Raw genomic sequence first — 72,089 nt, forward strand, 5'->3', positions numbered from 1 at the left:
TAGGAACATGTATAAGTCATGAAGAAAGCAATAGCAACATACTAAACGATCGGGTGCTAAGCTAATGGAATGGGTCATGTCAATCAGATCATTCAACTAATGATGTGACCTCGTTAATCAAATAACAACTCTTTGTTCATGGTTAGGAAACATAACCATCTTTGATTAACGAGCTAGTCAAGTAGAGGCATACTAGTGACACTCTGTTTGTCTATGTATTCACACATGTATTATGTTTCCGATTAATACAATTCTAGCATGAATAATAAACATTTATCATGAAATAAGGAAATAAATAATAACTTTATTATTGCCTCTAGGGCATATTTCGTTCACATGTATGAAAGAATTATGAACGGTGGCTTTGCCACAAATACAATGTCAACTACATGATCATGCAAAGCAATATGACAATGATGGAGCGTGTCATAGTAAATGGAACGATGGAAAGTTGCATGGCAATATATCTCGGAACGGCTATGGAAATGCCATGATAGGTAGGTATGGTGGCTGTTTTGAGGAAGGTATATGGTGGGTGTATGATACCGGCGAAAGGCGCGCGGTATTAGAGAGGCTAGCAATGGTGGAAGGAAGAAAAGTGCGTATGATCCATGGACTCAACCTTAGTCATAAAGAACTCATATAATTATTGCAAAAATCTACAAGTTATCAAAGCAAAGTATTACGCGCATGCTCCTAGGGGGATAGATTGGTAGGAAAAGACCATCGCTCGTCCCCGACCGCCACTCATAAGGAAGACAATCAATAAATAAATCATGCTCCAACTTCATCACATAACGGTTCACCATACGTGCATTCTACGGGAATCACAAACTTTAACACAAGTATTTCTCAAATTCACAACTACTCAACTAGCATGACTCTAATATCACCATCTCCATATCTCAAAAGAATCATCAAGTATCAAACTTCTCTTAGTATTCAACACACTCATAAGAGAACTTTTATTAATCTTGAATGCCTAACATAATTAAAACCAATTACCATGCTGTTTTGTAGGACTCTCAAAATAATCTAAGTGAAGCATGAGAGAACAATAGTTTCTATAAAACAAATCCAACGACGCGCTCTAAAAGATATAAGTGAAGCACTAGAGCAAAAACTATATAACTCAAAAGATATAAGTGAAGCACATAGATTATTCTAACAATTTCCGAATCATGTGTGTCTCTCTCAAAAGGTGTGTACAGCAAGGATGATTGTGGAAAACTAACAAATAAAGACTCAAATAATACAAGACGCTCCAAGCAAAACACATATCATGTGGTAAATAAAAATATAGCTCCAAGTAAAGTTACCGATGGAAGTAGACGAAAGAGGGGATGCCTTCCGGGGCATCCCCAAGCTTTGGCTTTTAGGTGTCCTTAGATTATCTTGGGGTGCCATGGGAATCCCCAAGATTAGGCTCTTGTCACTCCTTGTTCCATAAACCATCAAATCTTTTACCCAAAACTAAAACTTCACAACACAAAACTTAAAGTAGAAAATCTCGTGAGCTCCGTTAGCGAAAGAGAACAAAACACCACTTCAAGGTACTGTAATGAACTCATTCTTTATTTATATTGGTGTTAAAACTACTGTATTCCAACTTCTGTATGGTTTATAAACTATTTTACTAGCCATGGGTTCATCAAAATAAGCAAACAACACATGAAAAACAAAATCTGTCAAAAACAGAACAGTCTGTAGTAATCTGTAGCTAACGCAAGATCTGGAACCCCAAAAATTCTAAAATAAATTGCTGGACGTGAGGAATTTATCTATTAATCATCTGCAAAAAATAATTAACTAAATATCACTTTCCAAATAAAAATGGCAGCAATTCTCGTGAGTGCTAAAGTTTTTGTTTTTTACAGCAAGATTAAAAAGACTTTCCCCAAGTCTTCCCAACGATTCTACTTGGCACAAACACTAATTAAACACAAAAAACACAACCAAAACAGAGGCTATATAAATTATTTATTACTAAACAGGAGCAAAAAGCAAGGAATAAAAATAAAATTGGGTTGCCTCCCAACAAGCGCTATCGTTTAAAAGCAAGGATAGATCTAGGTATTGCCATCTTTAGTTGGTAATTCTTTAATGAGACATCTATCACCTTTAGGAGTTTCTTTCCTTTTATCAATAATCAAACTTCTAGGCACAAGATCAAAAAATCATTAGTAGAAAATGGTTCCTTAATGATAGCAAAAAGATTAGGATGAATACTTATAGATTTGAGATCCGCAGTTTCTTTGCTAGAGGATTCACCCTTATTTTTAGGAAAATACATAAGCTTGGCAATTTTAGTTGGAGGACTTGGAGTATTTTTTATGGAAGAAAAAGTGGTTCCCAAGTTGGTAATGATACCCTCAAGTTTATCGATTCTAGTGGAATCATGATTTATTCTTTCATTAACTATAGGTTCCTTCTCTTTAATATTTTTCAAAGTTACTCCTACTTTAGATCCATATTGGGTAATTTGGTTGTGGATATTTTTATCGAAATTTTCAATTAACTCAACGGTAGCAACTTTATTTTCAATAATTTCAAGTTTTTGCATTACATGCTCCAAAGTTAACATAGTTCCACTAACCAAAAGAGGGGGTGAGCCAAATAAATCTATCATAGCATTATAGGAATCAAAAGTGTGGCTACCCAAGAAGTTCCCTCCAGTAATGGTATCAAGGACATATCTGTGCCAAGGAATAGCACCTACATAAAAATTGCGAAGAAGAATAGAAGTAGATTGCTTCCTAGTAGATCTATTTTGAGCATTGCAAATTCTATACCAAGCATCTTTGAGGTTTTCTCCTTCCCTTTGCTTAAAATTAAGAACTTCATTTTCAGGAGACAACGGAGAAGATAGGGGACTAGCCATAATGACAAGCAAGCAATCCAACACACAAGCAAACAAGAGACGGGCAAAAAGACGCAAATAGAGAAAGAGAGGGAGGACGAAGAGAGAGAGAGTGAATAAAACGACAAGGGTGAAGTGGGGGAGAGGAAAATGAGAGGCAAATGGCAAATAATGTAATGCGGGAGATAAGGGTTTGTGATGGGTACTTGGTATGTTGACTTTTGCGTAGACCTCCCTGGCAACGGGGCCAGAAATCCTTCTTGCTACATCTTGAGCACTTGCGTTGGTTTTCCCTTGAAGAGGAAAGGGTGATGCAGCAAAGTAGCGTAAGTATTTCCAGTGGAGGTACTGGTCTTGGATCTTATAATACTTTCCCATAGTTCCTTTGCACGTGTGATGTGTATGAAAGGTCTCCTTTGCTTTTCAACCATACCTCTCCTTATACACATGGTTGCAGTGTCATTGAGATTGTTGTCATAAACTTCTCTTGGTGTAGGATTGTTTGGATCAAACACATGGTAACCATACTCCAAGATCTCCAGCATCTCATCGTTTCCATATCGAAGATGATCCTGCATAGCAACTCTTCACAAGGCAAAATCAGCAGTGGAATCAAGTAAAGGAGGTTTGCCTTGAGGGTTATATTTTGGTTTCTCAACTTGGGGTCTTGCATAAAGCCAAGGAACACATGAGTGATCATTGTTAGGAGGTTGTTGACCAAGTGACGGAGTAGGCACAGTTGGCCTCAAAGCCGCACCACCAGAAAGTGGTGCATGCACCATGGACAATGTGGCTAGTCTCATTTGGACTAAGGCCTCAAGAGAAGCATCATGCTCCTATTTTTGCTTATCAAGGGCCCGCTCCAGTTCCTCAGAAGTAAAGGACTTGACTTCTGAAGAAGCCTCACCTTTATCCTTCGGATCTGTAACAAGGGGAGTCCCATCGGGGTTCATCTCACTCTAGGGCGGTTAAGCCACAAGAATAGAGCACGAGGCTCGGATACCAATTGAAAGGATCAAGATGGACCTAGAGGGGGGGGGGTGAATAGGTACAATTACAAATTTTAATTATTACTTAGCAATTTTAGGCAATAATGCGGAATATGAAGATGAGCCTAACAATTGCAAGTGTAGTACTAAGTGCTAAGCAAGTAACACAAGTATCTAAGTAAGAAAGCACAATATAATATGAGTAAGTACTAAGAGACAAGTAACCACAAGTAGAGAGTTAGGGTTAGGAATAACCGCAACTCCGGGAGACGAGGATGTATGCCGATGTTCACTTCCTTGGAGGGAAGCTACGTCACCGCTAGAGAGGTGGATGTTACCACGAAGGCACACCAATGCCACGAAGGCTCACCCTATTCTACCTTTGAGACAACACCACGAAGGTGTTTCTCAACCACTAGTGGTAGACCTTGGGGTGTTCTCCAAACCCTCATAAACTTTTCTGGGGGTAATCACAAAGGTCGATTCCTCTCCGAAAGACTCCTACCGCCTAGGAGTCTCCAACCTCCAAGAGTAACAAGAACGATGGGGAAAAGCTCAAGACTTGCTCAAATCATGAATTCCTTTGGTGCAAAGAAGGAGAAGGAGTGGATCTATCACTTGATTGGACAACTTCTCTCGAAATCTCTCAAATTCCTTAGGGATCTAAAATTGGGTGTGGAGGAGTGAGAGAGAGAGAGTGAAATGTGTTCTAGGGTTTGTTCAAAGTGAGTGGTCAACCCTCTCCCGTGGGGAAGAAGGGCTATATATAGTGTGAGCTCAAATATGGCCGTTGCAGTGTAAGTGAGTGAGCAGGCCGGACATCCGGGCAAGGGGCCGAACATCCGGCTTGGTAAGCTACGAGGAACAGAACAAAGGCAGAACAAAAGAACAGAGGGGCCGGACATCCAGCATATCAGGAAGGCCCGGACATCCGGCAGGTTGCCGGACATCCGGCGCGCAGCCCAGTATAAAGACGTTCTCTGGATAGCTATGCCCGGATATCCGGAATGGGGCCTGGACATCCGGGGAAAACCCGGACATCTAGCGTGCAGCTCAGTATACAATTGCTCTCTGGATGGCTAGGCCCGGATATCCGGCAAGGAGGCCGGACATCCGGCGTGCAGCCCGGACATCCGGCATGAAGCCCGGACATCCGGCAGCCAAGAGACAGAACATGAAGGTTTTTGGCATGTGCAGTATGGTCAGGAGGTTTGTGGCAAGAGCAAGCCTTTAACTAACCAATTGATCCCCTCTTAATAGTGCGGGATCCTATACTCAATAAAACAAGTATGTAATCAACCTTTATGCTTCATCCTTGAGTAAAATCACTTGTAAGCTCTTGATCCACACACATTGATGAACCGGGGACTAATACCCGAGATTTACTTGACAACCATTGTTAGTCCCCTACATGTATATTGTCATCAACATCAAAACATGATGTAAGGGCATTATTGCTCTTTCAGATACCACCCTATCATACCACATCACAACCATTTTAATAGCATGTTGGCACGTAAGGTAAACTATTATAAACTCCAAGCTAATTAAGCATGGCATGGGCAACTATAATCTCTAATTGTCATTGCAAACATGTTTCATTCATAATAGGTTGAATCAGGAATGATGAACTAATCATATTTACAAAAACAAGATAGGTCGAGTTCATACCAGCTTCTCTCATCTCAACTAGTCCATCATATATCGTCATTATTGCCTTTCACTTGCACGACTGAACGGTGTGGATAATAATAATAATGCACGTGCATTGGACTAAGCTGGAATCTGCAAGCATTTAATACAAGGAAGAAGACAAGGTAACATGGGCTCTTAGTTAAATCAACAATAATGCATATGAGAGCCACTCAACATTTTCATCATGGTCTTCTCCTCTCGACCCCCAAAGAACAAGAAAAGAAATAAAACTATTGACACAGGAAAACTCCCAACAAGCAAAAGAGGAACGATAAATCTTTTTGGGTTTTCTTTTAATTACTACTACTGCAGGCATGGAAAATAAACTAGCTACAACTATTTTTTGTTTTTCTTAAGGTTTTTCAAACACACAAGAAGAGTGCTAGAAAAGAAAATAAACTAGCATGGATAGTACAATGAAAAAGTATGAGCGCCAACAACTAGCATGAGTATGTGAACATGAATGTAATGTCGGTGAGAGATATGTACTCCCCAAGCTTAGGCTTTTGGCCTAAGTTGGTCTATGGCCACTGCTGGCCTGGTGGATATCCAAAGTTGTAGCTGGGGTCGTACTGAGATGCAGCAGCTACTGCTTGTAAAGCTGCAGCTTGGAGGCGAGCTGCCTCCGTCCTCGTCTCGTACTTGTTCACCTCCTCCCTGGTTATAACATATCTCCTTTTTGCCTGAAAGTTAAAGAAAGTAGGAGCAGGGAGGGCAACATGGACAATGCGCTGTCTGTCGAAGATTAGTCGATACTGGAGGAATTGTTCGTTCCTCTCAAGAAACTGATGGCGAACCATAGCATTATAATCTAGGTAAGCAGGAGGTGGCTTTATATCATTTCCATGTATAGGCACATTAAGATAATTAGCTACACGAGTTGCATAAATTCCACCAAACAAATCTCCACTTATACCGTTAAGATGCAACCTTCGTGCAACAATGGCCCCCAAGTTATATTGTTTATCACCTAATACCACACTTTTGAGGACGCTAAGATCTGTAACGCACATGTGACAAGCCTCATCCTTACCGTTAATGCATCTACCAATGAAAATAGCAAAATAATGTATGGACGGGAAATGAATGCTCCCTATGGTAGCTTGTGTGATTTCCCTAGATTCCCCCACAGGGATACTAGCAAGAAAGTCTTTATATTCAGATTTGCGAGGTTCACTAACATTGCCCCAGTGCGGGAGTTTACAAGCAGTATTAAAATCTTCTAAGTCCATGGTATATGATTTATCATAAAGATCAAATAAAACATTGTGAGAATTGCGTGATGATGTAAATTTAAACCTCCTCACAAAGGAATCAGTTAGATAGTGGTACTGCCGGCACTTATCTGACATGAAGTCCTCAAGATCAGCATTATGCATATACACATTGAGGGAGTCCTAGATTAGGGGGTGTTCGGGTAGCCGGACTATACCTTCAGCCGGACTCCAGGACTATGAAGATACAAGATTGAAGACTTCGTCCCGTGTCCGGATGGGACTTTCCTTGGCATGGAAGGCAAGTTTGGCGATGCGGATATTCAAGATCTCCTACCATTGTAACCGACTCTATGTAACCCTAACCCTATCCGGTGTCTATATAAACTGGAGGGTTGTAGTCCGTAGGGAATCAACTCCATATACAACAATCATACCGTAGGCTAGCTTCTAGGGTTTAGCCTCCTTGATCTCGTGGTAGATCTACTCTTGTACTACCCATATCATCAATATTAATCAAGCAGGACGTAGGGTTTTACCTCCATCAAGAGGGCCCGAACCTGGGTAAAACATCGTGTTCCCTGCCTCCTGTTACCATCCGGCCTAGACGCACAGTTCGGGACCCCCTACCCGAGATCCGCCGGTTTTGACACCGACATTGGTGCTTTCATTGAGAGTTCCTCTATGCCGTCACAATCAGGAAGGATGCCTCCTCCTGTCTTTAAAGACGGCGCCGTTGCTAAGGGAGCCTTGGCTGTCGGCCAAACCCTCCGGCTAGGTGGTTTCCTCATGACCGCCTGTTCGGCTGTTGCGCCGACGGTGACCTCTCGGGTCATCAAAAGCAACCTACACCTCAGCTCGGAGGTCGTCGAGCAGCTAGATCCAATGGAGCTCTCTTCCGTAAATGAGCTCTTGGATCGCATCGCCGCCCTGGGGGTCGCTACGTATTACGACCAGGTTGGGCTTAAACCCGATCTAAGAGAAATTAACTCTCCCCAAGTCACCCACCATGTTGCCGTGGTAGAGACGCTGTGCGGCGACCCTTCATCTATTTTAAGGACTAGCTACATCCGAATTCCCGACCCCTCCAAGCCGGATACCCGCGGAGGGGGAGATATAACTCAAGACCTGAGCTTAGGATCAGGCAACGGGCCAGATTCACTGGACAACATCCAAGAATCCGAACTTCAGAGTTTGGAAACTCTTCGGCCTCCGAATCTTGGATTGGGTGAGGTTTCAGATTCAACGACACCCGCCCACCCAATCATAAGCGATCTCTCCCAAATCAGGCAGAGGCCCGAGGAAACAGTACATCATTACTGGGCCAGATTCCTCCTGGTTATGAACATGATAAAGGATTGCCGCGAGGAAGACACAATCTCAATTTTTTGCAGTAATTGCACGGACAAGGGAATCCTTAACGCCGTAAGTCATCGTGATATCACACGCTTCGCTGACTTGGCATCCATAGTACAAAAATACTGTGCGATGGAAAGCGCCTGGAAAACCGAAATAAATTTTTGGGATTATCCGGCCTTGAATAGTAATCCCATCCGAACTAAGAGGGTGCATCATCACAGGACACCCGGGATAAACACCAAAAAGCCAAAACCCTCTACAGGGCATGGAACCATACTGGAAAGATGGCTTGATGGACCCTGTAGAATTCACAGTACAGAGGACGCCACACCAACTCACAGCCTTAGAGCATGTTGGATACTCCGACAGGTGGCCAAAATAGGCGAGGACCTCTTAATTCTGGAGGCCGCAAAAAGCCAGCCCGAGGACACCAGTACTGTTCTCACAGTCCTCGAGACTTTCGCATCAAACAGTATGTGAAAAAGAACACTCCGCAGCCTCGCCGAAGTCTATCAAGTTGCAACAATAAATCCATGGAGCGACACTGCTATTACCTTCAACGCAAGTGATGAACCTAGATTCCGAACAGCCCGAGCACCAGCTGCATTGGTCCTCAGTCCCATAGTGGACGGCTTTCGCCTCACCAAGGTGCTCATGGATGGAGGCAGCGGACTGAACCTCATTTATGAGGAAACCCTTCAAAAAATGGAAATAGACTGGAACCTCATCGAGCGAAGCAACACAACCTTTAGAGGAATAATCCCCAGTCGGGAAGCGCGCTGCACAGGAAAAATCACACTAGATGTGGTGTTCGGCACGCCAGATAATTACAGGTCCGAAGAAGTCACGTTTCAGGTGGCCCCGTTCAAAAGCGGATATCACGCTTTACTAGGACGGGAAGCATTCACAATCTTCCAAGCAATACCCCATTACGGGTACATGAAGCTTAAGATGCCCGGGCCGAACGGAATTATCACTCTAGCTAGTGATCTGGACGTAGCACTCCGCGCCGAAAACAAGACGACCGCATTAGCCCTTGAGGCACTATCCGAAGCCTTAGCGGCCGAGGAACTGATTGCGCTGCACTCCACGGTTAACAGGGATGATGTGATACTCGATAAGAGATCCAAATCCACATCCTTCAAGCCAGCTGACGAAATAGTCAAATTCCAGGTCCATCCGACGGACCCCAATAAAACAGCTTCCATCGGGGCACGACTGAACCCTGATGTAGACGCCGCACCACGAGAGTTCCTAAGAGAGAACTGGGACATTTTCTCCTGGCACCCTTCAGACATGCCAGGGATCCCACGCAGGCTGGCCGAACACAGCTTAAATATCCTAAAAGGATTCAAATCTGTCAAACAAGCCCTTCGGCGTTTTTCCGAACCCAAGAGACAGGCTATGGGAGAGGAGCTAGCCAAGCTATTGGAGGCCGGATTCATTAGAGACATAAAACATCCGGACTGGCTAGCAAACTTGGTGGTGGTACCAAAGAAGGACAAATCCTGGCGCCTGTGTGTCGATTTTAAAGACCTTAACAAGGCTTGCCCAAAGGATCCCTTCCCCCTCCCCCGTATCAATCAAATTATCGATGCCACCGCAGGACACGACTCATTGTGTTTCCTCGACGCATACTCCGGATACCATCAAATCAAGATGGCAGAATCAGACCAAGCCGCAACAGCATTCATCACACCATACGGCCCATTCTGCTTCAACACAATGCCCTTCGGGCTGAAAAACGCCGGCGCAACATATCAGCGCATGATCCAGACATGTCTGGCAAATCAGATCGGCAAAACAGTGGAGGCGTATGTGGATGATGTGGTCGTCAAATCAAGACATATCGAATCTCTAGTAGACGACTTGAGGCTTACATTCGATAACCTCCGAAAATATGACATCAAGCTCAACCCGGAAAAATGCGTCTTCGGCATTCCGGCCGGAAAGCTCTTGGGCTTCATTGTATCCGGCAGAGGAATTGAAGCAAATCCAGCCAAGATCCGAGCTTTATCACAATTGGATATCCCAAAGAACCTCAAACAAATACAAAAATTAACCGGATGTGTGGCGGCTTTAAGCCACTTCATCTCGCGCTTGGGAGAAAAGGCACTACCAATCTATCGCCTTCTTTGGAACACCGAACACTTCGAGTGGACGGAGGCCGCCACGGCCGGACTTGATGAAATAAAAGCCATATTGGCAACAAACCCAGTCCTGGCCGCGCCGAACACCGGTGAACCAATGTTATTGTACATTGCAGCAACACATCAAGTTGTCAGCGCAGTGCTCGTTGTCGAGCGGGAAACAGATGGACACAAATTCCCCCTTCAATGGCCGGTCTACTACGTATCCACTATCCTCACTCCATGCAAATCACGGTACCCACATTATCAAAAGATTGCATACGCGGTATTCATGGCATCTCGGAAGCTACGACACTACTTTCAAGAGTGTTCCATAACAGTAGCCTCGGAAGTACCACTCAACGATATTATCAACAACCGCGACGCAACGGGCCGGATTGCAAAATGGGCCATCGAGCTTCTCCCGTTCGATATAACCTATAAGCCATGGCGAGCTATTAAATCGCAAGTTTTGGCCGACTTCGTCGCAGAATGGACGGAGGCCGAGCTCCCTAAAGAGTACGACACATATTCAAACTGGATTATGCATTTCGACGGCTCCAAAATGTTGGCCGTACTGGGGGCTGGCGTCATCTGACGTCCCCCACAGGAGACACAGTCCAATATGTGCTCCAGATCATGTACATGGATTCCAACAATGCAGCCGAATATGAGGCCCTCCTACATGGTCTCCGGATAGCAGTATCCATGGGTATCCAGCGCCTAGGGGTACGCGGGGATTCAAACCTCGCGATATCCCAAATAAATGGAGACTTCGACGCCAAGTACCCAAAAATGGCAGCTTACCGCAACGCTGTCCTAAAAATGTCAGCTCGGTTCGAAGGGCTGGAGTTTCACCATATAGCCCGAGAAAACAATCAAGCAGCGGACGTCCTGGCACGCATCGGAGCAAAACGCGATGCAGTCCCCCCAACATCTTTTTGGAAAGATTGTTCAAGCCGTCCGTAGCATGGGAGGGGGAACCCACAAATAACAGCCCGGACCCAGCCGCACCACTCGACGCCGAACAATCTGACACAATTGGAGGCTCTGCCAACGAAATTACACCTTCAACCCACGTAATAATGGCGGTCATCGCCCCGTGGACAGAACTATTCCTAGCCTACCTTACTAGGCAGGAACTCCCGGAGGACCAAAACGAGGCCTGCTGCATAGTGCGGCGATCTAAAGCCTATAGAGTCCATGAGGGAGAGCTTTATAAGAAAAGCACTACCGGAGTCCTTCAAAGGTGCATCTCCGAAGAGGAAGGGCGGAACCTTCTGGCTGAAATTCATGCCGGACTCGGTGGTCACCATGCCGCTTCTCGGTCCCTTGTTAGCAAGGCTTTCCGTACAGGCTTTTATTGGCCGACGGCCCGGGCAGACGCTCAGGACCTAGTCCAACGATGCGCTGGTTGCCAACTTTTTGCCAACCAAAGCCATATGCCACCCACCGCACTCCAAACTATACCCATCACCTGGCCTTTTGCGGTCTGGGGTTTGACATGGTCGGACCCCTTAAAGGTGGGACCAATAGGAAAAAATACTTACTGGTCATGGTGGATAAATTCACCAAATGGATAGAAGCCAAGCCTGTTAAAACGGCCGAATCCGGACCTGTGATAGACTTCATATCCGGGGTTGTACACCGTTATGGCATCCCCCACAGCATCATAACCGATAACGGTACAAACTTTACCGCCGACGAGGTAAAACTCTGGTGCAAAAACATGGGCATCAAGCTCGATTATGCTTCTGTCTATCACCCACAAACCAACGGCCAGGTCGAACGTGCAAATGGTCTTATCATGAGAGGCATTAAACCCAGACTGGTGCGGTCCCTCAAGGAATCTAACACGCACTGGGTAGAGGAGCTCGACTCCGTGCTATGGGGGCTGCGGACCACGCCAAATCGCACCACCAGATACACACCATTTTTTATGGTGTACGGCGCAGAGGCAGTCCTGCCCTGCGACATAATTCATGACTCACCTAGAGTGCGCATGTACGAAGAAAGAGAAGCCGAGCTCGATCGGCAGGACAACTTGGACGCCCTGGAGGAGGAGCGTGATGTGGCAAAAGCCTGTTCCGCATTTTATCAACCGCAGGCCCGAAGATATCAAAGCAGAGAAGTACGGGACAACAATTACAATGTTGGCGAACTAGTTCTACGCCTGCCGGATAAGAAAAAGGACAAACTCAAGCCCAAGTGGGAAGGTCCATTCATAATCGACCAAGTCCTGACTGGCAGGGCGTACCGCCTGCAAGATGCATCGGATAACCGACTCGAGCCGAACCCGTGGAACGCCACCCGTCTCCGAAGATTCTATGCCTAGCGCCGGACTCTGTGTTCGTATCCTTCCTCTGTCCATTTTTTGCATTTTTCTGTCTTACATTTCTCTCCTTCCCCTCTTTTCTTTTATAGCCCTTAAAGGCTCATCTAGTGACGCGCCACTCGCGCTCATTAAACCTGGGGGCTTCTTTAACAGAAGCTTATTTATACGGGCTTCACGCCCAACACATGCGTCAAACTTCCGCATGTACCTTTTTCTTCACCATTATATGCATCGATATGACTTAAGTTTTGGCCAAGCTGGGTTGCCTGGCTCCTGTGCTTACCCCTACGTTCCCGATTGTTCGGCTAGGCGGTAAAGGGAGCACCTCTGCGATTGTTACTGCCGGGTCAGCCGGATGTGTACCTCAGACTGGGTGAAGCCGAAAGCTAGCGTTCTTAAGGGAATATTCGGTCGGTGAGATAAAAGATGATCTTTTACTCATTTTATGCGCCCCCAGATGCTTTTTTCTGCATCTTTTTACGCAGTCCGGACATGCACTTTAGGGCATGCCTCCCAGCGAAAGGAACCCCTAACGGAACTATTCTCTCTGGAAGATGTTTCTTACTAACCATGTAATATAACATAACTAGTTGGGCACTTGTCTGATAAAGCACTAATGACCCCTACGCCTGGTCTCCACGCATACCATGGTTCTTATATAACCGCTATGGTATTCAGGCACACTCCGGACCCTCAGGTCCCAAGGTTGAAGCGAAAAGGTCAGCAACGACAAACGATCTACAATCCGGCTAGAAGGCATTACACATGTCAATTCAAAATTACATAGTCATTCTGACTGATTGTATTCCTCTTCTATACCATCTAACAGGCTGTCTAATTTACAGTCCTGCTGGGAATACTTCGCGGCCAACTCTACTTGGCTGTATACTAAGCTCATAGGGATCTCCTTCCCGTCAGGCCCCACTGGTCCGACCTCGGCCATGTGGTTTGGGTCATACTTCGTAAAACGGGTCTTCACCATGGCCCAGGCTTCCCTAGCGCCTTGTCGGCAGGCCGATATCTTCCACAACCGGAAGCGCTGCCGAGCTCCCTTCAGCTTCTCCGCAAGCTCTCCAAGGCCCTCGGGCATGGAGTGGGCAGGCCATAAGGCTTGGGCAACACCTTGCATCGCCTGCCGAATTCGCTCGTGCAGTTGCATGAGTTCGGGAAGAAGGTCACCCGTAGAACCGGGCATCTCCTCTGTAGGACGACCTGTGAGCATACCTACAGACATTACTCTGTTAGTCGACTTCCTCACCGAACTCTTTTTTTTTTCAAAGTTCGTTCAAGCACTTACTGAATATGCCACGTCGAAGCCGTTGATTCTCCCTCGTGGAGTCCGACAGCTGGCCACGAACATCTTTAAGTTTGACGTCCAGCCTGGTGTTGGCATCCTGAAGATCATTCTTCTCTCGCCTCACCTTTGTCAACATACTCTCACCGGCCTTTAGCCGGTGTAAGAGTTGTTGCTTTTCCGGATCGAGCCCGGCGCCATCTGCAACATGATTTGTCAGATTTGCACCCACACCGCACAATACTAATCTTTCGAAGCGTATCTTACCTGAGGGGGTCTCTTTGGGCTCCCCTGCTGCGGCTAGTGCGGCCTCTAGTTGGGCCTTGCACTTTTCCAGCTCCCGGGACAGTATGGTATTCTTCTCTGTAAGAACCTGCTTATTAAATGATCCTTAAATCAGTTGCTCTAACTGTTTCAAGTCTCGGGGGCTACTGGTATATCTATATTTGACCAAAATTTTCTTACCCGTATGTCTTTCACATACTGCTCCGTGGCTCTGGCTAAACCATTTTGAGCGGCACGGAGGTACGCATCTCCCGAATTAAAGGCATCTAAAGCCTCTTGGGAGAAACAAGCGTCGCGTAGAACTGTCCGGCGACGCCTGTGGTTCATGGCACTCTCCACTTCAGAATTTGTGGCAGACAGCCTGTCTGCATCCTCTGTCGGAGGAGCATCCGGTGCGCGCCTTGTGCTCGCCTTGTGCTCGCCTCCGCTTCCTAGCCAGACGTTGGAGCCTGGCTGGTGGGGGCGCGATTGGCAACCTCTCCGGATATAGTCCGGCGAGGTCTCTTCATTCTGAAGATAGCATGAACGTTAATATGCCCTGACAGAATAACACCAGGGAAACAGAGGGTGCGCCATACCTTTGCGCCGGCATCTCAGTCCGGACTGCATTCCTTTTTGCCCCACGGGGTCCTGCGGCCCCTCGTTGGCTAGCCGCCGCAGGTTCGGCCTCCTGCCTCAGAAATCTCCCCTGCAAAACACGGTTGTCGTCAGAAACACCGGAATATGTGAGAGTGGAATCTCTCTCAAGGGAATGAGACTTCGGTTTCTGTCACCTGGGAGGCCGGGATTAACCCTGGGTAATCAGCCGTGATGGCTACCAAGGTATTGTCCTTGCTTAGCTGATGGAACACCCCGTCGATAAGCTCCACCGATATGTCCGGGTCCTCTTCGGAGTCCGGATCGAGGGACCGTTCTGGGTCCTCAGGCTGTGGAGGGCGGCTGTTTATATCCTTTACCTCCTGTCGCAGTTCCTGCACTGAAGTCGTTAGACTACATATCTAACCGTGGGAGTATAAAACAAACGGGCAAGCGCAATTATTCACTTACCCAACTTGGAGGATCGTACATAGTAAATCCGGCCTGCGGATTGACGCGGAGGAATTCCTCCTTTTCTCCCTTGTACAAAGAGGATAAGATCTTTACTAGGGCGGCAGCTGAGGCCGACCCCTTATGACCGTAACGGGTGGCGTCATCCTCCCCGTTGAAATCCCACATGGGGTGGCCTCTATATTGAAGCGGCTGCACCCCCCGCATAATGCATGCGGCCATGACTCCAATCATGGTTAGTCCGGAATGAGCCAACAGTCTTATCCGGCCCATCAGGTAAAGGACGTCTCTGTCGCTTTCTTTCTGAGAGCTCCGCGGACGCTAGCTCAAGCGTTTCTTCAATGAGGCACTGTTGAACTCAGGGAGACCGACCCGGATAGGGTCCGGTAGCGGGACGTCATCTATGTAAAACCATTCTGAAGGCCAGTCCTCGGACGCCTTCTTTGGGGTTCCGGATAAGTATCCGGTCCCGGCGATGCGCCATACTTCGGCTCCGCCCACTTGGTATATAGACCCCTCTCGAGAACGGGGCACCAGGAAGAATAACCTCTTCCACAGCACGAAATGAGCCTCAACGCCTAAAAATAGCTTGCAAAGGGCGACGAAACCCGCAATACGTAATACGGAGGCGGGCGTGAGATTGTGCAGCTGGAGGCCGTAGAACTCCAGAAGCCCGCGGAGAAATGGATGAATTAGAAACCCCAGTCCCCTTATTAGATAGGGGACGAGGCACACCCGCTCTCCTTTAGAAGGATCGGGGGTGCTCTCCGCTTGTTTTACGCCATTATAGGTGGCGAGACCGGCTCGGACCGGGACCATGTATGCCTGAGGGAGAAATCCCTTGGCCCGAAGCGACACTAACTTGCTATGCGGGATGGTGCAACTCTCCCAATCCCCGGGTTTGTGACCGGAGGGGCGAGGGGAGGAGCTGCGACGGCTGGTCATGTTGGAATGGACCTTTTCTAGAAGCGCTCTGATGATAACTCGCGGAGAGGAGAAGATGTGGTTCGGACCTAAATCCCCATCCCGTTAAATAGGCGACTCGTTTTTACGGCTAGGGGCGTGGATGTAAAATGCCCTGGCTTTTCGCATTCGTTTGACACGTGGAAGACGACCATTATTGGGCGTGGAAGCCGAGGAATGCTACATTACAAAAATCGGACATTATTCCTACAGGTACACAAGATTTGGAGAAGAACCCGCCTTGCAATGCCGAACAATCTGCGCGCCGGACTCGTTGTCATTGAAGCCTGGTTCGGGGGCTACTGAGGGAGTCCTGGATTAGGGGGTGTTCGGGTAGCCGGACTATACCTTCAGTCGGACTCCAGGACTATGAAGATACAAGATTGAAGACTTCGTCCCATGTCCGGATGGGACTTTCCTTGGCGTGGAAGGCAAGTTTGGCGATGCGGATATTCAAGATCTCCTACCATTGTAACCGACTCTATGTAACCCTAACCCTATCCGGTGTCTATATAAACCGAAGGGTTGTAGTCCGTAGGGAATCAACTCCATATACAACAATCATACCGTAGGCTAGCTTCTAGGGTTTAGCCTCCTTGATCTCGTGGTAGATCTACTCTTGTACTACCCATATCATCAATATTAATCAAGCAGGTCGTAGGGTTTTACCTCCATCAAGAGGGCCCGAACCTGGGTAAAACATCGTGTTCCCTGCCTCCTGTTACCATCCGGCCTAGACGCACAGTTCGGGACCCCCTACCCGAGATCCGCCGGTTTTGACACCGACACACATCAAATTCATCCTTGATGCCTGCCTGGACCATAAATTCCTCTGACGACCATTCACAAGGCCGCACTTGAGCTTCGCTCGGTGGTTCATCATCCGACTCACTTATCGTGAGCCTTGGTCCTTACTTCCTTGAGGATCCACCTTGGTACATTTTCCTAAACATTTTCTTTCTCTGAAAAATTTCTGAAATTTTTAGTGACTCAAAATAAAAGTGAACAAAACTCAACAAGATTGATAGCAACTACTCCTACAAGTGCCTAGAGGCTATATCATGCATTAAAACTACTTTTGACCACTTAAATTTGACATGCAATCTCAAGAACAGGGTCAGCTAAGCAGCAAAATTTTGCAATAAATAAAGCACTAGAACAAAAACTAATTGAACCATTGGAGGAGTCACATACCAAAGAACAATCCCCCAAAGCAGTTTTGTGAATGGAGCTTTGAGCAAGGAGATCGAAAATGGCAGCAAGATGAGCTAGAACACGGGTTTGAGCTACGGGATGATTTTTTCTAGAGGAAGACGAAGTGTGTGGGTGCTGGAATAAGTGGAGGGGGTCCACATGGGGTCCACGAGGCAGGGGCGCGCCCCGGGGGGCGCCCTGCACCCTCGTGGCCAAGTGGTGGCCCCCCTGGTGTGTTCTCAGTACCAGTAATTCTAAAATATTCTACAAAAAATCATATATCATTTTCAGGACATTTGGAGAACTTTTATTTTTGGGGTATTTTTATTGCAAGGATAATTCAGAACAGATAGAAAATACTATTTTTGCTTTGTTTAATCTAAATAACAGAAAGTAAAAGGAGGGTATAGAGAGTTGTGCTTTCTAACTTCATCCATCTCATGCTCATCAAAAGGAATCCAGTAACAAGGTTGATCAAGTCTTGTTAACAAACTCTTTCCGAATAACATGAAACCGAAGAATTTTCGAATAACACTAAGTTATCTCAACAGGGATATGCATATCCCCAACAATAAGAATATCATATTTCTTCTTGATAGTAGGAAGAGGGAATTCAAAACCTCCAATAGTAATCGTTGAAAATTTTCCAATAGAATTGATACTGTGGACTTGAGGTTGTTTCCTCGGAAAGTGTACCGTATGCTCATTACCATTAACATGAAAAGTGACATTGCCTTTGTTGCAATCAATAACAGCCCTTGCAGTATTCAAAAAGGGTCTACCAAGGATAATCGACATACTATCGTCCTCGGGAATATCAAGAATAAAAAAGTCTGTTAAAATAGTAACGTTTGCAACCACAACAGGCACATGCTCACAAATATCGATAGGTATAGCAGTTGATTTATTGGCCATTTGCAAAGATATTTCAGTAGGTGTCAACTTATTCAAATGAAGTCTACGATATAAAGAGAGAGGCATAACACTAACACTGGCTCCAAGATCACATAAAGCAGTTTTAACATAGTTTCTTTTAATGGAGCACGGTATAGTTGGTACTCCTAGATCTCCTAGTTTCTTAGGTATTCCATCTTTAAAAGTATAATTGGCAAGCATGGTGGAAATTTCAGCTTCCGGTATCTTTATTTTATCTGTAACAATATCTTTCATATACTTAGCATAAGGATTCATTTTAAGCATATCAGTCAAACGCATACGTAAAAAGATAGGTCTAATCATTTCAGCAAAGCGCTCAAAATCCTCATCATCCTTCTTCCCGGATGGTTTAGGAGGAAAAGGCATGGGTTACTAAACCCATGGTTCTCTTTCTTTACCGTGATTCCTAGCAACGAAGTCTCTCTTATCATAACGTTGATTCTTTGATTGTGGGTTATCAAGATCAACAGCAGGTTCTATCTCTATATCATTGTTATTGCTAGGTTGAGCATCAACATGAACATCATCATTATTATTATCACTAGGTTCATTTTCATTACCAGATTGTGTTTCAGCATCAGAAATAGAAATATCATTGGGATTCTCAGGTGTGTCAACAAAAGGTTCACTAGAAGCATGCAAAGTCCTATCATTTTTCTTTTTCTTCTTCTTAAAAGGACTAGGTGCATCAACATTGGTTCTCTGAGAATCTTGCTCAACTCTCTTAGGGTGGCCCTCAGGATACAAAGGTTCCTGAGTCATTTTACCCCCTCTAGTCACAACTCTAACATCATTATCATTTTTCTTATTATTTAATTCATTGAGCAAATCATCTTGTGCTTTAAGCACTTGTTCTACTTGAGTGGTAACCATAGAAGCATGTTTACTAATAAGTTTAAGGTCACCTTTAACTCTAAACATATAATCACTCAAGTGTTCAATCATATAAGCATTACATTTCAATTGTCTACCAACATAAGCATTGAAGTTTTCTTGTTTAACAATGAAATTATCAAACTCATCCAAGCATTGGCTACCAGACTTATTACGAGGAATATCACCTTCGTCAAATCTATAGAGAGAATTTACCTTTACTACCTGTGTCGGGTTATCAAGACCATGTATTTCTTCAATAGGTGGTAAATTCTTAACATCTTCAACTTTAATACCCTTTTCTTTCATAGATTTCTTTGCCTCTTGCATATCTTTAGGACTGAGAAATAGAATACCCCTTTTCTTCAGAGTTAGCTTAGGGGTTGGTTGAGGAAGTGTCCAATCATTATCATTACTCAGTATATTATTCAATAGCAATTCAGCTTGCTCAACAGTTCTTTCCCTGAAAACACAACCAGCACAACTATCCAGGTGGTCTCTGGAAGCATCGGTTAGTCCATTATAAAAGATATCAAGTATTTCATTTTTCTTGAGCGGATGATCAGGCAAAGCATTAAGTAATCAGAGAAGCCTCCCCCAAGCTTGTGGGAGACTCTCTTCTTCAATTTGCATAAAATTATATATTTCCCTTAAGGCAGCTTGTTTCTTATGAGTGGGGAAATATTTAGCAGAGAAGTAATAAATCATATCCTGGGGTCTACGCACACAACCAGGAGCAAGAGAATTAAACCATGTTTTAGCATCACCCTTTAATGAGAACGAAAATAACTTAAGGATATAGTAGTAACGATTTTTTCCTCATGAGTGAATAGGGTGGCTATATCATTCAATTTAGTAAGATGTGCCACAATAGTTTTAGATTCATAGCCATAAAAAGGATCAGATTCAACCAAAGTAATTAACTTAGGATCGACAGAGAAATCACAATCCTTCTCAGAAATACAGATATGTGATGTAGCAAAAGCAGGGTCATATTTCATTCTAGCATTCAAAGACTTTTCTTCCAGCTTAGCTAACAATTTCTTAAGATCATATCTATCTTTGCAAGCTAAAATATCGCTAGCAGTTTCTTCATCCATAACATAGCCCTCAGGTACACCAGGCAATTCATATCTAGGGGGAGAATCTTCATCATCACTTTCATCAATATTATCAGTTTCAATAAGTTCGTTCTCTCTAACCCTAGCAAGTTGTTCATCAATAAATTCACCTAATGGCACAGTATTATCAAGCATAGAAGTAGTTTCATCATAAGCATAATGCATAGCAGAAGTGGCATCATCAATAACATGCGACATATCAGAATCAATAGCAGGAGTAGGTGTCGCAAGTTTACTCAAAACAGAAGGTGAATCAAGTGCAGAGCTAGATGGCAGTTCCTTACCTCCCCTCGTAGTTGAGGGAAAAATCTTGGTTCTTTCATCTTTCAAGTTCCTCATAGTGATAGACAGATATAAATCCCAAGTGACTCAAAGAATAGAGCTATGCTCCCCACAACAGCGCTAGAAAATAGTCTTGATAACCCATAAGTATAGGGGATCGCAACAGTTTTTGAGGGTAGAGTATTCAACCCAAATTTATTGATTCGACACAAGGGGAGCCAAAGAATATTCTCAAGTATTAACAGTTGAGTTGTCAATTCAACCGCACCTGAAAGACTTCATATCTGTAGCAAAGTATTTAGTAGCAAAGTAATATGGAAGTAACAGTAACGGTGGCAAAAGTAACAGTAGCAGTTTTGTAGCAATTGTAACAGTGGTAACAGAAAAGTAACTAAGCGAAGATCAATATGTGAAAAGCTCGTAGGAAATGGATCAATGATGGATAATTATGTCAGATGCGATTCCTCATGCAACAGTTATAACATAGGGTGACACAGAACTAGCTCCAGTTCATCAATGTAATGTAGGCATGTATTCCGAGTATAGTCATACATGCTTATGGAAAGAGCTTGCATGCCATCTTTTGTCCTACCCTGTCGTGGTAGCGGGGTCCTATTGGAAACTAAGGGATATTAAGGCCCCCTGTCGGTGTCAAAACTGGCGGATCTCGGGTAGGGGGTCCCGACCTGTGCGTCTAAGGCGGATGGTAACAGGAGGCAGGGGACACAATGTTTTACCCAGGTTCGGGCCCTCTTGATGGAGGTAAAACCCTACGTCCTGCTTGATTAATATTGATGATATGGGTAGTACAAGAGTAGATCTACCATGAGATCGGAGAGGCTAAACCCTAGAAGCTAGCCTATGGTATGATTGTATGTTGTCCTACGGACTAAAACCCTCCGGTTTATATAGACACCGGAGAGGGTTAGGGTTACACAAGGTCGGTTACAAAGGAGGAGATACACATATCCGTATTGCCTAGCTTGCCTTCCATGCCAAGTAGAGTCCCATTCGGACACGAGACGAAGTCTTCAATCCTGTATCTTCATAGTCTAACAGTCCGCCAATGGAGATAGTCCGGCTGTCCGGAGACCCCCTAATCCAGGACTCCCACAGTAGCCCATGAACCAGGCTTTCAATGACGATGAGTCCGGCATGCAGTATTGTCTTTGGCATTGCAAGGCGGGTTCCTCCTCCGAATATACCACGGAAGAATTTGAATATAAGGATAGTGTCCGACCCTGCAAAATAAGTTCCACATACCACCGTAGAGAGAATAATATTTTCACAAATCTAATTTGCTGACTTTTTTGGCAACATGACATTAAGCCATGGCCCGGTGATTATTCGAACCGTTTCCTTTAACTAGCCCCGCACATAACGCGAAGCAGTTTTTTGACACGTCTCGTCGAAGCAGAGATCGTGTCCCCTTATTACGGGATTTTCATCAATACGGGCGTGGGTAACCCAACCGTGTCTATGACTCCTAGATTATAGGCAAGTCCCAAACGGCTATGGAGAGGACGCTTGATATTCACCCTCTTTATAAAGGGACAAGGCTTTTACTTTTTTCCCTCCCGTGCTCAATCGAATCCTCCCCCCGCCTCGAGTTCTAACACCCAAAGCCCAGGTCAGGTGCTCCGGACCTTCAATCATGTCCGGATCTAGCCTTCAAGGCTGATGGATGCCCTCCTCCGTTATGGAAGAAGACATCAAGAAGTTGAGGGAGGCCAGATACCTGACCGCCGAGGTTTCGCATCGGCTGCCTGCCCGAGGGTAGGTCGTCCCTACTCCTGAACCCAACGAAGACGTCATGTTCATCTCCCACTTCCTCCAAGGACTAGGCCTCACTCTGGATCCCTTCGTTAGGGGGTTGATGTTCTATTACGGGCTAGATTTCCACGATCTAGCCCCAGACTCCTTTCTCCACATCTCGACATTCATTGTTGTGTGTGAGGCCTTCCTCTGCATTACCCCTCACTTCGGCCTGTGGCTCAAGACCTTTGACGTGAAGCCGAAGATGGTCGAGGGGCAGTATGCAGCGTGCGGAGGCGCATTAATAAGAAAGATAGCAGGAGCTTCATGGCCCAAAGGTTCCTTTCCAGAGGTGTCCGGATTATGGCAACAGGAGTGGTTTTACATCATAGCTCCCAGAAGTGCCAAGTGGGTGGCTGCCCCTGCTTTCCGCTCAGGCCCTCCACCACAACTGATGTCATGGATTAGCAGAGGGCTGAGCTGGGGTCCTGCCAAGGACGTGCCTGTACTGCAAAGCCGCATCCAAAATCTCTTCAAAGGAGATTTCAGTTTGATTATGGTGGCGCAAGTCATGCTGGTTCGTCGAGTCCAGCCTTGCAAACACCGGCCCCTCCGCATGTGGGAGTTCAACCCAGAAGGGCCGCGTACTATTCAGAATTTCCTCGGCCTAATGCACGAGGAGATGTACAAATCATTCTTCGGACCCCAAATAGAGTGTCCGGATACTACCGAGGACGTGGGCCTGAGCAGCAACCATACCGCCGACCAAGTAAGTAATCCTTTAGCCGAACACACCGTCTTTTATTTACCACGACGTCATTGTAAGAAGTCGCTCTTTGACCAGGACTGGCTAACTAAGGCGAAGATGATTCGGTGTTCGGCCCCCCTTCCTGAGGGTTTGGAGAATCCGGTACTAGAAAAGATGCTTGAGCTAGCACCCTGCCCGGAGCCCTCAAAGGAAGATAGAGGGGGGATAATGAGGTCGAAAGCGGGCCCCCCTCGCTACCAATTCCAACCGAGGGAATGAGCACCTCCGTGAAGGAGGATAACTGAGGAGAAGAATCTGACCTTCTCTCGCTTCGGGGAAGGAAGAGGACTGCCTCTGAAGATCCGGAAACCGAGGCTTCCAAACGGGAGAAGAAGTCTCCACTAGAGGGTCCTGCATTGGAGGGTGCTTTTGCCGCACAAAGTCCGCGCGAGGACCAGCCCTCCAATGAGCTATAAGTAATTAGAAAGTACTTTAATAGTGGAGATATACTACCTTACCTCTAAGGAAAATAACCGAAGCGTTTATCTTGCAGTTCAGATCTTAGCCCTTCTCAGCAGAGCTCATCTTCAGGGGATCTTCTTCCGGAGATGATGGAGAGCGAAACGCCTCCCCTGGACTCCCCCGCTCAAGAAGTGGGCGACCTTGAAGTGTCGTTGTGGAGGGCCTCTCCGGATCCGGTGAGGCCAGAAGATAATCCTATAGTTACCCGAAGTCCTCAGCGTCCGGCTCTTGAAGAGATCAAACAAAAGAGTCCGTCACCGTCTGGTATGCGGTCGGGCGTACCGAGGGAGCTGTTGGAGCGAGCAGCCATCTCAGAGGAACACCGTACATTGATGGGTACGGTGATGGAAAGGATTTCATCCGCCGAAAGCGGGTTGCATGATGCCTTTGTGAGTCTACTGACGGGCTTTGAGGTACGTAAAATGATGTACATTTGTGATGGTACCGCACATTTTTAGGTGTGCCCTGTGTAGATAGTAGCCCCTGAGACTCTGGTTGTCGCCGAGGATGGCAGCAAACAGAGGATCATAGTCCCAGGCAATAACCATACCGCTTTAATGTGCAGGTAGTGGGAGCTCCGGTGGCTAGGCGGACTCATGAGTTTGCCGAACTAAAGCGGCAACTAGATGCGGCAGACGCCAACATCGAGCTTGTTAACAAGCGGCTTGATGAGTCACAGGGTAAGTAATGTTTTTCTGGTGAATGTCACATAATAAGAGCAGCATGATGCCAGTATCTTTAATATGTTGTGACTGCAGACGGAGCTGCCACCGTGGAGACCCTTCGGGCGGAACTTGCCCGAGCCAAGGAACAAGCAAGAGTTAGTAATGTGGCTACTTTGAAGGCAGCCGAAGAGTTAAGAGCCGAGAAGGCCGCGCATTGCGAAAGCAAAGATAAGATGGCCGTAGAATTAAAAGACACTGCCGAGCGTTGCCAGTTCCTTGAAAAAGAGAACTGATTGAAGGCAGTGGACCTTGAAAAGGCCATGATGGTGACCAAAGACACTCGCTCTGCTATCAGGGCGAAGAAGGAGGAGCTGCGCGAAACCGGGGATATTGCGACTAGGAAGCCCTTTCTGCTGCAGAGGAAGTTCGGGGATCCGCGGTATGCCCCTCTGGATCGGCTGTGGTGTTCGGGAGACGCATATATGGACTTGGCGGCAAGCGCTATCGATGCGGTTGAATACTTCCGAGATCAGACAGATCGTGAAGTAGACAAGCTGTTCTGGTCGCAATTTAACGTTCCAGAGCGTCCGCTTCCCTTGACTGACCAGCTAGCCGAACGGGCCGAACTTAATAGGTTGTCCGGGCTTGCCATGAGGTCCGTCGTAGATCACTTGTGGCCGGAGAAGCCGAAGCCGAAAAGCTATTTCAGCTTAGTGCAGCAGTTCCTTGGTGCGGTGCCGCGCATCAATGCGATGGAGAGGTCGGCGTTCATAGAAGGCTCGCGGATGGCCTTTGCCCGTGTCAAGGCATATTGGGTGGAGATGGATTCTACCACTATTGCGGCGCAAGGTTCGGCCATAGGCCGAGTAGCTGCCGAGCACTATTTTGAAGAGGTTCTTGAGGGCGCTCATTTGATAGAGGCCCAGTGCTCGAAGAATATTATGTTTGAGTGACATGTATTCCCATTGTAAACACAATGTTTTTATGAAATGTAGTAAGGTTGTATTTATACTTTTCCCGGAAAGTAATATGGTGCCTCCTGTGCGGCCGTTTATGTATATATGTATATAACCTGAAAGATTGCAGTCGTCGGTTTCAGCCCCCACGCATATAATGCGGAGGTGTTCACAGAAGACGCGTGTTCACACTTAACCCAACGTCTTGGTCCTATTAAGGAGGTGATAGCGCAACGAACGAGGAAACCAGACTATAATGCTTTAACACTTTCACTTAGCCATAGGAGTTTGACGGTGGGGCTACTATATAGCCCCTGTTGGCTCCGCATTCTCCCGGATTCGGGGTGCGTACGTGCCTGGCCGGGAAACGGCCCTTCGTTAAGGCGGAGGAATTCTAACATTCCGATAGGTCATCGAGTGGTTGACCAGTCTCACGCTATATCATGACGGTCAGTTTTCGGCTTTCTCTACTGAGGTGCTCGTCCGGATGACCCGGGGCACAATCGCAGTAGTTCTCCTAGTGCTACCTTAGCCGATAGAGCGGAACGTAAGGTACCAAAACATTGGAGCCGGGCAAACCCAACATTTGACGAAAGACATGATTCGGAGCTGATGCATATAAGGCCAAACTCGCGACGCCGAACACTCCCTAAGGTATTCGGTCTTTATGGTATAAACCGGGCCTAAATAGTGCCCTTTGTAAGAAGCCCCTTGTGTCCAGGTACGGGCGTTTATTCTGATGTGGCCACATGCCAAGACGCCAGCATCCTTCTCAATTGTATTTGAGAATCCGAGGGATGTGTATCAACAAGAGACAGTAAAAAAGGTTTACGCAGGGTCTTAATCTAAGAATCCTTGGAGCGGGTCCCTGCCGCACGTCTACGCCCGTGTCTCTGTTGTGCCGTATCCTGGACGGGTGTAGCACGATGGTCATTTGTAAAAGAGAGAAACTTATGTGAAAAGTTGTCGTGCAAAAAGGTAGGTTCGAAGAAACCATGTATAATTCAAGATGAGTAAAAGTTGCCACTTGTCTGCGCGCGTTGAGCCCCTTGTATTTGTAATAGGGGTGTAGCTTATCAAACCTGTGTGAGTTACATATAGCTGCGCCGGACTCGTCTAACCATGTCCGTGGTCTTGACGACCTGTCAAATGCTTTAGCTGGTGAGGCCCTTTTTAGTGTGCGGCTGCCAAGGCAGTCGCACTCTCTTCGGCGCGCAGGGATCGCTTAATATTTCCATTCACTATAATGATGCCACATAGACCGGGCATCTTAAGCGTGAGGGAAGCGTAATGCGGTATTGCATTGAAGCGAGCGAAAGCTTCGCATCCAAGTAGGGCTTGATAGCCACTTTGGAACGGAGCAATGTGGAAGGTTAAATTTTCGCTACGGAAGTTATCGGGGAAGCCGAATATAACTTCTAGTAGCAGGGAGCCCGTGCAATGAGTCCCTGGGCCGGGCGTTACTCCTTTAACGGTAGTATTGCTGAGGCAAATTTTCGTTGGGTCTATCCCCATTTGTCGGATTGTGTCCTGATATATCAGGTTTAGACTGCTGCCACCATCCATCAGGACTCGTGTAAAGTGGTATCCGTTAATTATTGGGTCTAATACCAGGGCAGCCCATCCTACACGCTGGATACTTGCTGAGTAATCACGATGGTCGAAAGTGATCGGTTGAGACGACCAGTGGCAGGACTCCGTGGTGATAGGCTCTTGGGCATATTTTTCTGGGAGTGCCGCTTTGTTTCTCCCCTTGATCACGTGTAACATGTTTACTGTTTTGACTTCTGGTGGAAATTTTCTTTGTTCCCCAGTGTCTTGCTTGAGAGGCTCATCCTCGTCTTCGCTTGGTGTATCCTCCCCCTTGTGTACGGCGTTGAGCTTGCTGGACTGCTTGAAGACCCAACATTCTCTGTGGGTATGATTAGCGGATTTACCAGGGGTGCTATGGATCTGACATATTTGGTCCATAATTTTGTTGAGGCTGGACAGTTCGTCTCTGGCGCCTTTAGAGGGCTGCTTTTGCTGACTTGGCCGAGAGCTTTTGAATCCAGCGTTTACTGCCGTGCTCTTCGTGTTGTCTTCTTTATTCCGGCGTTTGTTATTGTTGTTGCGCCATGATTTCCCGTTTCCATCTCTAACTTCGGATGTACTGGGGTCGCTGGTGCTGCATCTGGATAGCCAGCTATCCTCACCCGCGCAAAAGCGGGTCATGAGGCTTGTTAATGCTGCCATTGTTCTCGGCTTTTCTTGGCCGAGGTGTCTAGCAAGCCATTCGTCACGGACGCTATGCTTAAAAGCTGCCAAGGCTTCGGCATCAGGACAGTCGACTATTTGGTTCTTTTTAGTAAGAAACCTGTTCCAAAGCTTTCGGGCTGACTCTCTGGGCTGTTGAGTTATATGACTCAAATCGTCCGCGTCCGGAGGTCGGACATAAGTCCCTTGAAAATTTTCCCGAAAAGCATCTTTGAGCTCTTCCCAGCTTCCAATGGAGCTTTCGGGGAGGCTTTTAAGCTAGTGCCGAGCTAGCCCTTTGAGTTTGAGGGGTAAATACTTAATGGCATGGAGATCATCTCCTCGAGCCATATGGATATGGAGGATATAGTCCTCAATCCATACCCCAGGGTCTGTTGTTCCGTCGTATGTCTCTATGTTTACGGGTTTGAATCCCTCTGGAAATTCATGGTCCAGCACCTCGTCGGTGAAACATAGGGGTGTGCGGCACCCCTGTATCTGGGTGTACTGTAGTGTCCAGATGTTTGTTGTGTTGCATCGTGTGCTGGAGCGCGCCTGCATGGTCCATAGATGAATCTGGTTGCGCCATCCTTTTGATGCAAGCCCTTGCGTGGATCGCGTATTGGCTTATGTGCGGCATTGCTTGCCGCTCTATGTTGGCCGTGAGGTCGTCTATCCAGCCAGGTGGCCATTTTAATTTTTGGTTGCGGGGGATCTAAGGCCTCCTCATCAAATTCAGGTAGCAACTTCCGCTTCGGGTAGCTCTTGGTGGGGCGATTACCTCCATACTTCGCTGCTGTGTTGAGTACTTTGCTCCATCTGATTTGGAGTGTGTCTTGCGCAGCCTTGAGCCTTTGCTTCTGCTTTTTTAGACTCCTCGCGGTGGCAACAAGCCTTTGATGGGCATTCTATTGCTCCGGGTGTCTGTCCGGTGTTATGTCATCCAGACTATTATCTTTGATAGAATCGGGTTGTTCGGTTTGATTCTCCGTGTTGCCGTGGTCCGGCAATGGTTCACCCTGCTCTAACGCTGGGTCTGTATGATCGTTGTTTCTACCGAGGCGGGATTTGGGGTGGCGCTTACGCCGCCGCTTTGACTGCTTCTCGAGGGGACAACCCTTCGTTGCGTCCTTCCGTTCCTCGTCGTCGTTTTCTTTTGGTGTGTTCACCATGTATACGTCATGTGGTGAAGTGGGCGTCCAGTGCCCTGTGGGCAGTGGTTCCTCTTCGTTTCCCGCATCGTCGTCCATACCGTCGATGTCTTCTGAGTCGAAGTCGAGCATGTCGGTTAAGTCATCGACAGTGGCTACTAAGTGGGTGGTGGGTGGGCCGCGAATTTCTTCGTCGTCCGCATCCCAGTCCTGCCGGACATAGTTCGGCCAGGATCCTCCTTACAAGGAGAGAGACCTTAATGATTTCAGTATGTCGCCAAAGGGCGAGTGCTGAAAAATATCCGCAGAGGTAAACTCCATGATCGGCGCCCAATCGGATTCAATAGGAACGGGCATAGGCGGCTTGGAGTCCGTGGCCGAAGAAGGATCCGGCAGTTTAACAACACGGCTCTCATGTAAGGTAAGGTCGATGTTCGGCTCGATCGCCACTAAGGGTAAGGCTTCCGTGGCAGGGTCCATCCACCCGTCCGCGGATGGTGCAACTGGCTCCGAATTGAGGGTCGGAGCGGCTAAAGGTGCGATCTTAACACTGTCCGATGGTAGAGCTAAATCGTACTCATCGTGACCGCGTGAGGCGCAAGGCAAAGGCTCGAATCCTTCGAAGATCAAGTCTCCGCGGATATCGTCCGTGTAGTTTAAGCTTCCAAACCTGACTTGGTGGCCAGGGGCGTAACTTTCAATCTGCTCCAGATGGCCAAGCGAATTGGCCCGCAGTACAAAGCCGCCGAACACGAAGATCTGTCCGGGGAGAAAAGTCTCACCCTGGACCGCATCGCTATCGATGATAATAGGAGCCATCAAGCCTAACGGCGACGACACAGAGGAACTCTCAATGAAAGCACCAATGTCGGTGTCAAAACCGGCAGATCTCGGGTAGGGGGTCCCGAACTGTGCGTCTAAGGCGGATGGTAACAAGAGGCAGGGGACACAATGTTTTACCCAGGTTCGGGCCCTCTTGATGGAGGTAAAACCCTACGCCCTGCTTGATTAATATTGATGATACGGGTAGTACAAGAGTAGATCTACCACGAGATCGGAGAGGCTAAACCCTAGAAGCTAGCCTATGGTATGATTGTATGTTGTAGTTGTTGTGTCCTACGGACTAAAACCCTCCGGTTTATATAGACACCGGAGAGGGTTAGGGTTACACAAGGTCGGTTACAAAGGAGGAGATACACATACCGCATTGCCTAGCTTGCCTTCCACGCCAAGTAGAGTCCCATCTGGATACGAGACGAAGTCTTCAATCTTGTATCTTCATAGTCTAACAGTCCGGCCAATGGAGATAGTCCTGCTGTCCGGAGACCCCTTAATCCAGGACTCCCACACCCCCTTTTAATAGAGTATCATACCAAAGCATTAACGCTTAGTGAATACATGAACTCCTCAAACTACGGTCATCACCGAGAGTGGTCCCGATTATTGTCACTTCGGGGTTACCGGATCATAACACATAGTTGGTGACTATTGACTTGCAAAATAGGATCAAGAACTCACATATATTCATGAAAACATAATAGGTTCAGATCTGAAATCATAGCACTCGGGCCCTAGTGACAAGCATTAAGCATAGCAAAGTCATAGCAACATCAATCTTAGAACATAATGGATACTAGGGATCAAACCCTAAGAAAACTAACTCGATTACACGATAAATCTCAACCAACCCATCATCGTCCATCAAGCCTACGATGGAATTACTCACGCACGGCGGTGAGCATCAAGAAATTGGTGATGGAGGAAGGTTGATGATGACGATGGTGACGGATTCCTCTCTCCGGAGCCCCGAACAGACTCCAGATCAGCCCTCCCGATGAAGATTAGGGCTTGGCGGCGGCTCCATATCATAAAATGCAATGAATCCTTCTCTCTTATTTTTTTCTCCACGAACATGAATATATAGAGTTGGAGTTGACGTCGGTGGAGCCTTAGGGGGGCCATGAGGCAGGGGGCGCCCCCCCGGGGGGGGGGGGGGGGCTGCACCCTTGTGGACAGGGTGTGGGCCCCCTTACGCTGATTCTTTCGCTAATATTTTTTATAAATTCTAAAACATGTCTCCGTGAATTTTCAGGTCATTCCGAGAACTTTTATTTCTGCACAAAAATAACACCATGGCAATTCTGCTGAAAACAACGTCAGTCCGGGTTAGTTCCATTCAAATCATGCAAGTTAGAGTCCAAAAAAGGTCAAAAGTGTTTGGAAAAGTAGATACGTTGGAGACGTATCAACCTTCGACCTCGTCATCAGAGGAGAGCCCGATAACCTTGCCGCCGTCCTCGCTGCCTTCGACCTCGTCATCGGAGGAGAGCGCGATAACTTCGCCACCCTCCGCGTCGGCAAAGATCGCTCGCTCCGCCTCCACGAGCTCCGGGTGCTGCCGGCGGAGCTCTTGCATGTAGGCCTTGTCGGCGGCCTCGGCCTCGAGGCGCTCCCATGCCTCGCAGTCCTCCCGCGCCATAGCCGAGCTCACCACCCCTGGCTCCGGTGGAACGAGGTCGACCAAACATGTGCCGAAGGGGAAATTGAGCCTGGCTGTCGTGCCGTGGTAGCAGACCTGCCGATGGTCGTACTCCATGGCCGCGAGCTCGGCCGTGTGGAAGCTACCAAGCCACCAGCGGGTGTGGGACTCTCGATCTATAATCTCGGCGACCCACGTCCCCCATCGCCGCTGCTAGACCCCGAGGTAGGACTTCGTCGGCTGCCAGATCCGGGGGAGGACGGGGAAGTCCTCGAACCAGCGTAGGGGTGGGGCGGGGGCGGATCAAGGGACCGGCGACGGCGGATCGGGCCCACGGAGGACGACGAGGACACCTCGGCGGCCACCTCACCGACGTCAGGCAAAAAGGCCGTGATAAACCTCTTTTTGGACATTGGCTCCTTGAGCTCCCCGGCACACAGACAGAGGTTGAGGATTGAGGCGCCGGTGATGGCGGCGACCTACCAATGGTTTTAAGGGTTGTGTGTGTCTGTGTGAGTGGAGGTTGTGTTTGAGGAAATACTGCGGCAACTAGAAATTTTACTAGGCGGGAGTAACAAGGCGGGGCTACTAAAAATTTGGATCAAGGGCGAGCAGATATTTTTGAGATTGCGAGGGATGAAGAGGCGGGAGTAAAATGCCGGGGCTACTGAAAATTTGAATCAAGGGACTAAAGCAGAGCGGGAGTAACAAACATCACACACGGTCCGCACATACTAATTGTGTCCTATCAAACATTAAAACTTCCAGGCGGTAGATATTTTTGAGATTGCGAGGGATGCAGAGGTGGGAGTTTTTGGGGAGCGAGCTAGTGTGCTTGACACGCTGGCTGTGGACTGTAGCCGATGCACCTTCTCGCGTAAACCATAGGCGTACTATACATCGACGGTGCTCCAAGATATTTTGTACTACATCTCACATGGTTGGTGATAATAAACTGTGTGGGATCTACTTGATTTGAATTACAAAATGGGGTCACAACAGCAATGGACGTTGTTTGAAGTGCTAGACCTTTTATCTGCAATGAACATGCAAATATATGTGTGTCGTAAAAGAATTGGAATTATTCAGGGTTCGTTTGGACATTTTATACATTAAATTGGTTTTCTAGCCATTTAAGGTGCACAATTCAAAATTAAACTACATGCACATGCTCCGGTGCATACAAATTGGTTGAAAAATCAAATGTGTGTCCTTCAGTGCATGCTTAGGTCCCATGCAAGAAATGGGAATGAATTTTTTGGGGTTTGTTTGGTCTTTTTATACATTAACTGGGTTTTCTAGGCATTTTATGTGCATAATTCAAATTTGAACTACAAGCACATGCTCCAATGCACTAAAGTTGGTTGAAAAATCACATGTGTGTCCTTGGGTGAATTTCTAGGTCCCATGCAAGAGATGAGAATGAATTTCAAACACCAGGGCACTGTTGATTGCCGGCAAAACATTGAGATACCTGGTTTTTAAATTCTAATAAATCCAAAACTCATCTGAAATTCATGAAACTTGGCATGCTATCATGGAGTGGCATCAACATGCCGTGGTGAAAATTTTGTCCCATTTGGCGCAGGATTGGGTATCAGCTTCTCACAAACCAGAGCTTCTCACAACAAGCATGATTGGTTTGATAGGGAACATACCACCTTTGGGGATGGGACGATATCCATTGCCTCTTATTGCTTTCAAAAAATTTCTAGTGTCAACATAGAACAACAGGAGTGTTGTGTTTAATCTTGGAATTTTTTGGGGTTCGTTTGGCCTTTTTTATACATTAACTGGGTCTTCTAGGCATTTTATGTGCATAATTCAAATTTGAACTACAAGCACATGCTCCAATGCACCAAAGTTGGTTGAAAAATCACATGTGTGTCCTTGGGTGAATTTCTAGGTCCCATGCAAGAGATGGGAATGAAATTCAAACACCATGGCACTATTGATTGCCAGCAAAACATTGAGATGCATGGTTTTTAAATTCTAGTAAATCCAAAACTCGTCTGAAATTCATGAAACTTGGCATGCTATCATGGAGCGGCATCAACATGACGTGGTAAAAAAATTGTCCCATTTGGGGCAGGTTCGGGTATAAGCTTCTTACAAACCAGAGCTTCTCACAACAAGCATGATGGTTTCGATAGGGAACGTACCACCTTTGGGGATGGGACGATATCTGTTGCCTCTTATTGCTTTCAAAAAATTTCTAGTGTCAACATAGAACAACAGGAGTGTTGTGTTTAATCTTGGAATTTTCCGGGGTTCGTTTGGCCTTTTTTATACATTAACTGGGCTTTCTAGGCATTTTATGTGCATAGTTGAAATTTGAACTACAAGCACATGCTCCAATGAGCTAAAGTTGGTTGAAAAATCACATGTGTGTCCTTGGGTGAATTTCTAGGTCCCATGCAAGAGATGGGAATGAAATTCAAATACTAGGGCACTATTGATTGCCGGCAAAACGCTGAGATGCCTGGTTTTTAAATTCTAGTAAATCCAGAACTCGTTTGAAATTCATGAAACTTGGCATGCTATCATGGAGCGACATCAACATGCCGTGTTAAAAAAATTGTCCCATTTGGGGCAGGTTCGGGTATACGCTTCTCACAAACCAGAGCTTCTCACAACAAGCATGATGGTTTCGGTAGGGAACGTCCCACCTTTGGGGACGAAACGATATCCATTGCCTCTTATTGCTTTCAAAAAAATTAGCATGTCAACATAGAACAACAGGAGTGTTGTGTCAATTTTTGGGATTTTTCGGGGTTTGTTTGGACATTTTTATGCATTAACTGAGTTTTCAATGCATTTATGTGCATAATTCAAATTTGAACTACATGCAGATGCTCCAGTGCATATAAATTGGTTGAAAAATCAAATATGTGTCCTTTGGTGCATGCTTAGGTCCCATGCAAGAAATGGGAATGAATTTCAAACACCAGGGCACCGTTGATTGCCGGCAAAACATTGAGATGCCTGGTTTTTAAATTCTAGTAAATCCAAAACTCGTCTGAAATTCATGGAACTTGGCATGATAGCATGGAATGGCACCTGACATGCTGTGGCATTTTTTGTTTCCATTTTGGGAGAAGGCGCACTCGAATAATGACCGCCAACAAAGGCATTTTGAAAAATAGTTGCCACTTTAATATCTCAAACGTTTGTATAATTCAAACCGTGTGCGTTCTGTTAACCATTCACGTGACGCCACGTGTCTTGGTTTTAATGGCTGTAGGAGGTGCCGTGCGGACAGCTGCTTGACCTTGACTGAACGGGAGGCGTGTGAGCGCACTCCGATGCGCAGGCTGACCGAGAGGTATGCAAGCTGTCCTCTAATGCGCAGGCTCACCAGGAAGCGCGCGAGCTGTACGCTACACATGCTCACTTGGAAAGGGGGCCCTTTGACTTCCATGGTCGCCCACCTTCCTCTCCATCAATGGCGCCCGAGCCGCTGTTTAATATGGTCGGCCTTACTGTTCGCCTCCCATTCCCCTCCCTCCCACAGACCTCCACCAACGCAATGGCGTAGAATGATCATCTGCCACTAGTCTTTAAGTTTGGTGAAGTCGACTCCGAGACAGAGGATATAGAAAATAAGGAGGAATGGGGCCTCATGGACATGGCTCAAAACGAGCTGGCCACGGCGGTTGCTGCCCATGCTCCCGTCCCAGCTCCCATCCCCGCGCCTGCGCCAGCGACCATCCCCGTAGCATTGACGGGCTGGTCGTCGAGCACTATCGCAGAGCTGGAAGCCGTGGGCATCAGCGAGGTCTCCGTGGACCCGCGCGAGCTCGTGTGCATGCCAGCGCCAGCGCCTGTGCCTGTGCCCGTGCGCGCCCCTCCACCCACCGTGGCGCCGGCCCCCGTGCGTTTGGCTGCACCCGCCGCGCCCGTAGTTGTTAAATGTTGCCACCATCAACTGCATGCTCATCTCATCGTTCAGCCCTTCCATAAACTTCTCCTACTTCGCGGCATCTGTGGCCACATCGTCAGGGGCATAACGAGACAGCTTACTAAATTCATCCACGTACTGCCCCACAGTATGGTTCCCTTGGCGCAAGTTGCGAAACTCACGCTTCTTCATGCTCATAGCTCCCGTTGAGACATGGGCGGTGCGGAATGCTTGTTGAAACTGATCCCATATAACAGTGGCTATAGGATAGGTGACTGTGTAATTCTCCCACCATGAGGATGCTGGTCCATCCAACTGATGTGCGGCAAAACGCACCTTCTCAGCATCTGTACAACCTACAGTGGTTAACTCCCTTCCAATCCTGCGGAGCCAATCATCTGCCACTATCGGCTTGGTGCTGCTGGAAAACACCGGCGGCTGCAACCTCAGAAAGCAGGCTAAGTTGTCAACTTGTGGTGGGTTGTTGTTGTTGTTGCCCTGATTCTGAACAAACAACTGCATCAGTGTATTCTGCTGTTGGATCAACTGAGTGAGCTCCGGTGGGAAAATAAATCCGGTGTCACGTCTCGGAGGCATCTGAGGGTTTAGAGGGAAGAGAATAGAATAGAATGAGGTCTAGTGAGAAAACACTACCCATATGCACATGAGACAAACACAATCATATCACTCAATCAATCAAGCAAGGGCATACAATCGATCTAACTATCGTTACAAAAGTGCTCGGGCTATACTATATACATGGTGGAATACTACTACTGATGTGGTGGTCTACTAGAAATATTGATCGGTCGAAGACTCCAGCTTCGTCTTCATAGTCATCATCGCTATCGTCGGGGTCCGAGTCGGCGTCGTCGATGATGATGTAGTCCTCAAAACGAATCTCCTTGGGTTCATCGTCTCCTCCTGGCGCGGGGTCTCCCATGAATACTCCCAGCTTCCTTTCCAGATCATCATTCTTCTCCACTAGTATGACGATTTCCTCCTCATAATATTCACGAGTAGCCTTGAGTTCTTCCTCCAGTTCTGTGGTCCGTGTCATCGCCTTCTTCAGATCTATCATGCCTGCGCACATCTGGTTCTCCTGGCGACGAATGTGCTGGTTTAACTCCTGGATGAAAGCTGTGATTGATCTATCCTTCCTGCTGCTGATCATCTCCCATTGCTCATCTCGGGGCCCACAAATCTGGTAGATAGTATCCTTAAGCTCCTTATGGTAAACTTCTCCAATGCGTCCCATGGTTATGTGAGCTGCCATACTCTTTCCTAGACTCCAGGTTGGTGCATCAAAGGAAACTCTATGGGTTTGGTGACTGGCGTGAATGTCCTTCCTGGAACTTGAACTTGAATCATCCATCGCTCCTCTTCTGGTATAGTGGTGTTGTAAGTCCCGATGAAGCTTGGTATTCCAATGTTCAGGTACTTAGTGACTTCCTTCAAGTGTCGTCCAAAAGGTGCTTCTTCATCCGGTTGTGCAAACTTGTTCCTTGCGTCTGCCATCCTAAAGAGTAGAAAATGGAGAGGAGTCAGAAATGAGAAGAGAGTGGTGATCTAGGGCTTTAGCTTAGTGGCCGTGTCCTACACTCAGCGTGTGCTCTGATACCATCTTGTAGCGACCCGACCTCAAACGGTCAAGTCTCTGTGCTTCAGTGTCATCCCTGGATCGGTAATGCTGACACACACAATACTCGAAGGATTTATAACAGAGTAGCAATCACACACTTATTACAACGAATGTCTCAAAAGGGAACTTATTACAATAAATATGGCTTAAGGCCATCTAATACGATAACAGCGGAAGGCTCGGAAGATAAAGTGAGTCCATCAACTCCAACGGCATAGCTGAGCTGCACGGCAACGACCTAACAAACCTTACTCCTCGTCTGAAAAGTCTGCAACATAATACGTTGCAGCCCGAAAACGGGTCAGCACATGGAATATGCTGGCAATATAACACGGTAGAGCAAGAACAGAATAATGCTATCACTATATGCATATTTGGCTGGTGGAAAGCTCTACGGTTAAAGTTTTGCGAAAAGCCAATTTTCCCTACAACAAAGGAATGGATTTTATTTAACTATCATGGTAGTTGAAGCATCATTGAGAAGGTTCCTCCAACTCAATCCCAATTAAAAGTAATTATCAACCCAACAACCTTAATTTAGAGTGATGAGATACAAATGATAATCCAAGTACTAGATACTCAAGACGTCCATAACCGGGGACACGGCTAACCATGATTAGTTTGTACACTCTGTAGAGGTTTGCGCACTTTTCCCCACAAGACTCGATCTACTCCATTGGATTTCTCGCACTACATGGTGTTTGAGAAACGGATGACCGAGACACAGTCTTTCAGAAGCATTAACTCTCTACTCCGGATAGACTATACCACCTACAACTCACTACATCTGCTAGTCTACCTCTTCAAGAGCTTCACGCAACTTACTCAACTATGCTAGAGCCCATAATAGCTTGTGGCTTCACACGGAAGTTTCTAGCATGAAATATCTCAGTTCCCTTTGAGCCTGGGTGGCGTACCTTAGGATTATCACACGGGTACTCCGGGATATCCTAGGACAACACTCGATTCTCCAGGTGCCCGACAAGCAATCCACCCAGATGTGTATTAAAGTTGCCACCTTAAGTTGAACCATTAATTAACAATCTCACATCTGTCATGGATTCATTCAAACCCAATCCATGTCTACGAGCATAGCATATTAATATAAGCAACATAGAAGTAACTCCCAAGGGTTTGATAATAAACATGTGAATAGGTACTATATCATCTACTTCCCAATCCCACATGTTATTAAGTCCTAACCATGCAATGTTTGAGGGTTGAAACTAATGCATAAAAACTGGGTGATAAAGGGATATGATCAGAGTGTTACTTGCCTTGCTGATGATCCGTGAAACCTAGAGACTCGATGTAGCACGCTTCGCACTCTGGGTACTCTATCGCAATCAAACAAGCATACAATAAGCAATCAAACAAGGGCACGGGTAAAACTCAAATAAGAGATCTAACCAGAAAGTTCAACTTAAGAACTCCGGTTTGCAAAAAGAATCAAATCAAACGGATAACGAAACTCAAACTATGAAAGATACAAGATCTGATTACTAATCTGGACTAAAGTCGAATTTTACAGTAGCAAAAACTTGTTCAAGTTGGTTAAACGGAAAGAGGGTTTCGAGGCAAAAATCTAGGCGCTTGAATTGCCTGATTCCGATAAACAAGCGAAAAGTTATACTAAAACGAAAATTAGATCAGAAATCGCGATCGAAAATAATCGCGGAAAATTCGAGAAAAAGAAAAACTGACGAACAGGCTAACGAACGATCCTTCGCTGTCTGCGGCTAAACGGTGAAAACCGTTCTTTAAAACGAACGTAAAAACGGGCGTTCGTTAAACAACTAACTGAAAAAATAAACCGAACCGGATCAAAAAACGGATCTAGGGTTCCGGAAAAACCAAATGGTTTTCTCACGAAAACCGAGATGGCTACCTCGGGTCCGGCAGCGCGGTGCGCGGCGGTGCGGCTCCGGCGATGGCGCGTGGCGGCGCGGCGGTGGGGGGCGGTGCGGCGGCGGCGGGCGGTGCGGCGGTGCTGCGTGTCGGCGGCGGCGGCGCGGTGGCTAGGGTTAGGGCGCGAGGCGCGGGTGGGCTTCGGCGGGCGGCTGTGGGCTTCGGCGTCTTGGAGGTGGCGGCTTATAAAGGCCCCCTGGGGGGAGTCCCGCTCGGATACGGCCCGGAGTCGGTTGACTTTTTTTTAAATAATTCTGACATGCAGAAAAAGAAAGAAAATAAATACTAAACGTACTCCCAAAATCCCGAAATAAATTTTCCCCGTCCTCTAAAAATAAGCCGGACAAGGTGAACATTTATTTGGGCCTAAAATGCAACTTTGAAAAACGCATATTTTTCCTAATTCAAATAAAATAGCGATAAAACTCTGAATAAAAATCTTATTTCATTTTAATATTAAATCTTCGACATTTCTCTATTTTGAGGAAGTAATTTTATCCTCTCTCTTTTATTTTTATAAAAGAAATATTTGAAGAGAAAATAATTAAAATCAAACGATCCTCTTTCCAAAATTCTAGAAAACTCAAATATGAAAATAATGAAATCCCCAACTCTCTCCGTGGGTCCTTGAGCTCCGTAGAATTTCTAGGATCAAGCCAAAAATACAATAAAATATGATATGCAATGATGATCTAATGTATAACATTCCAAATTAAAAATTCGGGATGTTATAAACCTACCCCCCTTAAGATGAATCTCGCCCTCGAGATTCGGGTTGGCTAGAAAATAGGTGTGGATGGTCCTTGCGTAGGTCTTCCTCTCGTTCCCAGGTGGCTTCGTCCTAGGTATGGTGGCTCCACTGAACTTTGCAAAACTTAATAACCTTGCTGCGGGTAACCCGACTAGCAAACTCGAGAATCCTTACTGGCTTCTCCTCATAGGTCAAATCATTGTCCAACTGAATCGCTTCCAGCGGTACTGTATCTCTTAGAGGAATGTCGGCCATCTCTGTGTGGCACTTCTTCAACTGAGAAACGTGGAACACATCGTGAACTCCTGACAATCCTTCGGGTAATTCCAACTTATAAGCAACTTCTCCCATACGTTCCAAAACTCTGTATGGTCCGACAAAGCGTGGCGCTAACTTCCCCTTAACTCCAAAGTGCTTAACTCCTCGGAGTGGTTATACTCGAAGATACACTCTGTCTCCGATTTCATAGACTACCTCCTTGCGTTTTGAATCTACATAACTCTTCTGTCCGGACTGAGCTACCTTCAGTCTATCTCTAATCAATTTAACCTTCTCTTCTGATTCCTTAATCAAATCTGGTCCAAACAACTGACGGTCTCCACCTTAATCCTACAACAACGGTGTCCTGCACCTCCTTCTGTATAAGGCTTCGAAAGGTGCCATCTTCAAACTGGTCTGGTAACTGTTGTTGTATGAGAACTCTACGTAGGGCAAGTTGTCATCCCAACTAGATCCATAATCTAGTGCACAAGCTCTCAAGATATCCTCTAGAATCTGGTTGACTCTCTTGGTCTGTCCATCTGTTTGCGGGTGAAAAGCTGTACTGAACTCCAGTCTGGTTCCCAAAGTTTCATGCAACTGGTTCCAAAACTTTGAGGTAAACTGGGTTCCTCTATCTGATACAATTGTTCTTGGAACTCCATGCAAACATACGATCCTGGTCATGTATATCTTTGCCAACTTGGCACTTGTATAGGTGGTTTTCACTGGGATAAAGTGAGATACTTTGGTCAAGCGATCAGCTACTACCCATATAGAATCATATCCTGATTTGGTCCTGGGCAATCCAGTGATGAAATCCATGCCAAGCTTATCCCACTTCCATTCGGGTATCGACATAGGTTGTAACAATCCGGCTGGCTTTTGATGTTCTGCCTTCACTCTCTGACATACATCACATACGGCTACATACTCGACAATATCCTTCTTCATACCAGTCCACCAGAAACGCTCCTTTAAATCTACATACATCTTGGTGTTTCTAGGGTGAATCGAGTATGGTGAGTCATGAGCCTCCTAAAGTATTAACTTCCTGATCTCTGTGTTATTGGGCACATAAACACGGTCCTCAAACCACAAGGTGTCGTGTTCATCCTCACGAAAACCTTTGGCCTTTCCTTTGCTCATTCTCTCTTTTATCTCGGGGATCTCTTTTTCATCCTTCTGAGCTTCTCGAATCTTTCCTAACAATGTAGACTGAACTTCCATTGTTGCAACAAAACCTCTAGGGACAATCTCGAATCGAAGTTCCCTGAGATCCTCTGCCAACTCCTTTGGCAATCCTGCGCTTATGAGTGTGTTGGCATAACTCTTTCGGGTCAAAGCGTCTGCTACGACGTTGGCCTTTCCTGGATGATAGTGAAGCTTCATGTCATAATCCTTTATAAGCTCCAACCATCTCCTCTGCCTAAGGTTCAGCTCCTTCTATGTGAAAATGTACTTCAAACTTTTATGGTCAGTGTATACATCGCAATGGTTTCCAATAAGATAATGTCTCCAAGTCTTCAACGCATGCACTACGGCAGCTAACTCCAAGTCATGCGTGGCATAATTTAACTCATGCGGTTTCAGTTGTCGCGAGGCATACGAAACAACTTTTCCATCCTACATCAGTACTCCTCCAAGTCCTAAGCGAGAGGCGTCGCAATACACTTGGAAATCCTTGTGTATATCCGGCAGAATCAGTACTGGGGCTGTAGTCATACGTTTCTTTAACTCTTGAAAAATCGCTTCACATTCTTTCGTCCATTTAAATTTGATATCCTTCTTCAATAGGTCTGTCATTGGCTTCGCAATCTTGGAAAAATTCTCAATGAATCTCCGGTAGTATCCTGCGAGTCCAAGAAAACTGCGGATCTCGCTAACTGAAGTGGGTGCCAACCATTCAGTGACTGACTGAACCTTGGCGGGGTCTACTGCTATACCTTCTCCTGATATAACATGTCCAAGGAATCCAACTTCTTTCAACAAAAACTCACATTTGCTGAACTTGGCATACAACTGATGTTCCCTGAGTTTCTCGAGAACCAAATGCAAATGCTCTTTGTGATCCTCTTCATTCTTCGAGTATACCATTATATCATCAATGAACACCACAACAAACTTACCGAAATATTCCATGAACACCTTGTTCATCATGCTCATGAAATAGGCGGGGCGTTAGTCAGTCCAAATGACATGACCGTATACTCATATAACCCGTACCTTGTGGTAAATGCGGTTTTAGGTATATCCTTTTCCCGGATCTTCAGCTGGTGATATCCTGATCGCAAATCGATCTTCGAAAACACCTTAGCTCCTTGCAACTGGTCAAACAAATCATTGATCATCGGTAGTGGGTATTTGTTCTTGATTGTCACCTCATTCAATGCACGATAATCAACAACCATCCTTAGAGACTTATCCTTCTTCTCAACCAAAAGCACTAGGCTCCCCATGGTAATGAACTCCGTCGGATGTAACCTTTCTCCAATAACTCCTTGATCTGCTTCTTAATCTCCTCCAGATCATTTGCGGGCATCCGGTAGGGTCTCTTTAATATTGGCCCGGTACCTGGCAATAGCTCTATCAAAAACTCGATGTCTCGATCCGGTGGCATGCCTGGTAACTCCTCTGGAAAAACATATGGGTAATCCTTCACTACAGGCACTTCCTCCTGAACAACTCCCGTGAGGGTATTTACTTGGCTCCTCCTAGGTGCATGTCTAGATACATACTCGATCCTTTTTCCCTCCGAGGTGGTGAGACAAATTGATTTACTAGCACAGTCAATGCTTCCTCCATACTTTGACATCCAGTCCATTCCTAATATCACACCCAATCCTTGTGACTCCAAAATTATTAGGTCTGACGAAAAAACATGGCTACCAATGGTTAGGGGTATCTGGTCGCACCATCGGCTGGCCATATACTCTGCTCTAGGTGAACTTACTAACAAAGGGGTCCTAAGGGTTTGGGTTGGTAGTTTAAACTTATCCACGAATCCCCTTGATATGTATGAATGTGATGCACCAGTATCAAAAAGAACAAGGGCGGTAAAAGACTTAACCAAAAACTTACCGATAACTGCGTCTGGCTGCCCTTCAACCTCCTCCACGTTAACGTGGTTCACTTGTCCTTTGTTGAATGGATTAGGCTTTGTTACAACATATCTCTCTCAAGGTAGTTTTGGTGATTGATGACAACATGTTTGCGGACTAATCTTGTGCTTTGAATTATTCACGGATTCTCCCCTGGCACGAGACGCTTTCTTCCCCTCGGAGTGTATTTCAAGACGGTGTAGCTCTTTCATTTCTTTCTCGGTGGACTAGTTGCGTAGAGGGCACCGTACTATCAAGAGGGGGTCCGCTGGGGTTTTGCATGGGTGGAATCATCACGTACACATCAGCCTCTCACCCTCCGAGCTTTTCCTGTCCATTGAAGAGATCTCTCCTCTCTTCCTTGTTCTGTCTGGGTCTAAACGGCAGTACCGCGCACCCAGCGGTAGTACCGCTGAGAAGCCACAAGCGGCAGTACCGCTTCGCAGAGGTAGTACCGCCGTGGCTCCACAGCAGTAGTACCGCTGGGGGCCTGGCACCTCCGCCTGGTCCTCAGTTTCTTTGAGAGATCCCTTCTCCCTCTCTCTCTCCTCCAGCGGTAGTACCGCACTGCCTGCGGTACTACGACCGAAGGGTCACAAGCGGCAGTACCGCTCCATAGCGGTACTACCGCCCTTAACCCGACTTCCGTAGTACCGTTGGGCAGTCTGGCTCCTACCGCCTCGATTCGAGAGGTTTTTTTCTCGTGTCGGGTTTTGCGGCACTAGTCACAGTTGTAGTGGCGGTAGTACCACAGTTGGATCTGTTTCCTACTAGTCTCCTCAGCGCGGCAGTACCGCTGGCTGGGGCGGCAGTACCGCTGTCCTGGCGGTAGTACCGCCCCCCCTTCAGCGGTAGTACCGCCCTGTGCGGGGCTGGTTGGTGGGGGGCAACGGGATTGTTGCCCCCACTATAAGAGGGAGTCCCCTTCTTCCTTCTCACCTACCTCTTACCCCCCCAAGCTCCATTTATTGCTGAAGCTCCATTAAATACTCCAAGCTTCATTTCCGCCTGATCTATCTCTCTAGCTAATCGAATTTGTTGATTTGCTCGGGAGTGGTTGAGAAGGCCCCGATCTACACTTCCACCAAGGGATTTTCAATTCCCCCACTCATCCCTAGCGGATCTTTTTACTCTTGGGTGTTTGAGCACCCTAGACGGTTGAGGTCACCTTGGAGCCATATTCCATTGTGGTGAAGCTTCGTGGTCTTGTTGGGAGCCTCCGATTAAGTTGTGGAGATTGCCCCAACCTTGTTTGTAAAGGTTCGGTCGCCGCCTTCAAGGGCACCAATAGTGGAATCACGGCATCTCGCATTGTGTGAGGGCGTGAGGAGAATACGGTGGCCCTAGTGGCTTCTTGGGGAGCATTGTGCCTCCACACCGCTCCAGCGGAGATGTACTTCCCTCAAAAGGAAGGAACTTCGGTAACACATCCTCGTCTCCACCGGATCCACTCTTGGTTATCTCTTACCTTTACTTGTGGAAGCTCTTTATTGTTTCTACCCTTGCTTGCTTGTATGCTTGTTGTCATTGCATCATATAGGTTGCTCACCTAGTTGCACATCTGGACAACCTACTTTGATGCAAAGTTTAATTTGGTAAAGAAAAGCTAAAAAATTGGTAGTTGCCTATTCACCCCCCTCTAGTCAACCATATCGATCCTTTCAATTGGTATCAGAGCCTCGTCTCTTTATTAAGGACTTTACCATCCAAAGAGTATGGTTGATACCGTAGACGGTGTGGAGGAACACTCCGGTGTGAATCTGATCTCGTCTACGGGAGATGGGGGAACTTCGGTCTCTCGTGAGGAGTTCAATGTGGCCTTGGAGACATTGAAAACCTCCATGATGACCGAAGTTGAAAGCATGTTTACTAAATTTCTTGAGGGGCTTAAACTATCCACTGCACTGTTGAAAGTGGGTGATCCCGCCAACAAGGTGTCGGATGCTATCCCCGACAAGGGGGAAGCTAGTAGTGAAAAGGCTCCTTCTAGTGGCAAGAATGGCACCGGCATCTTTGCCCATGTGGAACCACCACTTGTTTATGGTGGACCGGTTCCTTCCACTCATTTGAATCATGCCGGTCCTCCCCCTAAGATTGTGAAAAATGAGGATTTTGATTCTTGGGTTTACCGCTTTAAACGTCATTTAAATCATGTGAACACTAACCTTTGGAGAATCATTAAAGAAGGTTTCTATCCACATGATCCAAGCAACTTCACTCCTCGAGAAGCCGCGGACAATCAATTCAATGAGAATGCTCTCTTCATCATTCAAGATGCAATTCCACCCGAAGATCTACCTCATCTTTGTCCCTTCGCCTTGGCCAAAGATGCATGGCATTGTGTCGTGTCTCTCTACCAGGGAAGCGCAAGCATTCAACGCTCCAACTATGAAGTGGTGCAAGATGAGGCCGATGAGTTTGCAATGAAGGAAGATGAAGAACCTCGTGAGCTTTATCGGAGAGTAACCGAACTCGCGGTCTCACTACGTGATCACGGGAGCAAGGACATGGATGACAATTGGATCAAGCGCAAATTCCTCAAGGCAATGATGCCCTACCACAAGGCCATGTCCTCCGTCATTTGTCAAAGACTGGACTTCCACACTTTGACCTCAAGTGAAGTGTTGGATGAGTTTGTGGCCATGAACATTTTGGACAAGACCGCCGACAATGCGGTGCTCCGTTCTCAACGGGCAAAGAAGCCTAACCTTGCATTGAAGGCCAATCTCACCGTGGAAGAAGAAGAGGAAGAAGAGGAGAGCAACCCCGAAGATACGAAGTATGCATATCATGAACACATGGCACTTGCTTCAAGGCAATTTTGGAGCAAGAAAAACTCGAGGCCCAATTTTAGCAAAAACAACTCGAGTGGCACAAGGGGAAAGCAACGTGTAAGGACTTGCTACAATTGCGGCAACGTGAGTCATTTCGTTGCGGAATGCCCGTATGAGATGAGGGAAGACAATGATGGCAAACTCATCCAAAAGGACAAGGCCAAGTCGTTCCCCAACAAGAACAACTTCACCAAGAAGACTGCTCCCAAGGCTTTGGTTGTGCAAGAAGAGTACAATGAGGATGATGACAATGATGAAGATGATGAGTCGGTTGCCATGGCCTCCGTTGCCATTGCAACAACGTCACGGGTGTCTCTCTTCGACTCACCCAACGAGAGCATCACCGCCAAGTGCCTCATGGCTAAAGCCACCAACAAGGTAACCTCCAATATCAAAACTACCATCATTAATCATCCTTCCCAAACGGATAGCATTAATGAACTTGAGGGAGCTAATGTGGAGGCTAACGAGTTTGAGGCCTTTATGGGCAAACTCAAGGGAAAATCCAAGAAACACTTTGTTGCTCTCTTGGAACAACTTGGTGAGGCCAATGACATGATCGAGTCTCACGAAGACACCATCTCTAAGATGGAAGGGCATAGTCGTGACTATGCCGATGAGATTTCGGATCTTTCCAATGCTCTTGAGGAAGAGCGTGGTCTTCGTTTGGCTCTTGAGGAGTCACACAACGTTGATCATGCTAAGTTAAAGAAAGATTATGATCATTCCCTCATTGTTTCTCGTGTGCTAAATTCCGAGAAGGCCAAACTCGGGGTTGATCTTGCTAGACTCAAAGAGGAGTTTGACATACTTGACAAGGCCCACAAGGCCTTGAAGGGTATTCACGCTAGTCTGAAGGAGTCTCATGATCAACTCCAAGTGAAGCTAACTAAGGAGAAAGAAACTTTTCCTCATATGGTTTTAATTGATAATGCAAATGCTACTAACCCATGTTGTGAGCATATACATCTTGTTGAGGAAAATACTAAGTTGAAGGAGCAACTTGAGAGAGGTCTTGCGACTTGCATACAAGGCAAGAAGAACCTCAACGATCTCTTGATCAACCAAAAGGGAGGTGTGGCCAAGGAAGGGGTTGGGTACGTGCCCGACTCCAAGAACAAGAAGAAGAATGACAAGACCAAACGACCTCCTCCCCTCATGCAAACCTTTGTAAGGGAGGGAGAGAGTGCCCCCGAGGATAAGAAGAAGAACAATTTCAAGAAGGGCAATGTGACCCCTCCCAACAAAGCCGGCGATTTTAATCCTTCTTATGTGTTATGCCGTGCTAGTGATGGGCATGTTTATGCCAAATTTGTTGGTTCTCTTCATGAGTACATTGAATGGTCTATTTGGGTTCCTAAGAACCTTGTTACTAACATCAAAGGACCCATTACAAAATGGGTACCTAAAACCAATCATTGATCTCTTGTAGGTGTTTGCTTCCGGTGGTGGATCATGGTTGCTCGATAGTGGAGCTACAAATCATATGACCGGAAGTAAGGACTTGGTGGTGGACGTGCACAAAGTTCCATCTATGCCCAGCAATGTCGAGTGGGGTGACGCCTCATCCTCTAAGGTATTGGGACTTGGCAAGGTGGTCATCTCTCATGATCTCATGATCGAGAAGGTCATGCTTGTTGAGTCCCTTGCATACAATTTACTTTCCGTTCGTCAACTTGCAATCATGGGCTATGCCACTTTCTTTGATATCGATACCGTGGCCCTCTTGTGGAGCAAGACTCTTAAAGTAGCTTTTGTTGGGCATGTCGAGAACGGTCTATATGTGATTAACTTTTCGGAGCGACCCACTAAGACCGCGACATGCCTAATGGCTAAAGTTGATGTGGGATGGCTTTGGCATCGCCGTTTAGCCCATGTCAATATGAGATCTTTGCAAAGTCTCCTCAAGGGGGACCATGTCTGTGGACTAATGAATGTTAGTTTTGCTAAAGATCGTGCTTGTAGTGCCTGTATCAAAGGAAAGCTACATGAGAAGGCTCACCCTCCCACGACTATCATTTATTCAAGGAGGCCCATGGAGCTCCTTTAAATGGATCTTTTTGGGCCCCCATCCTTCGATAGTCTTGGAGGTAGGAAGTATTGCTTGGTGATTGTGGATGACTACTCAAGGTACACATGGGTGTATTTCTTCAAGAGGAAGAGCGAGACCCAACAAACCGTCATTGACTTTGCAAATGAAGCACAACGTCAACACAATGCAAAGATCTTGACAATAAGAAGTGACAACGGCACCGAGTTTAAGAACTACACCTTGGATGAATTTCTTAGTGATGAGGGAATCAAGCATCAATATTCCGCACCATACACCCCTCAATAAAATGGTGTTGCGGAGAGGAAGAACCGGACGTTGATGGATGCGGCAAGGACCATGATGGCGAAGTTCAAGTCTCCATACAACTTTTGGGCCGAAGCCATCAACACCGCGTGTCATGCATCCAATTGGCTCTACCTCCGCAAGGGCTTGAACAAGACCCCATATGAGATACTCACCGGTAACAAGCCTAACCTCAAGTACTTCCGGGTATTCGGGTGTAAGTGTTTCATTCTCAAGAAAGGTGTTCGGTTGTCTAAATTTGAGGCTAGAGCTTATGAGGGCATATTTGTTGGTTATGCTACAAACTCTCATGCTTACCGTGTCCTCAATAAATCCACGGGACTTATTGAGGAGACGTGTAACGTGGAGTTTGATGAGAATAACGGCTCCCAAGTGGAGCAAAGTGGCACTTGTGATGTAGGTGATGAAATTCCTCCTCAAGCCATAAGAAGAATGGGTGTTGGTTTCATCCTACCCATTGAGGAACCCCTTGTGGCCGAAGGAGAAGGACAATGCTCCACTCAAGCGGAGCCATCACCAACCCAAGGCCCACACGCTTCCGAAGAACAAAGTGAAGGCCCTCAACCTCATGAACAAGACCAAGGGCAAGATCATACTCAAGACGGTGTTGACACACCAAGTGATGCCCAAGGTCAAGTTCTCTCCCCCGAGCAAGTTCAAGATCAAGAACAAGTTCATGACGGCACTCAAGATGATCAAGTAACCGCTCCTCAACTCACCACCGAGGAGGAATTAGAGTGTCGTGCCGCCAAGGTTGCTTCCAAGCTCTCCACCAAGGACCATCTCATGACGAATGTGTTGGAAGCTTAAGAAAGGGGGTAAGCACTCGTAGGCAATTAGCAAATTATTGTGAGCATCACGCGTTTGTCTCTTGTGTGGAACCCCACAAGGTCTATGAGGCGCTAGAAGATCCGGATTGGCTCAATGCCATGCACGAAGAACTCAACAACTTCAAGCGCAACAAAGTGTGGAGATTGGTGCCAAGGCCAATGGGGAACCATAATGTCATTGGAACCAAGTGGATATTCAAGAACAAGCAAGATGCCCATGGGATTATCATTCGCAACAAGGCTCGTTTGGTAGCACAAGGCTACTCCCAAGTCAAGGGTATCGACTATGGTGAAACCTTTGCTCCCGTTGCTCGTCTTGAATCCATTCGCATGTTGATTGCATATGCTTCTCATCATAACTTTAAGTTACAACAAATGGATGTGAAGAGTGCTTTTTCTTAATGGTCCCATTAATGAATTGGTTTACGTCAAGCAACCCCCCAGGTTCGAGGGTCCCTACTTTCCCGATCATGTGTATCAACTTGATAAGGCACTCTATGGCCTTAAACAAGCCCCACGTGCATGGTATGACCACCTTACCGAGTTGTTACAAGACTATGGTTTTGAAGTTGGGCTAATCGACCCCACTCTTTTTACTAAGAAGGTCAAAGGGGAGTTGTTTGTGTGCCAATTATATGTTGATGATATTATATTTGGTTCTCCTAACAAAGCTTTCAATGAGGAATTTGCTGCTCTCATGACCTCAAAGTTCGAGATGTCCTCCATGGGAGAGTTGAAGTTCTTTCTAGGGTTCGAAGTGAAGAAAAGAAGAGAAGGAACCTTCATCAATCAATCCAAATACACCCAAGACATGCTCAAGAGATTCAAGATAAGTGACGTAAAGCCGGCCTCCACTCCAATGCCCACCAAGTGCCAACTTGACTCAGATCCCAATGGTAAAGTGGTGGATCAAAAGGTATTTCGTTCCATGTTTGGTTCCTTGCTTTACCTTTGTGCATCTAGACCGGACATCATGTTGAGTGTGGGAATTTGTGCACGGTTTCAAGCTGCACCTAAGGAAAGTCACTATGTGGCGGTCAAACGAATATTCCGATATTTGGCTCATACGCCAAACTTTGGCTTATGGTACCCAAGAGGATCAAACTTCAAGCTTGTAGGGTACTCGGATTCTGATTGGGCGGGAGACAAAGTGGATAGGAAGTCCACTTCCGGAGGGTGCCAATTCCTTGGTTGCTCTTTGGTAAGTTGGTCTTCCAAAAAGCAAAGTTGTGTGTCTCTCTCGTCCACTGAGGCGGAGTATGTCGCCGCCGGTAGTTGTTGTGCACAACTTCTATGGATGAGGCAAACTTTAAAGGATTACGGTGTCACTTGTGACAAAGTGCCTCTTTGGTGTGACAATGAAAGTGCCATCAAGATTTCTCTCAACCCAGTGCAACACTTCAAGATGAAGCATATTGAGATTCGGTATCACTTCATCCGGGATCACATTAGGCGAGGAGAGATCGAGCTCAACTATGTCAACACTCATGACAACCTTGCAGACATTTTCATGAAGCCCTTGGATGAAGCAAGATTTCACGAGTTAAGGCATGAGCTAAATATCATTGATTCGAGCAATGTTGCTTGAACCCGTGCACACCCTACCACGCTCAATTTGTTGTCTAGTTTAGGTGTAGGCATGGACATAGGGGGAGTGTTGTTCTCTCAATGAACTCTCCCTCCCCCCATTATGCATAAATTGATCAAGTCATTCACTTTAGCCATTGTTGATGGCACTTGTTCTTAAAAGACGAGTTTTGGTCATGGGCCCAAGGTTAAAATCTTCGCGGTGCCATACCTTTTGACTCAAACATAGGTGGCCTCGGCCACCGCCCTCTTGTGAAGAGGTGTGTCTTGGTCGTTTGCTGGTGTGTTTGCCGTTTTTGTCGTTTCGTCGAGCTAAGCCGTGTCTGTTTAGTTGCCGTGGCGCGCTGGGCGGTACTACCGCTGGTGGTGCGCAGTACTACCGCTCGTAAGCGGTACTACCGCCCCCAGCACGGTACTACCGTGTAACGCCCTCGATGCGGCTATATCTCCCACGTGTCGAAGCACGACTTAGAGGCATAACCGCATTGAAAGCAATGTCGCAAGTGAGGTAATCTTCACACAACCCATGTAATACATAAGGGAAAGAGATACATAGTTGGCTTACAATCGCCACTTCACACAATTACATGAATAAAGCATTACAACATCCAAATACAATCAAGGTCCGACTACGGAACCAAAATAAAAGAAGAACCCCAAATGCGACAAAGGTCCCCGATCAACCCCAACTGGGCTCCACTACTGATCAGCTAGAACGAAACCACACAAAGGACAAGATCTTCATCGAGCTCCTCCTGAGCTTGGTGACATCACCTGCTCGGTTCAACGGCACCTGCAAACTGGTTTTGGAAGTAACTGTGAGTCACGGGGACTCAGCAATCTCGCACCCTCGCGATCAAGACTATTTAAGCTTATGGGTAAGGTAAAGGTATGAGGTGGAGCTGCAGCAAGCGACTAGCATATATGGTGGCTAACATACGCAAAAGAGAGCGAGAAGAGAAGGCAAAGCACGATCAATACACTATGATCAAGAAGTGATCCTAGAACAACCTACGTCAAACACAACTCCAACACCGTGTTCACTTCCCGGACTCCGCCGGAAAGAGACCATCACGGTTACACATGCAGTTGATTCATTTTAATTAAGGTCAAGTTCAGGTTTTCTACAACCGGACATTAACAAATTCCCATCTGCCCATAACCGCGGGCACGGCTTTTGAAAGTTCAAAACCCTGTAGGGGTGTCCCAACTTAGCCCATGACAAGCTCTCATGGTCAACGAAGGAATAGACCTCCTCCCGAGGCATTCCGATCAGACTCGGTATCCCGGTTCTTCAAGACACTTCGACAAGTTAAAACAAATCCAGCAACACCGCCCGAATGTGCCGACAAATCCCGATAGGAGCTGCACATATCTCATTCTCAGGGCACACTCAGATGAGACATCCTACGAGTAAAACCAACCCTCAAGTTGCCCCGAGGTGGCCCCGCAGTCTGCTCGGTCGGACCAACACTCAGAGGAGCACTGGCCCGGGGGGGTTAGAATAAAGATGACCCTTGAGTCTGCAGAACCCAAGGGAAGGTGGTAGGTTGTTAGTGCAAATGGTAAAACCAAGGTTGGGCATGGCTGGAGGAGTTTTATTCAAGGCGAACTATCAAGGGGTTCCCATTATAGCCCAACCGCGTAAGGAACGCAAAATCCAGGAACATAACACCGATATGATGGAAACTAGGGCGGCAAGAGTGGAACAAAACACCAGGCATAAGGCCGAGCCTTCCACCCTTTACCAAGTATATAGATGCATTAATTAAATAAGATATATAGTGATATCCCAACAAGTAAACATGTTCCAACAAGGAACAACATCTCCATGTTCCAACAAGGAACAAACTTCAATCTTCACCTGCAACTAACAACGCTATAAGAGGGGCTGAGCGAAGCGGTAACATAGCCAATCAACGGTTTGCTAGGACAAGGTGGGTTAGAGGCTTGGTTCAACAATATGGGAGGCATGATAAGCAAGTGGTAGGTATCGCAGCATAGGCATAGCAAAAGAGCGAGCATCTAGCAAGCAAAGATAGAAGTGATTTCGAGGGTATGGTCATCTTGCCTGAAATCCCGCAAGGAAGAAGAACGAGTCCATGAAGAAGACAAACGAACGTAGTCGAACGGATCCTCACAAACGCGACGTTATCGGAACCAACCCGAAGAAGCAAACACCGGAAAAGAAGCACACAACATAGTAAACAACCAACACATGAACATGGTATGATATGCGGGATGCGGTATGCGATGCATATGCATGATTTGACAAGTAATGCTTGAACCTGGCCTCATCTTGGAAATCCAAGTGTGCCACTGGAAAGGTGAGATGAAATTTGCTTGAAAACGATATAAAGATCGCCGGAATCGGAGTTACGATTTGGAAATGGCAAGCGATTCAAAAATGACACCGGTCTGCGATTTACAGCAAGTAGCCATCTAAATGCAATGAGATGAACATGCTACAGCACCCAAACATGACAACAAAATACATGGAAGGGATGGATACAAGATGCTTAACAAAAGTCTAGCACTGAGCTACGGCCAATTCATCCATTAACAGGTTCAAACAAGCATGGCAAAAATGCATATGGTAAACAGATCTCAGACTTCGTGAAATTAACACTTGTCTGGAATTTCAGATCAGGTAGCACTCTTCGGAGCAACAAAACTACATGCTACAGGACCTGAACATGGCAAAGTAAAGCATGACATGGAGCTACTCAAAGATCTTAACAAAAGTCCCTTAGTGACCTTGAGCCAAAAGGGATCAGAAAACACAATTGCAAGCATGTGAACATAGCAAAAACATAATCAGTTCACAGACTTAGTGAAAACTGGAGCATGCTGAAAACAGATAGCAAGTAGGCATGTTTACGAGCTCGATGCACTCACCACAGAGCAAGTCATGGCAAACTAAGCATACATCCATTAAGAACACACAAAATTCAAGCTAGAAATGGCAAGAACAATAACATAGCATGCACGGATCAACTACAACATCATCGGCAAAATTGCAAATAAGTTGACAATCTGCCCAGATTCACAAAGTAGCAAAAGTAGAGCTCGATTGACTCAAGCTAGGGTGCTCCATAATTTCAAACAAAGACATGGATGGATAGAGCACTACAATATTAACAAAACATCCTTACTGATCATCCTCAAAAGAGGCACGGATCACTAGGAAACAACATGAACATATGGCATCATGAGATAAACAGGTCAAGGACTTAGTGGAATTGCTAAGTCCCTGAAAACAGAATTACCGAGTGCACCACTTTGCAAGCTTGCACTAGTCACCACACACATCACAAAAATACATGGATTGCACCTCTGGAAAGATGACAAAACCCTTAACGAAACATATGTAGAACATCAGGGCATATCATGCACACATTAATCATGGCAAAATGACAAAAAGCTAAATGGAGCAGCAAATCTGACAAATAACTCAAGTAGACCTCTTCTAACAGCATTTCAGGCATCAAGATGAACTCAAATGAAAAATATGCAATGGAATGAAATGATGTACTCTCTGAGATGAACATTTTGATATGCTATATGCATGAATCGGAGCCACGGATGCAAAGTTACGATACGATGAACAGAGGCACATGGATCTAGGAATTTCCGAGGACTTAGAAGAAATTTATACCCTGTGCATAAAGTCAACGGGACGAGGATATCCTGGGACGGAGGGATCCGGGCGGCGCGAGGTTGTTTGGTTCGGGACCGGGTGGATCTCATCCCACCCGGCTAGATCTGGGACGGGGCGGCGGCCGGGTCCGACGAGGTCGCCGGAGGACTCCGACGAGGGAGGGGCGGCGCCGAGGTGGTGATGGAGCTCGTCCAGGGCAGCGGGGGTCACCGGAGGCGGCGGTTGAGGTCGGAGGAGGCGGCGGCCTGCTTGGGCGGCGCGATGGCGAAGTCCGGCGAGGCGCGGGCTGGCGGCGAGCAGCGGCGGAAGCGCATGGCGGCGTGGCGGCCGGCGGCAATGGCCGGTCGCGGGCGGGGCGGCGCCCGCGGTTGAAGGCGGCGGGGCGACCGGGCCGGGCGGCGGAGATCCCGGGCGGCGGCGGCCCGATCTGGCCCGGGGTGGGCCCGATCTGGGCTCCCTCGGGCCCGGCGGCGGGGAGGAGAGAGAAGGGCAGGTGGCGCGCGGGGATTGGACTGGAGCGGCGGCGGGGCGACGTGGCGCCTCCCCATTGGTGGGAGTGAGGTGGCGGCGGGCGGTGGACACGTCCGGCGCGGCGTGGACACGTCCGACGACGCGAGAGGATGAGTTTTTTAGGGTTCATCCGCGAAAATTTCGGGGATGACCACATATTTATAGGTAGAGGGAGCTAGGAGAGTCCAAATGAGGTGCGGTTTTCAGCCACGCGATCGTGATCGAACGCTCTAGATGATGGAGAAGGCTTAGGTGGGTTTTGGGCCAAATTGGAGGGGTGTTGGGCTGCAACACACACGAGGCCTTTTTGGTCCCTCGGTTAACCGTTGGAGTATCAAATGAAGTCCAAATGGTACGAAACTTGACAGGCGGTCTACCGGTAGTAAACCAAGGCCGCTTGGCAAGTCTCGGTCCAATCCGGAAATGTTTAATCCCCACACACGAAGAAAGGTAGAAATGACCACCGGAGGAGAACGAAGCGCTGGAATGCAAAACGGACAACGGGGAAAATGCTCGGATGCATGAGACGAACATGTATGCAAATGAAATGCACATGATGACATGAAAAGATGCAACACGCAAGCAAATGACATGGCAACAACAGCGACTAACTAGAGGACACCTGGCACATCGGTCTCGGGGCGTTACATACTGCTGGGGGACGAGAACAGGGGGTTAAGTCGGGGCAGGGGGAGGTTTCTTCTCCCCCATACCCATTCACTTCGCCCCTCTTTTCTCTTCCTCTCTCCAGCCTCCTCTCGCCGCGGGAGGGCTCCGGCGGATCTCCATCTCCGGGGCGTCCCTCTCCATTTCCTTTGGTGGAGTCGATCCCCACCACGTCCTCTTGCCATGGATGCCGGTATTGCCCCCGTTCCTTCTTTCGTTTTGTCTCCTTTCCAGTTCTTGTTTCTTAGGGGCAATGGTGATTGCATCTCTAGATTTTTGGCTAAATCTAGGCTTGAGTTGGTTGGAGAAAGCAACTAGACTATCTCGATTAGAGTTTGGTAGGGTTATTTTTGAATTTGGTAGGCCGGTAGTGCCGGATCTGACCACGGTAGTAGGAACCCGCTGGTTCACCGCCTTGTGCTAAGAAACTGCTGTTTCTCCGCCTCAAGCGGTACTACCGCTCTCTTAGAGCGGTACTACCGCTCTCTCTGGGGCGGTACTACCGCGGGCAGGTCACGGTACTACCGCCGCATGCCAATTTCCATCCTTTTCCTACCTTACCTTGATCTTTTGTTGAGTTTGTTGGCTTATGCTCGTTCTTTTTGGTTGTCTCGCGTTGTTCTTGTGTTTGGCTCCAGGTGATGACCGCTCCGAGCAGCAAGGTCGCCGTATCAACCCCGGGCATGCCACATCAAAACGCTACCGCACCTCAGAGCCTGCCGGTGGTTCCTCGAGCACCCAACTGCCTCCAGCAAGTGCTTCTGCAAGTGTTCCTCCACCTCCTCAGCAATCGAAGCGAGCCGCCAACAAGCCAAAAGGGAAGATTGTGACTGAGATGACCAACAAGGAGTTTTTGGAGAAGCGTCGCCGCAACCCCTATGCGGTGGACCAAGAACCCACTTTGGTCAACCGCCCGTTCTGGAACCGTTTTCAGTTTGCCATCTACTTTGATGTGATCAAGGCCAAGAAGAATCTTTGTGTTGATGTTCGCTCCATTGACACTGATGCTATGGAGAAGGATCCGGAGTACTTTGGTGAAGCTCTTCAGATGTGCACTTAGCTGAACATTCTCAGGATCATGCAATTCAACAAGGATTTTGATGCGGATTTGGTAGCTCAATTCTATGCCACCGTCCATCTTGGGACGGATGTCGACAGGACTCTGACATGGATGGCCAATGGCAAGCTGCTTTCTGTTAAGTGGAAGGCTTTCATGGAGTTACTTGATGTGGTGGATACCAGGCTTGAGACTCCTGTCAGTTTCCGTCCTCACCGCAATGCTACGTCCACCCACAAGCAAGCCCTTTGGCCCTACTGCACTGTGAAGATTCACCCAGTAACTAAGAAGAAGACCTATGAGCTGTCTCCATATCTGGACATTCTTCATCGCATATTCCGTGAGACTCTCTTCCCTCGGATCGGGAATCTGGATATGGTCCACTCTTACCTCGTGGACATGCTCCTTTTCTGTCAGCATGAGAAGGAAGCAAGCACTGGAGAGAGCCTGGATATCTCTCATGTCATGTGTTCTGAACTTCTATCTGCTGTGTCTGAGCGCAAGTGTCCTATCTATGGTCCATTCATCCTGAGGCTCATTGAGAGGGCCTGGGCACAGACTTATCCCAGAGTGCTGCTAGAGACTGGAGACTTGGTTTCTCATGAGATCAAGCGTCTGAGGAAGAAGGACGACTGGACAGCGCCTCACACAGGGGGTCCATCTGCTGATGCTGCTGCTGCCATGGGGACCGAGGGTGAGGCTGCTACTGATGATCATGAGGAGAACTTTGGCCCCTCTAGTGCAGAACCGTCGTGGGCATAGAAGCTTAAGCGCAAGATGAAGAAGCTTTTCTGCATGGAGTCTCATGGTCAGTACATGACTCATGTGGCGGAGAAGCATGCCAGGACACGCCACAAGGAGCTCATGCGTCAAATGGGAGGAACTGTTGCCAGTGGGTCTGAGGGTCAGATCACTGAAGAGGACGACTGGATTCATCAGAATTTCCACTGGACCGACTCCGATGCCGAGCAGTTTTCGACCCACGATGAAGATGCAGAGATGTGATGTTCGAGACCGTCCTCCTCCCATCACCTGGAGTCATACTGTCACTCTATGCCCTTTTTGGTGTCTCGCTGCCAAAGGGGGAGAGAGTGTAGGGATTTGCTTCTTGTGTCGTGCTTTGAGTCGTCTTGTGTTTTCTTGTGTGTTCCTTCTTTGGTTTGGTTTGGTGTGAGACCTTAGTCCTAGTCATATGGTGTAAGACATATGCTCCCTATCGCTACCTTTTACTTATGTCTTTTCCGAATACTATAGTTTGTTGTGAGATGCTTGCTTGTCTTGCTTACTCTCTTCTCTCATATATTTTGTGCTTAGTATTGTTGGACTATAAAATATAGGGGGAGTGTTGATCCAAATGTGTGTGTCGTGCCTTCTCTAGGTGCACACATTCTGGGGGAGCCCGTCTATATTTTGTAGTTCTTAGTTTTCTTCGTTTCATCTCTTTTCCTTGCACAAATCCCTAGTTGTCATCAATCCACCAAAAAGGGGGAGATTGTTACGGCATATCTCTCTCAAGGTAGTTTTGGTGATTGATGACAACATGTTTGCGGACTAATCTTGTGCTTTGAATTATTCACAAATTCTCCCCTGGCACGAGACACTTTCTTCCCCTCGGAGTGTATTTCAAGACGGTGTAGCTCTTTCGTTTCTTTCTCGGTGGACTAGTTGCGTAGAGGGCACCGTACTATCAAGAGGGGGTCCGCTGGGGTTTTGCATGGGTGGAATCATCACGTACACATCAGCTTCTCACCCTCCGAGCTTTTCCTGTCCATTGAAGAGATCTCTCCTCTCTTCCTTGTTCTGTCTAGGTCTAAGTGGCAGTACCGCGCACCCAGCGGTAGTACCACTGAGAAGCCACAAGCGGCAGTACCGCTTCGCAGCGGTAGTACCGCCGTGGCTCCACAACAATAGTATCGCTGGGGGCCTGGCACCTCCGCCCGGTCCTCAGTTTCTTTGCGAGATCCCTTCCCCCTCTCTCTCTCCTCCAGCGGTAGTACCGCACTGCCTGCGGTACTACGGCCGAAGGGTCACAAGCGGCAGTACTGCTCCACAGCGGTACTACCGCCCTTGACCCCACTGTCATAGTACCGTTGGGTAGTCTGGCTCCTACCGCCTTGATTCGAGTGATCTTTTTCTCGTGTTGGGTTTTGCGGCACTAGTCACGGTTGTAGTGGCGGTAGTACCGTTCTTGGAGCGGTAGTACCGCCCTACCACCGCGGTAGTACCGCAGTTGGATCTGTTCCCTACTAGTCTCCTCAGCGTGGTAGTACCGCTGGTTGGGGCGGCAGTACCGCTGTCCTGGCGGTAGTACCCCCCCCTTCAGCGGTAGTACCGCCCTGTGCGGGGCTGGTTGGTGGGGGGCAATGGGATTGTTGCCCCCACTATAAAAGGGAGTCCCCTTCTTCCTTCTCACCTACCTCTTCCTCCCCCCAAGCTCCATTTATTGCTCAAGCTCCATTAAATACCCCAAGCTTCATTTTTGCCCGATCTATCTCTCTAGCCAATCAAATTTGTTGATTTGCTCGGGAGTGCTTGAGAAGGCCCCGATCTACACTTCCACCAAGGGATTTTCGATTCCCCCACTCATCCCTAGCGGATCTTGTTACTCTTGGGTGTTTGAGCACCCTAGACGGTTGAGGTCACCTCGGAGCCATATTCCATTGTGGTGAAGCTTCGTGGTCTTGTTGGGAGCCTCCGATTAAGTTGTGGAGATTGCCCCAACCTTGTTTGTAAAGGTTCGGTCGCCGCCTTCAAGGGCACCAATAGTGGAATCATGGCATCTCGCATTGTGTGAGGGCGTGAGGAGAATACGGTGGCCCTAGTGGCTTCTTGGGGAGCATTGTGCCTCCACACCGCTCCAACGGAGACGTACTTCCCCTCGAAAGGAAGGAACTTCGATAACACATCCTCGTCTCCACCGGATCCACTCTTGGTTATCTCTTACCTTTACTTGTGCAAGCTCTTTATTGTTTCTACCCTTGCTTTCTTGTATGCTTGTTGTCATTGCATCATATAGGTTGCTCACCTAGTTGCACATCTAGACAACCTACTTTGATGCAAAGTTTAATTTGGTAAAGAAAAGCTAAAAAATTGGTAGTTGCCTATTCACCCCCCTCTAGTCAACCATATCGATCCTTCCAGGCTTCTTCCCAACGCTCCCATTACCGTTTCCATTCTTCGCTTCAGGGCACTCCGTGGCATAGTGTCGAGTCTTCCCCCACTTGAAGCAAGTAATGTGACTTAGGTCTCTCTTGGCGCATGTCGCTGGATTGGAGCGGGTCTGATTGTTGCTTGTTCCGTTCCCAGTCCCATTCTTGGAACCATTGTGGTTATGCGAACTTCCTCCGTTATGGTTATGACCTCCATGGTTATGAACAAGTCCTCCCGAGATCGGGGTTAGAAGAGGCTTCTGCTGAGCTCCTGAGTTGTACCTTCCTTGTCCATACTTCCTTTTGCGGCTCTCAATTTGCTGATGCTTCCCTTCAATCATAAGAGCCTTGTCTACCAACTCCTGGTAGTTGTTAAATGTTGCCACAATCAACTGCATGCTCATCTCATTGTTCAGCCCTTCCATAAACTTCTCCTGCTTCGTGGCATCTGTGGCCACATCGTCAGGGGCATAACGAGACAGCTTACTAAATTCATCCACGTACTGCCCCACAGTATGGTTCCCTTGGCGCAAGTTGCGAAACTCACGCTTCTTCATGCTCATAGCTCCCGTTGAGACATGGGCGGTGCGGAATGCTTGCTGAAACTGATCCCATGTAACAGTGGCTACAGGATAGGTGACTGTGTAATTCTCCCATCATGAGGCTGCTGGTCCATCCAACTGATGTGCGGAAAAACATACCTTCTCAGCATCTGTACAACCTGCAGTGGTTAACTCCCTTCCAATCTTGCGGAGCCAATCATCTGCCACTATCGGCTCGATGCTGCTGGAAAACACCGGCGGCTGCAACCTCAGAAAGTAGGCTAAGTTGTCAACTTGTGGTGGGTTGTTGTTGTTGCTGCCTTGATTCTGAACTAACAACTGCATCAGTGTATTCTGCTATTGGATCAACTGAGTGAGCTCCGGTGGGAAAATAAATCCGGTGTCACGTCTCGGAGGCATTTGAGGGTTTAGAGGGAAGAGAATAGAATAGAATGAGGTCTAGTGAGAAAAACACTACCCATATGCACATGAGACAAACACAATCATATCACTCAATCAATCAAGCAAGGGCATACAATCGATCTAACTATCATTACAAAAGTGCTCGGACTATACTATATACATGATGGAATACTACTACTGATGTGGTGGTCTACTAGAAATATTGATCGGTCGAAGACTCCATGATATCTGCTCCAGCTTCGTCTTTATAGTCATCATCGCTATCGTCGGGGTCCGAGTCGGTGTCGTCGATGATGATGTAGTCCTCAGAACGAATCTCCTTGGGTTCATCGTCTTCTCCTCCTGGCGCGGGGTCTCCCATGAATACTCCCAGCTTCCTTTCCAGATTATCATTCTTCTCCACTAGTATGACGATTTCCTCCTCATAATCTTCACGAGTAGCCTTGAGTTCTTCCTCCAGTTCTGTGATCCTTGTCATCGCCTTCTTCAGATCTATCATGCCTGCGCACATCTAGTTCTCCTGTCAACGAATGTGCTGGTTTAACTCTTGGATGAAAGCTGCGATTGATCTATCCTTCCTGGTGCTGATCATCTCCCATTTCTCATCTCGGCGCCCACAAATCTGGTAGATAGTATCCTTAAGCTCCTTATGGTAAACTTCTCCAATGCGTCCCATGGTGATGTGAGCTGCCATACTCTTTCCTAGACTCCAGGTTGCTGCATCAAAGGAAAACTCTATGGGTTTGGTGACTGGTGTGAATGTCCTTCCTGGAACTTGAACTTGAATCATCCATCGCTCCTCTTCAGTACAGTGGTGTTGTAAGTCCCGGTGAAGCTTGGTATTCCAATGTTCAGGTACTTAGTGACTTCCTTCAAGTGTTGTCCAAAAGGTGCTTCTTCATCCGGTTGTGCAAACTTGTTCCTTGCGTCCGCCATCCTAAAGAGTAGAAAATGGAGAGGAGTCAGAAATGAGAAGAGAGTGGTGATCTAGGGCTTTAGCTTAGTGGTCGTGTCCTACACTCAGCGTGTGCTTTGGTACCATCTTGTAGAGACCAGACCTCAAACAGTCAAGTCTCTGTGCTTCAGTGTCATCCCTGGATTGGTAATGTTGACACACACAGTACTCGAAGGATTTATAACAGAGTAGCAATCACACACTTATTACATCGAATGTCTCAAAAGAGAACTTATTATAATAAATATGGCTTAAGGCCATCTAATACGATAACAGCGGAAGGCTCGAAATATAAAGTGAGTCCATCAACTCCAACGGCATAGCTGAGTTGCACGACAACGACCTAACGAACGTTACTCCTCGTCTGAAAAGTCTGCAACATAATACGTTGCAGCCCGAAAACGGGTCAGCACATGGAATATGCTGGCAATATAACACGGTAGAGAAAGAACAGAATAATGCTATCACTATATGCATATTTGGCTGGTGGAAAGCTCTATGGTTAAAGTTTTGCGAAAAGCCAATTTTTCCCTACAACAAAGGAATAGATTTTATTTAACTATCATGGTAGTTGAAACATCATTGAGAAGGTTCCTCCAACTCAATCCCAATTAAAAGTAATTATCAACCCAACAATATTAATTTAGAGTGATGAGATACAAATGATAATCCAAGTACTAGATACTCAAGATGTCCATAACCGGGGACACGGCTAACCATGATTAGTTTGTACACTCTGCAGAGGTTTGCGCACTTTTCCCCACAAGACTAGATCTCCTCTGTTGGATTTATCACACTACATGGTGTTTGAGAAATGGATGACCGAGACACAGTCTTTCAGAAGCATTAACTCTCTACTCCGGATAGACTATACCACCTACAACCCACTACATCTGCTAGTCTACCTCTTCAAGAGCTTCATGCAACTTACTCAACTATGCTAGAGCCCATAATAGCTTGTGGCTGCACACGGAAGTTTCTAGCATGAAATATCTCAGTTCCCTTTGAGCCTGGGTGGCGGACCTTAGGATTATCACACGGGTACTCCGGGATATCCTAGGACAACACTGGATTCTCCAGGTGCCCGACAAGCAATCCACCCAGATGTGTATTAAAGTTGCCACCTTAAGTTGAACCATTAATTAACAATCTCACATCTGTCATGGATTCACTCAAACCCAATCCACGTCTACGATCATAGCATAGCAATATAAGCAACATAGAAGTAACTCCCAAGGGTTTGATAATAAATAGGTGAATAGGTACTACCTCATCTACTTCCCAATCCCACATGTTATCAAGTCCTAACCATGCAATGTTTGAGGGTTGAAACTAATGCATAAAAACTGGGTGATAAAGGGATATGATCAGAGTGTTACTTGCCTTGCTGATGATCCGTGAAACCTAGAGACTCGATGTAGCACGCTTCGCACTCCGGGTACTCTATCGCAATCAAACAAGCATACAATAAGCAATCAAACAAGGGCACGGGTAAAACTCAAATAAGAGATCTAACCAGAAAGTTCAACTTAAGAACTCCGGTTTGCAAAAAGAATCAAATCAAACGGAGCAACGAAACTCAAACTGCGAAAGAAACAAGATCCGATTACTAATCTGGACTAAAGTCGAATTTTACAGTAGCAAAAACTTGTTCAAGTTGGTTAAACGGAAAGAGGGTTTCGAGACGAAACTCTAGGCGCTTGAATCGCTAGATTCTGATAAACGAGCGAAAAGTTATACTAAAACGAAAATCGGATCAGAAATCGCGATCGAAAATAATCGCGGAAAATCCGAGAAAAAGAAAAACCGATGAACAGGCTAACGAACGAACGTTCGCTGTCTGCGGCTAATCGGTGAAAACCGTTCGTTAAAACGAACGTAAAAACGGGCGTCGTTAAATAACTAAACCGAAAAAAATAAACCGAACCGGATCTAAAAAACGGATCTAGGGTTTCGGAAAAAAACCAAACGGTTTTCTCACGAAAACCGAGGCGGCTACCTCGGGTCCGGCGGGGTCCGGCGAGGCGGCGCAGCGGCGGTGCGGCTCCGGCGATGGCGTGGCGGTGGCGGGTGGTGCGGCGGCGGCGGCGGCGCGTCGCGGTGGCGGCGACGCGGCGGCTAGGGTTAGGGCGTGAGGCGCGGGTGGGCTTCGGCGGTTCGGGGGTGGCGGCTTATAAAGGCCCCCCCGGGCGGAGTCCCGCTCGGGTACGGCCCGGAGTTGGTTGACTTTTTTTTAAATAATTCTGATGTGCAGAAAAAGAATGAAAAGAAATACTAAACGGACTCCAAAAATCCCGAAATAAATTTTCCCCGTCCTCTAAAAATAAGCCGGACAAGGTGAACATTTATTTGGGCCTAAAATGGAACTTTGAAAAACGCATATTTTTCCTAATTCAAATAAAATAGCGATAAAACTCTGAATAAAAATCTTATTTCATTTTAATATTAAATCTTCGATATTTCTCTATTTTGAGGAAGTCATTTTATCCTCTCTCTTTTATTTTTATAAAAGAAATATTCGAAGAGAAAATAATTAAAATCAAACGATCCTCTTTCCAAAATTCGAGAAAACTCGAATATGAAAATAATGAAATCCCCAACTCTCTCCGTAGGTCCTTGAGTTGCATAGAATGTCTAGGATCAAGCCAAAAATGCTATAAAATATGGTATGCAATGATGATCTAATGTATAACATTCCAAGTTGAAAATTTGGGATGTTACGACAAGTGAAAAACGTTTTGTGCTGCCTTGAAGACTTCAACAACGGCGTCTCGGAGGACGACAACGACAATGACAGCGCGGCACGCCGCCTCCACCGCCGCCGGAAATAGTGTTTTTGGGGTTTAATACTGTATCTCGAATTCTCGATCATATGAATATAAATTTTTAGTGTGACTGGATGAAAGATATGGTTTGAACGAACTTGCATTTTTCTCTCTTAATGTACAGACTTATCAAACGATTTTCTTTTGAAAAAACGTTAATGGTTTTTAAATGTAAAACACTCATCGCAAACATTTTAGTTAGAACACATGTATGCAAACCGACAGCTTCCCCAGGAAGCCAAGGGAAAATGTGCCGAGCAGGATTTCTGCATCCCTTCAACGCAAATGGTTGTTTTGCATGACCTGTGTGCAACCACGTACAAACAATTGGGTAAGATTTTCATATCTGTCATTTTGGGTATGTTGCCATTTGTCAAACTAGAAAGATTGACATTTGTTTATCTAGTAACATTGCCATTTTTCAACCTTGTAACACTGCGATTTGTCAAAATATGCAGCTACAAATCACTAGCACTATCTAATTTTGCAAGTAAAATCACTAGCACTATTCATATGGACAACACTAGCAGGCGTGAGTTGATGGATGCATATGCAAATGTACTATTGATTACATACAACAAGTCATCAACCCACAACGACAACAAGGATACACATTGGATTATAGATCGTTTCCAACAAAACATTCTAGTGAAGTTTTTCTCACACAACACATAACAAAGCGATGAAATGAACTTCATCTCAACCACTCGTCGGCATTGGAAACATTTGCTTTGAACCAGAAGTGATTCTCTAGGAAGGGCCAGCTACTGTCAATCTCGATACCAATGCGGGACTGATCATCGAGGCTGAAGCGGCCTATGTCAGGACCCATATTGGGACGGTAGGGAAGCATAGTAATGTCCGAGGTATAGATTAAGTTGCTTCTCGTAAATGGTAGTAACATTGTGTCAACAATAGCTGGATCGCCTTCCACCATCATTGGATAGTTTTGTCCAAGGAAGAGCGAGTTTCGTCCAAGACTTTCAATACTGAACCAGGGAGAAGGTGTTGGCGCTAGTACACTAGTATCCGTCCCGAATACCCTGCAATGGATGTTGGAATAGGTCCGGAGAGTGCGACCATGCGAGACAACACCTACTTCCTTAGTAACATCAGCAGTGCCCTGTCTACAGACAAGAAGAGGTGATCCATCAGAATAAGTTGCCAGGCGCCACTGAGTATATGGGTCCTGCTCGTCCTCATGATCGTGATCATCAGCATCATCATCTCCCCCTTGGTTATAAAATTTTTCAAGTATAGGTGGTGGAATGTTCACAGGACCTTGGAAACACAAGAAGGTTAATTAGTAAAGGGAAACTGGCTAACCCGCATGCATGTGGATGAAACAATTATAATTACAGTGGAAGAAAAAAGTACCGAAATCATCAGGATTCCATGCAAAAATAGTGCCACGAGTGGTGGCAGCAAACACAAGACCCTCGTATTGAATTGCATCACAGTACTCATCCGTGTACAGAAATTGATTTTTGAGCAATATCCATCGAGGCGTGGAAGTAAGGACGGCAACAAGCTTGTCGAAGATAGCAACAACTTCATAGTTCGTGTAATCCCAAGAGCGGTTGGGAACTCGACAAATTGCTATCTTCCGTAGACGACAGTCAGCATGATCGTATTTGAACTCACGCAGAATACCGGTGTACTCTGATACGTCTCCAACGTATCTATAATTTTTGATTGTTCGATGCTATTATATTATCTGTTTTGGATGTTTAATGGGCTTTATTATGCACTATCATATTATTTTTGGGACTAACCTATTAACCGAAGGCCCAGTGCAAATTGCTGTTTTTTGCCTATTTCAGTGTTTTGCAGAAAAGGAATATCAAACGGAATCCAAACGGAATGAAACCTTCGCGAGGATCTTTTTTGGAACAAACACAATCCAGGAGACTTGGAGTGGAGGTCAAGGAAGCAACGAGGCGGCCACGAGGTAGGGCGGTGCGCCCAGGGGGTAGGCATGCCCCCACCCTCGTGGACCCCTCGTAGCTCCACCGACCTACTTCTTTCGCCTATATATACTCTTATACCCTGAAAACATCCAGGGGAGCCACGAAACCACTTTTCCACCGCCGCAACCTTCTGTACCTGTGAGATCCCATCTAGGGACCTTTTCCGGCGATCTGCCGGAGGGGGATTCGATCATGAAGGGCTTCTACATCAACACCATAGCCTCTCCGATGATGTGTGAGTAGTTTACCACAGACCTTCGGGTCCATAGTTATTAGCTAGATGGCTTCTTCTCTCTCTTTGGATCTCAATATAAAGTTCTCCTCGATGTTCTTGGAGATCTATTCGATGTAATTCTTTTTGCAGTATGTTTGCCAAGATCCGATGAATTGTGGGTTTATGATCAAGTTTATCTATGAACAATATTTGATTCTTCTCTAAATTCTTATATGCATGATTTGATATCTTTGCAAGTCTCTTCAAATTATCAGTTTGGTTTGGCCTGCTAGATTGATCTTTCTTGCAATGGGAGAAGTGCTTAGCTTTGGGTTCAATCTTGCGGTGTCCTTTCCGAGTGACAGTAGGGGCGGCAACGCACGTATTGTATTGTTTCCATCAAGGATAAAAAGATGGGCGTTATATCATATTGCTTGAGTTTATCCCTCTACATCATGTCATCTTGCCTAATGTGTTACTCTGCTCTTATGAACTTAATACTCTAGATGCATGCTGGATAGCGGTCGATGTGTGGAGTAATAGTAGTAGATGCAGAATCGTTTTGGTCTAGTTGACACAGACTTGATGCCTATGTTCATGATCATGCCTAGATATTCTCATAACTATGCACTTTTCTATCAATTTCTTGGCAGTAATTTGTTCACCCACCGTAATATATGCTATCTTGAGAGAAGCCACTAGTGAAACCTATGGCCCCCGGGTCTACTTTACATCATATTAGTTTCCCGTCAACTAGCCATTTCTATCGCCGTTTATTTTGCAATCTTTACATTCCAATCTATTCAAAAATACCAAAAATATTTATCTTATTATCTTGATCAGATCTCACTTTTGCAAGTGGCCATGAAGGGATTGACAACCCCTTTATCGCGTTGGTTGCAAGGTTCTTATTTGTTTGTGCAGGTACTAGGCGATTTGCCTGTAGTCTCCTACTGGATTGATACCTTGGTTCTCAAAAACTGAGGGAAATACTTACGCTACTTTGCTGCATCACCCTTTCCTCTTCAAGGAAAAACCAATGCTTGCTCAAGAGGTAGCAAGAAGGATTTCTAGCGCCGTTGCTAGGGAGATCTACGCTCAAGTCAAGACATACCAAGTATCAATCACAAACTCTTATCCCTCACATTACATTATTTGTCATTTTCCTCTCGTTTTCCTCTCCCCTACTTCACCCTCGCCATTTTATTCGCCTCTTTTCTGTTTGCCCTTTTTCTGTTCGCCTTTTTTCCGCTTGCCTTTTCTGTGTTTGTTCTTAGTACATTTTGTTGCCATCATGTGTGAAACTGGGGAGGTTATCATTGAAAAGGATGATAGTAACGATGGGGGGAACGTTGATGCTTTTGATTATCCTCATGAAGAACCTACTATTTTACACACTAAAAAGTTTCGAATCGGTAGTGGTAATATTATTGGAAAAGGAGTTATTCAAGATTTCTTACTTGCGCCGGTGCTTTGCCCACCATGAGCGGGTATATTCTTCGTAAAACTAGTAGTCTTGCGGATGCTATATCTTTGCTCGTGGTTGAACTTGAAAGACAATTTATCCACATGCATCCTTGCATACAGAGGATTTTTCTAGAATTTTCTAATATTGAGCATTCTTCTGTTAAGCGAGCAGCTACCATCTTTTTAGCTCATGAGTTCAGAATTATAATAAAAGAGGCCAATGAAATTTTTGCGCATTATAGGGTGGATGCCGACCGTCCTCCCATAGAAGCAATCATTTTCTATCAAGAAGACATAATGTGCTTATGATCTTTAGATCATGTTGCTTTTAATGAAAACCTTGGAAAAAAGGTTCCTACCGAAGTTCTAGTTGACAGGATTTCTGAACTTAATGATAATTTTGCTATCCAGAACAATGGGTTAGGTTTTTCCCTTGAACAAAGGCTCATGACTTTTTGCCAAAAGAATGCTTATAATGATGAGTTGGTTGTGCAATATGAGGGGCCAAAGGAGGAACCAATACCTCCCGAGCTTGATCTTGGGGACTTTTGTACCATTAAATTTAGCCATTTTGATTACTTTTGCTTGCCACAAAGAAAACTTGCTGCTGAACGTAGGGAGTATGAGATGAGTTTTCGCGATTTGCCTTATCATTATCATGGCAATACCTTGATCTATTCTTGTTTTTATGCCTAGCTAGGGGCGTTAAACGATAGCGCTTGTTGGGAGGCAACCCAATTTTATTTTTGTTCCTTGCTTTTTGTTCCTGTTTAGTAATAAATAAATCATATATCCTCTGTTATAATAGTGTTTTTTATGTTTTAATTAGTGTTTGTGCCAAGTAAAGCCTTTAGGATCTTCTTGGATGATTGTTATTTGATCTTGCTGAAAAACACAGAAAATTTGCGCTCATGAGAATAATTTTCATTTTTTACCAGAGAGCGATAAAATACCAATTCCAACTGCAGTAGATCAATATACAGATTATTTAGGATGTCCTATTTTCTCAAATTTGTGGAGTTACAGAAGTATTCGAAACCTATAGATTACTACAGACTGTTCTGTTTTTGATAGATTCTGTTTTTCGTGTGTTGTTTGCTTATTTTGATGAATCTATGGCTAGTATTGGGGGTATGAATGATAGAGAAGTTGGAATATAGTAGTTTTAACACCAATATAAATAAAGAATAAGTTTATTATAGTACCTTAAAGTGGTGGTTTGTTTTCTTATACTAACGGAGCTCATGAGATTTTCTGTTGACTTTTGTGTTGTGAAGTTTTCAAGTTTTTGGGTAAAGATTTGATGGATTTTGGAACAAGGAGTGGCAAGAGCCTAAGCTTGGGGATGCCCAAGGCACCCCAATGTAAAATTCAAGGACAACCAAAAGCCTAAGCTTGGGGATGCCTGGGGGAGTCCTGGATTAGGGGGTCTCCGGACAGCCAGACTATATCCTTTGGCCGGACTGTTGGACTATGAAGATACAAGATTGAATACTTCATCCCGTGTCCGGATGGGACTCTCCTTGGTGTGGAAGGCAAGCTAGGCAATACGGATATGTAGATCTCCTCCCTTGTAACCGACTCTGTGTAACCCTAGCCCCCTCCGGTGTCTATATAAACCGGAGGGTTTAGTCCATAGGACAACGTACAATCATACCATAGGCTAGCTTCTAGGGTTTAGCCTCTATGATCTCGTGGTAGATGAACTCTTGTAATACTCATATCATCAAGAACAATCAAGCAGGACGTAGGATATTACCTCCATCAAGAGGGCCCGAACCTGGGTAAACATCGTGTCCCCTGCCTCCTGTTACCATCCGCCTTAGACGCATAGTTCGGGACCCCCTACCCGAGATCCGCCGGTTTTGACACCGACATTGGTGCTTTCATTGAGAGCTCCATTGTGTCGTCATCATAAGGAGGGATGGCTCATCTCGTTGTCAAGGATAGCATCACCTCTGGGGGAGCCCTGGCTGTAGGCCTAACTCTCCGGCTAGGAGGCTTCGTCATGACCGCCCGCTTGGCCGCTGCGCCGATGATGACTTATCGAGTCATCGAAAATAGCCTCCACATCGGCTCGAAATTCGCCGAGCAGATGGATCCAATGGAGCTCTCCTCTTTGAACAAGCTCTTGGATTGCATCACTGCTCTGGGAGTCGCTACGGACTACAATCGGATCGGGCTTAAACCCGACCAAGGGGAGATTAACTCTCCGCTGTTCACCCATCAGATAGCAGTGGTGGAGGAGCAATGCGGCGATTCTCCTTCTATCCTGGGGACGAACTATGTCCGGATTCCCGAGCTCTCCGAGCCGGATACCCGCTCACGGGAGGACATCGTCCCAACCCTGAACCTAGAATCAGGCTGCATACCGAACCTACGGGGCAACATCCCGGAGCCCGAACTTCCAAGATCGGAAACTCTCCTGCCCCGGGGTCTCGAATTGGGTCAAGGTCCGGACTTAAATCCACCCACCCTCCCAGATACAAACGATCTTTCCCACATTAGGGAAGCGCCCCAAGAGACAGTACATCACTATTGGGCCAGATTCCTCCTTGTGATGAACAAGGTCAAGGACTGTCACGAGGAAGACGCAATTTCGTTCTTTTGCAACAATTGCACGGACAGGGGAATCCTCAACGCCATAAGTCCCCGTGACATAGCACACTTCGCTGACTTGGTGGCCATAGTACGGAAGTACTGTGCGATGGAAAGCGCCTGGAAAACCCAAACAAAATTTTGGGATAACCTGGCTCTGACAAAACCCCCAGTCCGAACTAAAAGGGTGCACTCTCATAAGTCGCCCGACTCAAATACAAAGAAGCATAAGCCCACTACAGGGCGGGGAACCGTATTGGAGGGATGGCTTAACGGGCCCTGCAAAATCCATAGTACAGCGGATACCATATCAACACACAGCCTTAGAGCATGTTGGGTACTCCGGCAGGTGGCCAAAAGCGGTGAGGATCTCCTCATCCAAAATACCTCAGAGCACCTACCCGTGGATAACAATACAATATTGATAGTCTTCAATACATTCACCTCAAATAATAGGCGTAAGCGAGCACTCTGCAGCCTTGCCGAAGTCTGCTACGTGGCAGCAATAAATCATTGGAGCGACATGGCTATCACCTTTAATGCCAATGACGAACCTAAATTCTGAACAGCCTGAGCACCAGCCGCTTTGGTCCTCAGTCCGATTATGGACGGCTTTCGGCTCACTAAAGTGCTCATGGACAGCGGCAGCGGATTAAACCTCATTTATGAGGAGACTCTTCAAAAAAATGGAAATAGACAGCAATCGTATTGAGAAAAGCAGCACGACCTTCCGAGGAATCATCCCTAGTCGGGAGGCACATTGCGCTGGGAAAATCACACTAGATGTGGTATTCGGCACTCCGGAGAATTACAGGTCCGAAGAAATCACATTCCAAGTGGCCCTGTTCAGTAGCGGATACCACGCCCTTCTAGGGCGGGAGGCATTCACGATTTTCCAAGCCATACCCCATTATGGGTACATGAAGCTCAAAATGCCTGGACCCAATGGAATCATCACTCTATCTACTCTAGCTAGTGATCCGGACATAGCACTCCGCACTGAGAACAAAACAACCGCACTGGCCCTCGAGGCATTATCGAAGCCCTTGTGGCGGATGAGTTAACCGCGCTGCGCTCCAGAGTGGACAGGGACGACGTGATACTAGACAAAAGATCCAAGTCCACCTCCTTTAAACGAGCGGATGAAAGAGTCAAATTCCACGTCCATCCAACAGACCCCACAAAAATAGCATCCATCGGGGCACAGTTAAACCCCGTCGTAGACGCTGCACTATGGGAGTTCCTGCGCGAGAATTGGGACATATTCGCCTGGCATCCTTCAGACATGCCAGGAATCCCATGCAGGCTGGCCGAGCATAGCCTTAACATTCTAAAAGGATTCAAGCCGGTCAAGTAGACTCTTCGGCATTTCTCTGAACCTAAGCGACAAGCCATGGGAGAGGAGCTAGCCAAGTTACTGGAGGCCAGATTCATTAGAGAAATAAAGCATTTGGACTGGCTAGCAAACCTGGTGATGGTGCCAAAGAAGGACAAATCCTGGCGCCTATGCGTCGACTTCAAGGACCTTAATAAGGCGTGCCCAAAGGATCCCTTCCCCCTCCCTCGCATCGATCAAATTATCGATGCTACCACAGGACACGACTCATTGTGCTTCCTCGATGCATACTCCGGTTACCACCAAATTAAGATGGCGGAGTCCGATCAAGCCGCAACGGCATTCATCAGACCATACGGCCCCTTCTATTTTAACACAATGCCCTTCGGGCTCAAAAACGCCGGCGCAACGTATCAGCGCATGATTCAGACATCTCTGGAAAAGCAGATTGGCAAAACAGT

Source organism: Triticum urartu, chromosome 3A (genome assembly GCF_056163025.1).
Source record: "Triticum urartu cultivar PI428250 chromosome 3A, HENAU_Tu73, whole genome shotgun sequence".
Taxonomy (NCBI): domain Eukaryota; kingdom Viridiplantae; phylum Streptophyta; class Magnoliopsida; order Poales; family Poaceae; genus Triticum; species Triticum urartu.